This window comes from Lacerta agilis, chromosome Z (genome assembly GCF_009819535.1).
Source record: "Lacerta agilis isolate rLacAgi1 chromosome Z, rLacAgi1.pri, whole genome shotgun sequence".
NCBI lineage: Eukaryota > Metazoa > Chordata > Lepidosauria > Squamata > Lacertidae > Lacerta > Lacerta agilis.
Window position 1 is genome coordinate 44,018,171 of NC_046331.1, and position 70,355 is coordinate 44,088,525.

Below are 70,355 nucleotides of genomic sequence, written 5' to 3' on the forward strand. Positions count from 1 at the left end.
CTCAGGACTGCTTGATCCTCTTTGTTTATTTTTTGTAATAGCTCCTGTGACAGGGAGACTAGGCCTAATCTCATGTCTAGCATGGCCCCCAGATACAGCAGCCTCTAAGAAGGCATCGTGTGAGAGTCTTCCATGTTCACAAGGAAGCAATGGTTGGGTAGACATTCTACAACTTCCTTGAGCCCTGCTGAAGAGAAACAGTGGCTGTGTGCCCTCCAAAACCTTAGCTCTCCAGGTGGGGTGATTGGAAGGCAAGGGCAAGGGCAAGGCCGGCACAGGTCTCAGCTGCCATTTTGCAAACTTAGCTGACTGCTCCTCCACAACCTCTGCCAGCTCCTGGGATGCTGCTCTCCAGTACCTTACCAACAGCTTAGCCTGCCTCACAGGGTTGTTGTGAGGATACAACCAGGGGGAACCAAGTTCATCTCCTTAAGCTCCTTGGGAAAATGGCAGAATGCAATAAAGTAGAGGCCATGTACACAGTATACCTTTAAGGCACATTTAAAACACATTCCCTCCCTCAAATAATTTTGGGTACTGTAATTCACCACTGCCGGAATTATAATTCCCAGCAACCCTTAACAAGCTTCAGTGCCTGGAATTCTTTGAGGGTGGAAATGTACTGTATTTTGAATGTATTTTAAAGGTACAGTGTGCATGTAGCCAAAGTGTGTTGCAATGCCTGCTGAAGGAGCCGAGAGAAAAGTGCTAGGAAGCTGTGCAAAGCTTGGAAGAAATGTGGGAGAAATGGCTGCAATGTCCATGGATCTAGGCTTGGCATCAGCAGAGACTAGCCCAGCTGGGCAAATGGGTAACTGCCCCACCAACTTCAGACAGTGCCCCCTCCACCACCCACCCTGCCTTTTTACTTGTCACTAGCCCATGGGGTGCTGCTGTCAGCTCCCTTCATCTTACTCTCAGGTTATGTACACACTATATCTTTAAAGAAAACTCTTTCCCCCAAAGAATTCCAGGCACTGTAGTTTAGAGTTACAATTCCTAGCAACACCTAGCCAACTGCAGTGCCCAGAATACTATGTTGTGATTTCTGCACTGCAAGGGGTTGGACTAGATGACCCTCAAGATCCCTTCCAACTCTACAATTCTATAAGAATGCCATTTAGAGCCAGTGTGGTGTAGAGGCAAGAACTCAGGAGACCACAGCTTAATGTTGCCCTTGTAGAACTCAGCATGGAGGACAGGGGACAAACTAGTATCAGTTGCTTATGCTGTTGCTCCTGCTGGTCTCCCTGTCCTGTGCTGGCTGTGAGTCCCAAGGGGCACCAGAGGCTACTGCCTGAGAAGACCCAAGTGCAAATAAAAAATAAATCCTCAGACTCAATCATCGCACAAATGACATGTTTGACATGTAAGAGAGTAGTGACTCCTTTCCAAAGATTTACCCAAAAGTATTTAGAAAAGCCTGTGACTGATAGAGGATACAGACATATTGGCTTCACAGTGGTTTAATATGAACAAGTCTTGGACATTACATAAAACAGTAAACTGAAGACATAGTTTGCTGAATTATAAACCCCACATCAGTATGGATATGTGTGTGTGTGTGTATATATAGACACACACACACACAAAAACACACATACAGCAGCAAGAGCCTCTGATCTCCAGACTTGTGCACCAAATGAAGGAATTTTAAGAACTCATAGCTAATGCAGATCCACGAGGCAGCAGCAGGCCGCTTCCAGTAGGAATGTTAGCACCTCTCCAGCAGCAGGTGAGAGTGGTCCGTGCAGAGACAGTTTCTGCATAGCCATTGCTTTGGGAGCCCAGGGCAGAGAGTTTTCTGCTATCCAGTTACCCCATAGGTGGGTAGTGTATATTCACAATCTCTTGCCTGAAACATGAATTGTATATACCAGTTCTTTCTCCCCTCCAAGACACACTTGTACTGCTCACTCCAAATAGTGCAAACTTCAGAACAGGGAACTTTGTGATTACAGTCACTTTATTACTTAGATTGATATGACTCCCTTCCTGCCCCCTGCCCCCACCTCTTACAGGCCAGAGTTTTGGAGGGATCACAAAGTTTCTTGTTCAGGTCAAACAAAGAGGCTGTACAGATACCATGGTCATCTGCAAGACCTCCCGACAGATTAAATATTAAACAAACGGTAGGGAACTTTGCACCATAACCCCAAATGGACACAGAGAAGAGGTCAGTTGAAGGTATCCATTGAACACAGAAGCGGCATGCGAAACATCCCTTAGTTTAGGTTCCACTTGCTCCACCTGTTAACTTGCCAAGGTGCAATCCTCAGAGAAAACAGTGCTCTACAGGTTTCACCATCAAGAGCCAGCCACCAAACCTTTCCTGCCCAGTCCTCAACATGAACCCTGCTTCTGAGATGCCACTGTTTGCTTTGCCCATGCATTTACAAGGAGCCATTCTGCTACCAGAAGTTGTGGCCCCCAAAGCGTGCCTTGCTCTTTGGGAATCAAGTCTGCCTCTAACTCTACAAAGCCCAAAGGTTATTGGGGTAGGATTAGCAGGTAAAACCTCAAGGCATACTGGAGGGGTCACTTGAAGTTCCTCAGAAGGCATTACTGCTCAATAAAGGGAGCTTCCAAACTGCTTTTGGTCTACAGTACCCTCCTAGCAAGTTATGGGAAAAACATTTTTTGCTTCCCACTTTTAATCAATCTGGGATGATGGGCACAAATGCTAACAAAAAACCGCTGAAACATCTCTGCAATAGCCAAGAAAAGGAGCCTCAGTACCATGATTTCCCTAGGAAACCTGTGGCAAGGAGCACACTTACACATGCTGGATAATCCTCCATATTCTTACACCAAGGAAGAAAAGCAGCTCTGATGTACGCTGCAATACCTTACACTAGTCTCCAGCTTTTCAGCAAGCTTTACCTATCCACCAATAGGTACAAGCTCTTCCCAGGTTCTCACCTTTTTATGCAGAGACCAAAGACCAACAGAACTCAACGCTGCTTCCTAACAAGGGGTGGGGTGGGGTGGGATGGCGTGGTGGGCACACTAGACAAGTGAGGAGGTTTAAAGAGAAAAAAGCTGGTTCGGAAGAGGGGAAGTGTAAAAATAAATGTCATTTTTGCACGGGGAGAGAAAATGGAGAATGCCAGACTCCCCTACTGACGGACTTTCCCTGGGATGTAATTTCTATCGATGGTCTCCTCCTGCAGGAACATGTGTAAGCAGCGCTCGTTCTGTGCCAGTGGGTGTCCAGCAATTCTGCCAAGAACAAGAAGAAGTGTTAGACTAGCAATCAGCTACCCAATTCTGTACAAGGCAAGGCAAGTTCATATTGTGCAACAGCAGCACACACAAGCACCCAGGACACTTGCAGCATTGTCCATCTATTTTGGCTGGCCTCTGTTATTTTCATTAGCCACCAATCCCATCTCTCCAGTCTTTGGAGGCACTCAGCACCCCCAGCATGCATCCTCCCCAAGAAACAGGCCCAGGAGGGCTTTTCATCTCTGTATTTGTACAGGGATGTAGAAGGTTGTGCTTCTAAAGTTCAGCATCCAGGGACAACTGCCAGGTTCTGTGTATGAAGTGTAGTTTACTTGACAACAGGATTGTAGACCCTTCAGTTTTGTCTGCGCTACAAACATTTCGGTTTTGTATCAGCATAGCCATCATGTCTTTCTTTCCCCACAAGCAGATTTTCAGAACTGTAGTCTGATAAGTTTGTGTGATAGGGCTCATCCTAGTAATTTACCAGGGAGAAATGGCCCGGCTGCTGAATCACGGCTGTATGTGGTTTAGGAAGTGGGCATGGCCCCCTATTTCCTCCCTGAAAGAAGCAGCTGGAGAGTAGTGGAGCCTTATTACAAGGGGTTGGGATAAAGTCAGATAATGGGAAGATATAAGCTGAAAGTCTCTGGCTAGTAACTGTTTCTTTCATGACTATAAATTAAAAAAACAACAACAATAAACCAGCTTTCTCATTTTAGCATTTCTAGCAGACTTGAGGCAGCATAACTGCAGGCTCTTCACCACATAAGGCAGCTTTTGCCAACCCAGTGCCCTCCAGATGTTCTGGACTAAAACTCGCACCAGCCCTGGCCATCACAGCCACACTCCCAGCAGGCCCAGCATCCTACAGCCCTGCTGGCTGGGACAGATGGTAATTGTAGTATAAAACATCTGAAGAGCACTAGTTTGCTGCAGAGTATCATAAAAGCAGCGAGCACTGTATTAGGAATGCAGCACTCTTCAGAGAACTACAATTCTTAGGATTCCACATGAAGAGAAGACCAGTGGTAAGCTTAAGATGATGCCTAGAGTTACTGGCAACCATGATATGCAATCTAGTCACTACACTGTGCAATGACACATCCCAGAGTCTTTCACTTCCCCAAATATTGAAGACCCAGGTGTCACTCTTACTTGTTTATGAACTGTTCTAAGCCCTGTCTTCTTTCTTCTATGAAGGACTCCTCAAAGATGCCCTCATCTCCTCGGAAAGGAAGCTGGCGCTTCAAGGCTTTGCCAGGCAGTGGAGGCACTACAATCTAGAAACATTGAGAGCATGACTTAAAAGGGGAGCAGAACCACTCTTCTTTCTGCTGCTTAATCCGTTAGGGTCGCCACTAGATCCAACAGGGAAGAGTAGGAGAGCTCTCTGCCACAGGAATGAAGAAAAAAGTTATCTATTGATCTATTTATTATGCATACAGAGTGGATGTTCATTTCCTGTACCCACCTTACTGTCACGCTCCAGCTCATTTTTCAGCCATTCAAAGTCACTATACCGTCGCCTCACACAGGACTCTTTCAGTTTGAAGATTGGCAGATTTGTCTGAAAGGAGGCAAGAGGAAGATCTAATTGACAACTGCTTTATTATTATTGATTTATGAATCATTCCCCATAAGGCATACCAAAGCCATTTGCAATATAACAAAAACTTATGCAAAACACAAAACAATGTGCAATTGTTTTAACTAACAGTTTAATGTAACAACTGCAGATACATAAAATCAATTCAAATGAAATACGGATATCAACTGAGATAGAAATAATAATAATAATAATAATAATAATAATAATAATAATAATAATAATAATTTACAATAATTTATTATTTATACCCCGCCCATCTGACTGGGTTTCCCCAGACACTCTGGGCGGCTCCCAATCGAATATTAAAAACACAATACAGCATTGCCGATGTGTGGATTCAGGGCACAGTCCGACTATGGCTGCGCTCCTTTATCTCAGGTCGGGGACAGAGAGTGGCGCTAGGGAGGGAGTTGTCGCCGCGACACTCCTTGGTGTGTGGAGTTCCGCAGGGTGCAATCCTTTCCCCGATGCTTTTTAATATCTTTATGCTCCCTCTCGCCCAGATTGTCTGGAGTTTCGGGCTGGGTTGCCATCAATATGCTGATGACACCCAGCTTTATCTATTGATAGAAGGCCACCCTGACTCTGTCCCGGACACACTGACCAGGTGCTTGGAGGCTGTGGCTGTATGGATGCGTGGGAGCCGGTTGAAGTTAAATCCTCCGAAGACAGAGTTCCTCTGGCTGGGTCGAGACGACATGGGGTCTGGGGGCCAACTCCCATCTCTTGCGGAGGCGCAATTAGAGCCAGCGCTTCTGTCAGGAGTTTGGGTGTAACCTTTGATGCCTCACTTTCCATGGAGGCGCAGGTTACAGCCACAGCAAAGGTGGTATTTTTCCATCTCCGCTGTATTAGACAGTTGGCCCCCTACCTCTCTCATCCTGATCTGGCCACAGTGATCCATGAGACGGTCACCTCCAGACTTGATTATTGTAACTCGCTCTACACGGGGCTGCCCCTGAAGCTGACCCAGAAACTCCAGTGGGTGCAGAATGCCGTGGCAGGGCTCCTCACGGGGTCTTTGCCGCGGGACCACATTCATCCAGTGCTCTACCAGCTGCACTGGCTCCCGGTGGAGTACAGGGTCAGGTTTAAGGTGCTGGTTTTGACCTTTAAAGCCCTATGCGGTTTAGGACCCTCATACCTAAGGGACTGCCTCTCCTGGTATGTCCCGGGTAGGACCTTAAGGTCCTCAAATAATAACTTTTTGGAGGTCCCAAGCCACAAGGATGCTAGGTTGGCTTCAACTAGGCCAGGGCCTTCCCAGTACTGGCCCCGACTTGGTGGAACGGTCTGTCACAAGAGACCAGGGCCCTGCGGGATTTGGCATCTTTCCGCAGGGCCTGCAAGACGGAGCTGTTCCACCTAGCCTTTGGGTTGGTTTCAGTTTAACCCTGATGTTTCATTCTTTTGGTGTGATTAGTGGGCTACTTAAAAATGAGGCTGCAGTCTAAATTAAATTTTAAATTGTATTTTAATCTGTATTTTAATGAATTGTTTTATGTTTTTGTTGTGATTTTATTGGTATTAGCCGCCCTGAGCCCGGTCTGGCGGGGAAGGGCAGGGTATAAATAAAAATTTATTATTATTATTATTATTATTATTATTATTATTATTATTAACAGATGTCTTTTAAAAGTAGGATAGTTGCTTATTTCCTTGACATCTGACAGGAGGGCATTCCACAGGGCAGGAGCCACTACCGAGAAGGCCCTCTGCCTAACTGGTTCCCTGTAACCTCACTTCTTTCAGTGAGAGAACCACCAGAAGGCCCTCAGCACTGGATCTCAGTGTCCGGGCTAAATAATCAGGGTGGAGACGCTCCTTCAGGTATACAGGACCAAGGCCGTTTAGGGCTTTAAAGGTCAGCACCAACACTTTGAATTGTGCTCGGAAACGTACTGGGAACCAATGCAGGTCTCTCAGTACGGGTGTTATATGGTCCCAGCGGCCACTCCCAGTCACCAGTCTAGCTGCCACATTCTGGATTAATTGCAGTTTCCCAGTCACCTTCAAAGGTAGCCCCACATAGAGCACATTGCAGTAGTCCAAGCGGGAGATAATTAGAGCATGCACCACTCTGGTGAGACAGTCTGTGGGCAGGTAGTCTCAGCCTGCGTACCAGATGGAGCTGGTAGACCTGGACACAGAATTGACCTGCGCCTCCATGGACAGCTGTGAGTCCAAATTGACTCCCAGGCTGCGCACCTGGTCCTTCAGGGGCACAGTTACCCCATTCAGTACCAGGGAGTCCCCCACCCCGCCCACCCCGTCCCCCCAAAACAGTACTTATGTCTTGACAGGATTCAACCTCAATCTGTTAGCCACCATCCATCCTCCAACTGCCTCCAGGCACTCACACAGGACCTTCACTGCCTTCACTGGTTCTGATTTAAAAGAGAGGTAGAGCTGGGTATCATCTGCATACTGATGAACACCCAGCCCAAACCCCTTGAACAGTCTATCACAAGAGACCAGGGCCCTGCGGGATTTGGCATCTTTCCACAGGGCCTGCAAGACGGAGCTGTTCCACCTGGCCTTTGGGTTGATTTCTGTTTAATATTTATGCTTCATCTTTTATTGGTGGGTTATTTTGAAATTGAGACCTGCAGTTTTAATTGAATTTTTAAATTTGTATTTTAATCTGTTATTTTAAATTGATCGTGTTTATGGTTTTTTTTTGCTGTGATTTTAATTGATGTTAGCCGCCCTGAGCCCGTTTTTTTTGGCTGGGAAGGGCGGGGTATAAATAAAAATTATATTATTATATTATTATTATTATAATCCCTCCCAGTGGCTTCATCCAGATATTAAAAATCATGGGGGAGAGGACGGAACCCTGAGGCACCCCACAAGTGAGAGCCTAGCGGTCTGAACACTCATCCCCCAACACCACTTTCTGGACATGGCCCAGGAGGAAGGAGCGGAACCACTGTATAACAGTGCCCCCAGCTCCCAGCCCCTCTAGATGGTCCAGAAGGATGTCATGGTCGATGGTATCAAAGGCCGCTGAGAGATCCAGAAGAACTAGGAAACAGCTCTCACCTTTGTTCCTAGCCCGCCGGAGATCATCAACCAGCGCTACCAAGGCAGTTTCAGTCCCATGGTGAGGCCTGAATCCCGAATGGAAGGGATCCAAATGGTCCGCATCCTCCAGGCGTGCTTGGAGTTGTTCAGCAACCACCCACTCAATCACCTTGCCCAAGAATGGAAGCGGTTTCAGGGGGCCGGGGAAGGCTCCCTCGCAGAAGGAAGAATTCACCACCCTGCAGAGCCCATCGCCCAGCCCTTCCCGGCTCGCTTTTATTAGCCAGGATGGGCAAAGATCAAGGAGACAGGTGGTTGGTTTCACTTGTCCAAGCAGCCTGTCCACATCCTCAGAGGTAACAGATTGTAATTGATCCCATATAACATGACGAGACAGGACTCCAGCACTCTCCCACCCTGGCCCTGCTCCCATGGTGAAGTCTACCTCCTTCCAAATTTGAGCGACTTTATCTGCAAAAACTTTGCAAAAGCATTGCAGGAGATCTTGGGGTCCCTACCAGGTCCCAGTGATGAAGGTGGTTCTAATAGATTGAGAACCACCTGAAAGAGTCTCCTGTTGCTGTTTTCTGCAGATGCAATAGAGGCGGTGAAGAAGGTCCTCTTTGCCGTCGCCATACCACTTTGTAGGCTCGACGCTGAGCTCTACTTAGAAGGCTTGCTGCAAGAAGAACACTTCTAGCAGGTGAAAAAGCAACAGAGAAGACACCAGTCTGACATGCAACTAGAGGGAGTTTTAAAAGGGTAGGTGCTACCACAGCTTAGACCCAATTCCAACATTGTTGGAATAGAACTGTATCTGCAGGATGCTCTCTCACACGGGAGAGTGATTGGTTGGGTATGTAGGGATAATACAATCTTTTAGTAATCTTGATCCCAAACTGTAGAACTTTCTACACCATAACTAACATCATGAACCTAGCCCAACTGCCAGTTATTATTTCAGCAACAGCATAATAAAACAGTAATATTCCGGCCCAATGAGCATCAAGCCACTGCATTCTGCACAAGCTACAGCTTTCAGTTCAGCCTAAAGGGCAGCCCCACGTACAGCACCTTGCAGTAATCTACTCTTCAGAAGCAACTGCTTCAGCTAGATAGCAGGCACAATTATAGTGCAGTGGCACAATTGCTTTAATGGCAAGGCCCAGGACAACCACTTTAGATACTCACCCCTTCTAGCTATTCTACAATACAGCAAAATCCTGCCCCTTGCAGACTCAAAAATCCTTTCCACTAGTCAAGAAGATGTTTAATAAAGCTCCTTTCTAGGGAATGAACTTAAAATGCAACTAAATGTTTGAGAATGACATGTAGGTCACAAATACCCATTCTGCAGAATTGTCATCTGTTCCATACTAGTAACTAAAATTACTTTTGTTATGCTGAGTTGGCTGGTCCCCCCTATTCTAATCCAACTAGTATTTTAGATTGTAAGATCCTAAGGGCAGCATCCAATGCTTTGCTAATCTCACTGTAAAGGGGTGAAGAACCTGTGGCCCTCCCAGATATTTATTGGACCCCATTATCCCTGACCATGGCAATGCTGGCTGGGATTGATAGAAGTTGGAGTGCAGCAACATATGGGGGTCCATAGGTTCCACACCATGATGTAGGCTACTGTATTGTTGTTGGCCTCTGTCTCGAGAGACAATAGAAGAGTGCATTATCGGGGGTAAATCAAACCATGGGGAGAGTTACAGCACCTGCTGTGGATGCAGAGACTGATACGGGAGAGACATGTTTTTTGTTGCAGCTGGGGCAGATGAAGGCATGCGGTTTCACTGTTACAGATGCACCCTTGTGTTTCTTTTCTCTGCGTATGTAATGTTATAGTTGCAATCCGTTACATCAGTGGTTCCCAACTGGTGGTCTGTGTGATCCACCCAGGGGTTATGTAGCACCATTCACATATTAAAAACTACCATAGAGGTATCAAAATTTACAAAGGCAGGAGGTCAATGGCTTGGCTTTTGAAATACAGAGGGTCCACAGTCCTAGGGAGCCTCTGCTTTACATGATTACCAGGGAGCAAGTTTCCCTGAACTCAAGTGTGGCTTTTCAGCACATATCTAGGAATGCACATAAAATAAAGGCATAGGGAGGGGAAAACATTAACCCCACACACCCCTCAGTCTCTGCTTAAGTTGATACTTCTCCAAGGCTGCCCCACGTAGCCACAATTGGGATCCAGTGACATAAGGCAGGTGTGCAAAGGATGCACCAGATCCTACCCCAAATCAAAAAAGAAACCAAGCCTGCGCTAAAGGCTCAGCTCAGAGGTCGGCAACCTTATTGAAGGGTGGACCAGTCAACGCTCCATCTGTCAGAGGATGGGCCGGAGTACGCGTGCATGCGCACAGGTACTTCTCCGTCACGCATGCATGCGCACACACTATTTTCGGCGCACATCCCCGCACCGGTAAGAGCGGGGGGCGGCAGGGGTCGCCATGGGCCAGTTAGACAAGCCTCGTGTAGCGGAGTGGGCAGCCTCTCCCAACCCAGGGCCACCTCCTCCACAGAACGATCTAACCACTATGCCACATCACCCCTTTATACTGCACCTACCCCATGGCCTCCATGTAACCACAACATTCCTGCCTATCCTGCTTACAGGAACAGGGTAATAATAAATAAATATAAATGAATTTTTTTATTAATTAAAATGAGGGTCGGAATCCCCCCCTCAAATAAGGCAGGTATTGGGCGTGGCACGAGAGCGACCTACTCCGTTCCCTCCCATTGACACCGAGAAAGAGACAGGAGAAAGCCCCGCCCACTGGCAGACCCCCCCGCGGCCCCGCCCCTTTCTCCCTCGCCCCGCCCCGCCCCCTTGCCCCCCTCCCTTACGCACCCTCATGCGGAGCTCGTAGCTTGTGTATCTGGCCCGCCCGACGCCCACGGTCTGCGGGTTGAAGATGTCGATCTCCAGGAAGTTGCTGGGCGGCCCGTAGGCGTCCGTCAGGTCCTGCGGCTTCGAGTTGAGGCGCCGCGTGTCGGCCACGGCCGCCTCGGACATAGCGGAGAGGGAAGAAGGGGAGATCCTGGTGGTCAGAGCCGCCTCAGCGGAACGCGCCCTGCCGCCGCTGCCGCCAGCTTCTCCTCACAGCCGCTGCGCCGCAATACCATGGCGCCGCCCCGGAACCTGCGTGGGGAGGCGCCGCGCCGCGCCCACCCTGCATAACTCCGGGGGAGATTCATGTTCCGGGGCCCGCCTCCTCCCTCTGACAAGCCGCGCCAGCCCCGCAACGCGCATAAGTGATAACGAGCACATTAGTTAAGCGGCGGCGTTTATGAGTTATCTTCGGCGCGTGGCTGCGCGCCACCGAGCCCCGGAACTTGTATGGCGCAGCAGTGGTCAGTTTAATGGTGCGGGGCCGCCGCTAAGTGTCCTACTCCGAGCTCTGCGCCGTAAAGTGCCTTGCATAACTGGCAGAATCATCCATGGCGCGGGGAGACTCCTGGGCGCTGCATCCCTGCGCATGCGGCGCTGGCGCTGCTGGTGGAACCGGTGGGGAGCGTTTGTTGTCGGTCCCCGATTCGATCACTGTTATTATGCGTTTTATCTTGCATTAACGCCACCAAACCCGCTAAGAATGACCCCAAAGTTCCTCGCAGCCCGAAATCAATAACACAAACAAACGTTACAAAACGCTGCGCGACTGCAAATGTACCAGCAGCACATATATGAGTAAAACAAAACAGGTTCCAATGGCAGCAGATATTATGTTTTTATTGCTGCTCACCGCTCTTCATTTGATTTACAGTATTATTGCAGATGGTTACAGCAGTCACGAAATTAAAAGACGCCTGCTTCTTGGGAGAAATTCAATGACGAACCTAGACAGCATCTTAAAAAGCAGAGACATCACCTTGCCGACAAAAGTCCGTATAGTTAAAGCTATGGTTTTCCCAGTAGTAATGTACGGAAGTGAGAGCTGGACCATAAAAGAAGGCTGATCGCCGTAGAATTGATGCTTTTGAATTATGGTGCTGGAGGAGACTCTTGAGAATCCCATGGACTGCAAGAAGATCAAACCTATCCATCCTCAAAGAAATCGGCCCTGAGTGCTCACTAGAAGGACAGATCCTGAAGTTGAGGCTCCAGTACTTTGGCCACCTCATGAGAAGAGAAGACTCCCTAGAAAAGACCCTGATGTTGGGAAAGATGGAGGGCACAGAGGATGAGATGGTTGGACAGTGTTCTCGAAGCGACTAGCATGAGTTTGGCCAAACTGCAGGAGGCAGTGAAAGATAGGCATGCCTAGCATGCTCTGGTCCATGGGGTCACGAAGAGTTGGACATGACTAAACGACTAAACAACAACAACAAAAAATTATTTGTTATACATCATTATCCAAAGTAAGTAAGTACTTTATTACGGTCGACGACCAGCACACACACACACAAAAAAGACACATACAGAATCAATAATAAATGCAATTTAAAATTGATCTGAGATTTGATCTACAAGGGGTTGGTCATATTAAAATTAAAGTACATTAAAATTAATAATTATTGCTTTAAAAGAATAAATTTAGAAATTAATTAAAAAATCAACAATTCAGATTATTATAATACTTAAATCATTATCCAAATATTTTTCAATGACAACATATCACAGTACAAGAAGCATTCAGTACCTGTAGCTTGGTAGAGCATGTGCTTTGCATGCAGAAGGTCCCAGGTTCAGTCCTCTGCAATCTTCAGGGAAGGTAGCTCATGTCCCCTGACTGGAACACTGGAAAGTTTGCACTAGTCAGTATATAGACAATGCTGAGTCAGATGGGCCTGTGGGCTGACTCTGTATGCGGCAGCTTCTTATGTTATTAGCTCAGTAGTAAAGTGATTGCTTTGCATGCAGAAGGCCCCAGAGTCAATGTCCAAAATCTCCAAGTAGGGTTGGGAATGTCCCTAGCCTGATACCCTGTGTAGACAGTACCCAGTAAACAAGGTTGGGCTGTTTTCATAAGGGATGCATAATGGGCTTTTCCTGCATTTGTATGAGAATATATTTTGTGTTGTTGTTTTTTAAATTTTTATTGATTTTCTTTTTTCTCATTACAAATATACTTATATCCATAATATACAATTCACATAGCATCACCCTCTCCCTCCGGACTTCCCTCAACTCCCATTTCTGATTTGTTATCTTCATTACAGTTATACCTCTGGTTGCGAACAGGATCCGTTCCCGAGCCCCGTTCACAACATGAGTAGCGTGCAACCTGAAGCGCATCTACACATGTGCGTGACGCAATTCGGCACTTCTGCGCATGCGCAAACTACCAAACCCAGAAGTAACCTGTTCCAGTACTTCCGGGTTCAGCGTGTTCATAACCCGTGACAAACGCAACACGCAGCATTCGTATCCAGAGGCATGACTGTCGTGTATTCTGCTTCTTTTTTTAACAATGTATCATATCTTCCCTTTGTTACATTATTTGTTCCCTATTAATAAAATTGTGAATGTTTATTTAAATCCTGCCATTGAGTTGATATTCTTTCTTTGTTTCTGCAAATATAATATAAAAGGTTCCCACTCTTTTTCAAAGTCACTATTGTCTTTTTCCTGAAGTCTGTCCATCAGCTTTGCCAGCTCCGCATAGTTCATCAGTTTTTCTTGCCATTGCTCTGGAATTTCTCCAGTCTTTCAATTTTGTGCTATCAGTATTCTTGCCGCCGTGATAGCATGCATAAATAATGTCATTTTCTCTTTCGGCAGGTCTCAACCTAAAATGCCCAACAGGAAGGCTTCTGGCTGCTTAACAAATGCTATTTAAAACATTTTTAAAAAACATTTTTAAACATTTCATTTCATTTCCCAATAAGTTTTAACAACTTTACAATCCCACCACATATGGTAAAAAGTACCTTCAACGTCTTTGCACCTCCAATATTTCCTCTGTTCATTTTTATATATTTTTGCCAATCTGTAAATTTCAACTTTGCTGGGAATCACAAGCAGAGATTTTGAGTAATTTCTGGGGCAGCTCCCCACATGAACCCACCTGGACCCTACTTTCATCATCAGAGGCCTTTCTCCTTGTACCCCGAGGGAAAGGTGGTGTGTGCCAACACAAGAAAGGTATTTTCAGCAGGTGAATCAGCAGTCTTTAGGACATTCTGAATCCTAGAACAATCTAGGAATTGCAGCTCAGTGAGGGGGAAAGGGGCCTCCTAACAACTTTAATCACTCTTAAGGAAACTACCCTTCCCAGGATCTTTTGGGGAAGGCATGATTGTTTAAAGTCCAGACACTGAGGTCCAGCTCTGAGAGCCTTCTGGCAGGTGCCTCACTGCGAGAAGTGAAGTTACAGGGAACCAGCAGAGGGCATTCTTGGTAGTGGTGCCAGCCCTGCAGAATGCCCTCCTCCCATTAGTTGTCAAGGAGATAACTATATGTCTTCTTGAAGACATATGAAGGCAGCCCTGCATACAGAAGTTTTTGATGTTTTATTGCGTTTCTATATTTTGCTGGAAGCCACCCACAGTGGCTCAGGCAACCTAGTCAGATGGGTGGCATATAAATAATAACATTATTATTATTAAACTGGTATGATGCTGGTTTAAAGTGTACACTTCAGGTGCCCCTTCCCCTCTTCAGCAAGTTTCATGGCTGAATGAAGACCTGACCTTTGCTCATCTTACACCACTGGCAGGCTGCAGCATCTGTCCTGGGTACCTCCAACCGAGGAAACTCATCCTCTCCAGCCACAAGCTGAAACTTGCAGCATCTTCTCAACTTGAGCGAAGCTTGCTCCCCCCCGCCCTCGCCCCCCCTACAGAAGCAGTTTTATTCACATGTGAAAAACTGCAAATTTATTTTTCAATTTCTAAATGTCTTTCTCATATGGAGAGAGAGAGAAACCACACGCAGAGACTTTGTGTAGATAGTAATAAGTGCACACAAACACAAAAGCGAGAGAATTTGTGTAGATTTAATCGATTAATAAATCAGTTGGCTAGCCGTCGTCTAATCAATCATTGAAGACGCCTTTAATCTGGCTGCACCATCCACACGCGGGAGGGGGACGAATAAACAGAACAGCCCCGGCAGAGCTTCGCCGTGGCGAGCAAAGGGGGGCGTAGCAGCCGCTGGACACACCAGCCAAAAGAGTGGGAGCGCAGCGCCGCCTAGCACGGCGCACTTGTTTTGGATGAAGCGGATTGGTTGGTTGCTTATGTAACGCCGGCACGGTGGGGCGGGGAGGAGGAGGGAGACAGAGGGTAAGCGAGAAGTTGGAGCTCTGGGATTTGTAGTCCGCCTGGTCTCCCTCCTTCCTCGAAAGACAGTCTCGCGCTTGGCCTGACGGGAAACCATGTCCAGCTTCGAGACGCTTTCCCCCGCCCGCTGTCGCCTCGCTTAGGGGACTACGGCTCCCAAGGTGCACCGGGTGCGCACGCGCGGGCCCATTCCCAACTCCCCCCGCCCCTCTCCCCTTCTGTGATAAACAGAGTGCCGCCGAGGCGCCTGCTCTCGTGGCGAAGGGCTCAGTTCTGAGTGAGAATCGGCAGAGAGCGGGCGGGAGGCCGGACGGGCTGGAGGTAGGGCCCTTAGGGCGGGCGGTACCACTGAGAGAGAGAGAGGGGGGGGGAGAGATCGAGGTGCGGGCAAAGCCGCCGCTTCGCGTGAGGGCGCTCGGGCCGCGCCACCTTTCGGGCGAGGACCGGGGGAGATCGCCGCGCGGGTCCTGAGGAGACGATCGTTCGGTCGGTGATGTGGCGGCGCTGAGGGCGGCCGGAGCCCCGGAGCGTCGCCATCATGGCGGAGCCGGCGGGGAGCCCCTCAGCGGCGGAGTCTCCCTCGGTGGCAGCGGCTTTGGACCCGGAGTTCCCCCCTCAGAGCCGGCCGCGCTCTTGCACTTGGCCGCTTCCCCGGCCGGAGCTGGTGGCGGCCGAAACGGAGCCCGGGGCAGCGGCCGGCAGCGGACTGGGGAGCCCTGAGGAGCCGGCCGGAGTGGCTGTGGCCGGGGCGGCGGCGGCCGCGGCGCCAGGAGGCGGCGGCAGCGGCGGGTCCGGCGGAGCGCGGAAGAGCAGCGGCGGGTCCGGCGGCGGGGCGCGTCGCAACGCCTGGGGCAGCCAGTCTTACGCGGACCTCATCAGCCAAGCCATCGAGAGCGCCCCGGACAAGCGCCTGACGCTGGCGCAGATCTACGAGTGGATGGTCCGCTCCGTGCCTTACTTCCGCGACAAGGGCGACAGCAACAGCTCCGCCGGATGGAAGGTGAGTCCCCGGGGGGTGGCGAGTGGGCAAGAAGCGGCTTCGTGGGGAAAGGGAGACAGCAGAAAAGCAGCCGACAACAACAAAGCAAGAGAACACGCCGCGGGGTTGATTCGGTTTGTTATCCACCTATGCCGCTTTACATTGGTAAAGCAGCTTACAAACCGAAAACAGCAACAGCACAATGTGCCTGGCTAAGTTACTGCACTCGGAGTAGACCCATCGGAATCAGCTGGCCCAAATTGAGCAGTACTCAGTTATTTCGGTGGGGCTGATCGGGAGAAGGGGTGGCATATTAGATGCAAGCCCATATCCACGCAGCATTCCATTCGCATGAATTGCAAAGCGGCTAGCAAAGAGAAAACAACAGCAGCATGTGTCCCACTAAGTTACTGCACTTGATATAGACCCATTAGAATCAGTGTGCCGAAACTGAGTCGTGCCCAGTTATTTCGGTGGGTCTGATCTGAAGTGGGGCTGGCATATTGGATGCGATCCTGTAATTCGGGCAGTTATTCTGTTTAGTAAGGCCACAAGAGAGTGTGCAGGCTCTTAAGTTTTCTCTGGAACCCATCCAGCGAGGTGGTGAACAAAGCATCTGTCGGCTCTCTCGACCCTGCCACCTTCCTTCTCCTGTTTGCTTTGTTCACCATCTAGCCTGCTGAACAGTTCTGAGGAGGTCCAGAGCCTGTGTGATGTTTTTGTCATTCCAAATAATAGCAATGGTTCAAATTTGGATTCTTTTCTTATGGGCCGTTGTTGCTACATTTTATGCACATGGATGATAGTGTTCCTGTGGTGTGCTTAAGAGTGCTGCCTCCTGTGCTCTTGTTTCAGGAGCCATTGCAACATTCCTGTAAGGTAGGCTAGTATTATCTTTCCTGTCTTGCAGAGATGGGAGATTGAGTGAGTGTTGTTGACCACTGAGTATGGTGAAAGGGAGATTGAAGCTGACTGCTTCCTGATTGTTTGTTGGTACCGTAAGCTACATGGAGCTATGACACTTCTACCTTTTCTTCCTTATCTCTTTCCACATCCCCCAACATCCCTGTGTTTATTATTCTTATTTACTACATTTCCATGCCATTTTTTGCCTGGGCACCCAAAGGCATATAGTGGCATGTGGTCTAAAAGACAAATACAGAATGCAAATACAAGAGGAGAAAAGAATACCTTTTCTTGGCAGGGTTTCTGTATCCTGAATCAACATTTTAATGCTTGGCAGATTATGCTTCCACCTTGCTTTACCAGCAACATCTTGACTTTGTGAATTTTCATAATAAAAGTTTTAGGATACTGCCGCTTTGGTTTTAGAATTTTTTTGAGAAAAAAGACTTCAACAGGTTACACTTTTTCTTGACACAGAGCTGCTGTGCCAATGTTAAAGGCACTTGAAAGAATTAAAAGGTGTAGTCATCAGGGGATTGGGCACTGTCAGGTTTTTACATGGAACTGTGTATAGCAGAGGTTTTCAATCTGTTTGAATCCACGGCTCCCATGACCCCAACTACATTCTTTCTGCGGCTCCCCTCTGGGGAAACATGCTCTGGGTCTCAGAAGCCCAGTTATGTCAGACCCTCCCTTGTAGAGTGTTCCCTCAGCCTGCTCTCCTCTCCCCTCTCCCTCCGGGCAGCTGCTGCCTCCACCCCTGGTCTCTGAGCTCCCCCCCAAAAAAACAGAGGTGCTTGCTCCCTGGCCTGCCCCAGAAGCCCCATTCGCCTCTGGAGCTTGTAGCCAGGGCTGCTGCAACAAACAGCCACACAAGCCTTTGGAAGGTTGAGACGCAAGAGGGCATCAGAGGAGGGAGAGAAGAAAAGAGGGACAGAGGCCAGTGTTGCCTGCGGCACCCTGACTATCATTCAAGGCACCCCAGGGGGCCACCGTACACTGGTTGAGAACCACAGGTGTATAGTATTGTGCTGGCACTGGGATTATTAGCCTGCAAGCCAATTTCCAGTGCCAGCTAGGGAGGCATGGGGAAAGCATTCATCTCTTGCACAGAACATGAATTGTGGAGTGTTGGAGAGAGAGGATAGCCTTGTCTGTACAAAGGAGTCTGCTTCCTCTTGAGACAGATTGTGGTAGGGACATTGAAGCTCCTAGATTTTAACTCTTCTAAAGTTTTTGATCCACGTGGAGAGGCTGCTGGATTTGACTGGGTGTATTTCTACATGTGCTACCGGTAGTAATGTTGACTTCTGCAGGGTGGCTCTCTAAACAAAGGGGTGGATTTGTTCAGCCTCCTTTTTCCTGTGTCACAACACTGGCCTGATTAATGTGTGATGTCCCAGATACCCATGGTTTAGCTAAATTCCAAGGGCAAACAGTTCACAGAGGATAGCCCTTTCTGAAACTGTCATCTGTGCTGGATTAGGGAAATCTTGTTGCCAGAAATTGGGAGGATGACAGTAAAAATGCTGTCTTTAGGGACCGAAAATATTCTGGAAATGTTCTCTCATCCTCCCCCCACCCCGACCCCATCTCCTTCCTGCACATACCATATTTACTGAAATCTAATGCTCACCTTTTTTGGCCAAATTACCTTGCAAAAATTATGGTGTGCATTAGATTCGATGGCACATTTACATTCTCCAGCAAATCCTTTTTTTGTTTCAAGGTTCTGAAAATTTAGATTCAATGCTGCATTAGACTCAAGTAAATATGGTAGCTGATGTCTTCTTAAAACATAGTTTTAGACAGGAATTTGGGGAGATGGGGAGAAGGAATTCCAGCTTTGTTCTGTTTCATACAATTTTCTCTAATATGAATTTCCTTAAATAATCTGTTAGTCCAGACGTGCCTTCTTCAGCCTGGTGCCCTCCAGATGTTTTGGGTTATGTTTCCCATCAGCCTGACTATGCTTCCTGAGGCAGATGAAAGTTGTACCCAGAGGGCAGCAAAGGTGGTCTAGAATGACTATTTTTACTTAGGCAAGCCTTGCCTTGGGTCAGCCTGAATATTTATCTGGGCCAGCAGTGCCTCTGATAGTATCTAATAAAGGGTAGTGAGCAAGTATTAGGACATTGGGGGGTTACACAGCTGACTACTTCCCCACCCCATGTGTGTCTTTTCCTTCTTCCCTCCAGTGTGACCCTTAAGTTCACTTTGTTTCAGCACTTCCAAGAAAGGCCACTCCCTGGCCCCTTTGTAAATGTTCTCAGAGATTTCTTGGAAAGGCACGAGCTCGATCTGGGACTCTAGGCCAAGCTGCTGTGGAAGACCAAGTGTCACTTGAATAGTTTTCAATACTGGGCTTCAGTTCTTTGTCACCCAGCTGCGTTGATACTCAGTATAAATAACTCCTTCATAGCATGCATTCCTGGCTCACACAACCCTTCCTTCAGAACAAGAACTCTGGGCAGAGAGGGAACATGCATGCTCTGTGCTGAGGAAATTCAGTAAGGCTGAAAAGGCACTTACCGGTAGAATGTTCACTTTTGCTTTCAGATATGAGCCTTATTTTTCCTAAAAATGGGAAATGCCTGTATTAAAGAGAGTTGGCTCCTTTAGCGGCTTCATATGAGGTAGCTGTCCCGTGTCCTGCTCTCGCAGACCTATTCAGAATCCCAGAATAGCACCACATGCCAGAACGATCTACTCCTTGCAAGCTTGCATTTAAAGTAGTAACAAAAAGTACTCTCTTGCTTTTGAAGCACATGAACTTGCTTTGATTTGAGAGTTAATTTTCCCTCTTTTGCAAATACAGGCAACTACCCGGTAGTTTATTCTGTAGTGCAGAAGCTTGCCTGAGGATGTCCCATAGGCTTCAAGGCTCAGCAGAACTTGAACTTGGTTACCTGTGTTCATATCTATCATACTGGCTGCCTTTTGTTTCTTTAATCAATTCTCATTGTCCTCCATCCCCCCTCCCACCCCAGCCGCCAAGTAAATGAAGATGTTCTGTTAGTGAAGGATGAATTAACAATAGTCCTACAAGCAGACACTGAACAGTTTCTTCCTGTCCTTTATTCTGCAGGATTCCCTTGTATGGATAGACAGTTAATGAAAGGTTTTGTTCTAAAGCAGCTGAAACACATGTTTTTGCAGTGAGAACTGTTTTGAGCTGTCACTTACGCCAGGCATCTCCCATACAGGTTTCAGGGATATGGTTAAAAAGTCCCTTTCCCAGTGCTTGTGCTTTTAGCACGGAAAGCACAAGGATTTGCCAACCATATTGTGCCTTAATATTTATTTATTTTCTATCTTCAGAGAAGCATTCTGTATCATGCCAGTGAATCTGAGCACTGTAGCTAGGCCTGGACCAAGGGACCAAAGTCCAATGCCCCATAGCCCTGGATAGAACTGACCACCCAGAGAACTGCAGCAATGGGAAACAGGCCAGGTTTCATCATCTGGGCATGCCAGGGCCCTCTGCAGCATCCTTTATTCTTATTTTAAATAACATACCATTGTGGTGCTTATTTTTAAGTAAATGCATTTTAGCATCAGAAGCAAAACCTGTTTTGTTCCTGTAGTCATGCCAGTGCTGTGGTTTAAGTGACTTTAAAATGCAAAATTGCACTGTCTGTGCATTCTCAGCATTGCCTTTGGGGGGGGGGTTGGCAAGCTCCCCCCCCCAAGATAGAGATGGGCAATCTGTGACGCAGCTGACATTGCTGAACTACAGCTCCCATCACCTTTGGCCATTAAAGAAGTTTGTAGTTTAACTGGAAAAGATAGAAGAAACTGGTTGAAAAGGGAAGGATGTCAGCAGCACAAAACTTCCAGATAAAAGTCTGTCAAGCCAAAGGCATATACCACTTAGCAGACTTCTATAAAAATAACAAACTCTCATCGACACAAGAAATACAGGACAGACTAGGGGACACCCAAATACCCTGGCTAACACACCACCAATTACACGCCGCCTTAAACAATCCAGTAGTAAAATCAGCAGCAACAAGGCCCTTCACAACCTTTGAAATCCTCCTCCTAATAGCAAAGGGACATGGCAAGGGGATGGTATGCATAGTATACGAAATACTGCTCAAAATCCCACAAACCCCCTTGATGTAATCAAAAAACAATGGGAGAACAACATAGACTATGAAATTAATCCCACCCAATGGACTAGAATGTGGTCTAAACCCCCCTTTAAATCCATCTCAGCTAAAGAAAATAACTCGCCCTGAAACTCACTAACAGATGGTACCTAACACCAGGGAAACTAGGGCTGATATGCCCAGGATACTCACCAAAATGCTGGAGAGGCTGCACCTCCATAGGCACACACTTCCACATGTGGTGGGAATGTACCAAAATCCAACTCTTCTGGACATCAGTCATACAAGAAATATGCAAAATAAATAAGCAAGTATTAGAATTCACCCCAGAACTGGCCTTACTCAACATCGTGCAAGTTAATAATGCCCACTCACATTATAAAGAGCTCATAACCCACCTACTCTCAGCAGCCAGAAGCCTCGTGGCCAGACACTGGAAAGACCTTTCAGGAGTAAACATGGACAAATGGTATCAAACAGTATGGGAAACGGCCTTACTAGAAAAGCTAACCAATAAACTGAAACTGAAATGGGGATAAATAGAAGAAGATGCTCTCACTCCAGTATGGTTCCCCTTCATCACATACAGAGCCCAACAAGAATCTACCAACAGCATACAAATCATTCTGGCTAACCTGACCAAAAAAATCCACCCTCTCACACACATAAACAAATCTCACTACAGCCAACCAAAGACAACCAGCCAAACCCTAGGCTATCCCCAACCTCTCTCACCACCAAGGAAACATAAGAAGTGAACAGAAAGAGAACCCATACAAGTGATGCTGAAACAAAACCCCACACATACACCAAGTAGAAGAAAATAAGCGTTACCACCTGACCCCACCCCCTCACCATTCCTTCCCTCCCTCTTTCCCCTTCTTTTCTTACCAACCTTATACAGTACTGCATGCAACACTAATGTCTCACAACAAATGTAAATGATCTGTAGAAAACACAACTTGAGAAAAGAGACAATGCACATATTTTTCTTAAACTAAAATCTTTAATTTTTTTTAAAGGGAAGGATGTTATAGCATTTTTGTATGTCTGTAGACTCTTGTGCAATTTTCTTGATGAATCGTGAAGCATTTTACAAAATTTCGCCTTTGAATGCTGCTTGGGTAAAGCTATACTTTGTATCTGTTAAATGGAAGCAAAACATTTCTATAGGTTTCATAGTAGGACTGTTAAAAGATTGGCATAAGATACCAAATTCTGTCCCAATCTTATAGAAACTTTCATATGTTGGCTTATTGCACCAGCTACTGTCTCTTTCAGGAAACTACCTTAAGGATCCCTACACTTGACTGACTGTGCTCAGGCAAGATGAGATTGGCAAGTCCAAATTAATAGGGGCAAGGGGGCAATTACCAGCTAGTTAGGCTGGATAAATTTCAGGGTAATGATTTGTTGGTTATCCCCACTCACTGTGGCTGTCTTCAGTCTTGTAGAGTCACCTGCCTCTATAAGAGTGCAAGCTTATAAGCTTACAGGGGAAAGTGACTTTCTTTCAGAAAGGAAACCCACAGATGTAGCAAAGAGAACAGTACTGAAAAAATGGCATGTGAGAATCACAGTACACCAGAAATCAACAAAATTGATTTCCTCTACTTAGCTTGGACATCCTCATTGTAAACCCGGTGTGTTTCTTCATTTGCAAGGCACATCTTGGGGAATGCCAAGAAAGGCACTTCTAATTTTTCATTGATCAGAGGCTGTCCTTGCTCAATGCCGGTGTGGATAGCTGTTTGCTTGGCTTCTTTCTGTGTATGAAATTTTATGACTTGTATCATTCCCAAAACAAGATGATTTAAGTAGAGGATTTGGACATAATTCTCTTGGGCAGGTAAGCACCAAAGAGGTAAACTATACTTTGAGCACTGCTTCATATTAAATGCTGATGTTCAGGAGTAGGTGTGGTACATTGGAAAGGGTTCTCCAGCAACACCTGGGCTTGTCTGACTCAAACAGTTCTGTTAAAGCTTTGCAAAAGTTCTGTTTTTAATATAAAGTTACATGCATATTGGTGGGCCCAGCCTACAAGCATCTCATTCAGAGCGCATGCCAGCTGGCAGATGAGATGGGTGAGGTTCATAGTAGAAAAGTGCGGAGAGCATATATCTCGCAACAATTACAAATGTCTGTGCTTCTGGGAGGCAGGGAAAATTGAGGAAAAGCCAAAAAGTGCCTCCTGCATGATGTGTGGCAGAAGAGGATGGAGATGAATGGAAACACAATGTATTAGAAAGAGATGAGGTGGCAATCACAGTACCACAATCCTATCCCAGTAATATCTTTGGGCATCTTTGCTAGGCAACCCTCAGAGAGTATCTGCTCTGAGGTGTTGTCAGCCATGCCTATTCCTGAGTGAACTCTAGATTAAAAGCAGGGTGTGCTTAACTGAACAAGGACGGAACAGGACAAACATGCCCCACCCCAGAGCCATTTGGGTGCAGAGTCCCAGAGGGCACTTTCCCACTCCCTCCTCACACAGTACATTGCTTGCTCTTTGTAACTCAAGCTGAATTGTCTTGGAAAACCTTGGTGCTGTTTCTGCCAGTTTCTGAAAGAAGCTGTTTTCCCTGAAGAGAGCATGTGTAGAGCCCCAGTACTGAGCCCCAGAATAACTGCTTCCAGGTGCTTATACTGTGCCACCAGTTATCCATATGAAGTGCATCTCCACCCACTATCTTTGGCTTTTGTGCCTCTTGTCCATAAGACTTGATTTTGGGTTAAACATTCTACAGAACATGTTGTGCACAGTCCCAACCTTTTCCTCCCTTCCTGGCTGTGAAAGGAGAACTTAACTGGCACTAGGATCTTTGTGTGAAAAGATAGCAGATTTGCCTATGAGCTGTGTGTGGTGTGTTCTAGGTTTAGTTAAACTAACTGATTTGCAACTTGGGAAACTTTAGTGCTTTGCATTGTTTAGGGTTAGTGTTGGAGGAAGGGCAGTGTTCTTGTGCGTTTAACAGTGGTGGCAGGCAGAATGTCAGCAGGTTAACTTGTTCTAGTACGGAAATACTAGGAACTTACGGTAGTTAGCATAACTTTTGATGACCTCCTTCTTTGCAGACCTCAGTAGTATGGAGGTCAGAATCCCACTGTAAGATAGAATAATCACTCGAGGGAGGGAGGCTTGTGCGATGTTGTGGGTTGGAGAAATTTCAGTTGCCTAAGGCCAATGTAGTCCGGTATCCTGTCATTGTAGTGACCAACCAGATTCCTTTGGGGAGCCCACAAGCAACACCTGAGTGCAACAGCCACTCTCCCCGTATACTCCCTAGCAAGTGGTATTCAGAGGCATACTGACCATGACAGTTTTGAGGGAAATAACTTACTGCCTTGCAGATCTTTTGGACTACATCTTTATCACCTTAGCTAGCAGAGCTGTTCTGACTGGTACTAATGGGTGTTGTCATCCAAAAACAACTGTAGGGCACCAGTTGGGGAAAATGAGTGTAAAGTAACATCTGTGTCTGTCTCCAGAACACCTCTGTGGTATTAACTTTTTGTCAAGTTCTTCCTCAAGCTTCACTTTTTTATGTGAAGCCCTTCTTCCCCAAGTCTTTTCTAACAACTGCAAAGGTAGCTAACCGCACTTACCCATTGTCATCTGCTGCCCTTGCCTTCTTCCACTGCTTCCTTCTATGTGTTAGACTTTAGAATAGATTGTAAGGATCTCATTTGCTATCATACTTCACCTACATTCAGTGGTGGAGCTTCATGCTCTGGCACCGGGGGGTGGAGAGCAGGCGGAGCGGGACTGGCATGTGTCCCGGGGGGGGGGGGTGTGCCACCCGCAGGCATGTGGCATGCATCCTGGGGGCATGGCACACGGCCTGCGGGGGCGTGGTGCCCAGCATGGGCGGGGGGGGGGAGCCGCGATAGCACCCTACCGGGATCGCGCTGCTGGGGGTGGTGCGCTCCCCCCGCACTCCTCTTCGTCCGCCAGTGCCTACATTAGCACTCTGTTAGAAAGTAGGTAGCCATGAGGGAAGGGATGCTTTCTATGGCTGAAATTTTTCCAACTGCATAGGAGAGAGTGAAAGCGGCTTCTTTGGCATGGAAGTAGGGCTTGCCATTTGATATGGGAGGTGCCTTTCATTCCTCCCAGGAAAGTCTGAGTATTTGGCACATCAAACTTCATTTAAAAACATCATTTTCTGTCTGTCCTGGTGAGGACAGTTTGCCCCCAGCTTGCTGCCAAATTCCAAACATTTGAGGAGTTCCAAACAGGTACTAGCAACCTGGCATTTAAGAAGCACACCAGAGGTTCCTGATAAACAGTCAATATGTGCTGTCAAAATAGTATTTGCTTTAAGATGGCTGATGTGTGAGGCCTTTATTGGTTTTTCCTCTGCCCCTCATCACAGAACTTAGAATCATAGAATTGTAGAGCTGGAAGAGACCCTGAGGCTCATCTAGTCCAATCTCTGCAATGCAGGAATATGCAGCTGTCCCATATGGGGATTAAACCTGCAACCTTGGCATTATCAGCACCACACTCTAACCAACTGAGCTATCCAGGTTGAGGTCATAAAATATATTTATAATTCAAAAAGTTTGAATTAGGGTTGGGTGAGGGCAGTGGCGTAGGCCTACCAGGGGGGGGGGGCGATGGGGACGGAGTGCCCTGGGTGCCAGCCTGGGGGGAGGGTGACACTCGGCGCCACCCCCCACTCCCAAGCCACCGCCCGCCACCCCTTCCGTGTGGCGGCGGCAACTTTAAGACTGCAGCGTGCGAGCAGCAGCCTTAAAAGTTGCCACCGCACGGAAGAGGTGACGGCTGCTCGCGCCCGGCATCTTGGGTGGAGTGTGCATGTCTGCACATGCGCACTCCATATTGGATGCTGCGCGTGCATCATGACAGGGCGTGCGCTAGGGAGCAGCCCCCCGCCCCCAGGGGGGTGCCTCCGCGTTTTCCGCTCCAGACGGCAAAGCAGCTCCCTACGCCACTGGGTGAGGGAAGAGTTGAGGGTTGGCAGAGACTGAGCATTAATAGTAAGAGCCTGTTCAAGACTGTTACCCCATTAAAACTGTACTATCTACTAACTACACTTCAATACAAATTAGAACAAAGGGTGGGGAAAGTATTTTCAAATTTGGTGCTTGATCAAGTAACTGAGATGCTGTTGCCTCCCCACTTCCCACACTCAAGCAACCACTTACCACAGGGCTCAGCAAACTTTTTCATTGGGGCTGATCCACTGTCCCTCAGACCTTGTGGGGGGGCCGGAGTATATTTTGAAAAATATAAATACCCTGCAAGCCGGTCCCACAGCTGCTTCTGGACCTGGAGGAGGAACGCACTCTGCATGCGCTCAGAAGCGTGTCTTGGCGCTGCCCGCCCACCAGCGTTGTTGACGAGCAGCAGCCGCTCCATCAGCCCGTTCCTGCGGAGCTCCCAGGTGGCGTGCACCACACGCTGTGGCCCGTTGTCCAAGGCCAGGTTGGTGGGCAGGCCATGCCACACGGAGCACCGGGCAGGCGGCGTACAGCTCACCCTCCAGCTGCTCCAGCGTGGCCACTGAGCGTGCCACCAGCAGCAACGCCGAGCCAGGTGTGGGGCCAGCAGGTGCACCAAGCTCTGGCTGAAGCCCTGCGACGCGCCTGTCACAATGCCCTTGGCGTGGCCCAGACCTGCCGCCTGCCCGCCGGCCTCTCTGTCCATGGCTGTGCCAGGTTTACCTCAGTGCGTGGGCGGCGAGGCTTCGGATTGGCCGCAGGAGCTTTCTGCAGCCAATCCGAAGCCGTGCCAGCATCGTGGAAGTCAGTCCCCATGCGGTGAGGCATCCGTAGCTTCTTTGCCAGGAAATGCTGCACTGTGCTGGTTTAGCTCAGCGCAGGAACTGACTGAGCGGGTGGCAGGGTCCGTGGGCCAGATTTACGAGCTTGGTGGGCTGCATCTGGCCCCTGGGCCGTAGTTTGCTGACCCCTGACTTACCACAAATGATCAAGAAGGCTTTGTGGTTGGTATGGTATCTGATTTCGTAATCAATCAGTTATATTGCTATATTTGTTTTTGAACAAACAACACACACTCACATATATGGGGTATGTAGATTTTGGGCAACTCTGCCCAGATTTTCTTGTTTGACCTCTCAGGACTCCTCTTGTGTTTTAATTGCTGGCTTTTGTTTTCTTCTACTTTGGGTCCTGATGTCTCTTACTGACTAGATTTAACACAAAATAAAAAAATTAAAAAATCCTTCCAGTAGCACCTTAGAGACCAACTAAGTTTGTTCTTGGTATGAGCTTTCGTGTGCATGCACACTTCTTCAGAACTAGATTTAGCTATTATTGTACATAGAAGCCAAGTATGATAAGTCTGTTGCACCAGAAGAGCACTGTGCTGAAACTGTTTTTTTAAAAACTCTATAAAGCCGTAAGTAGCTCCAGCTCTCTATAATTTTACAGACAGTCTCCTTCCATGTATTCCATGACAACCAGCAATTAGAATGAAATTGGATTGCCGTATTAGTAGCTTCATGAAACACACATGTACTATGTCCAAATCGCGAGGGTATAGCAAGAGGCATTCAAGGTGGCTGTTCGTCCCTCTGAACTCTCGCTGAAACATGGGCTTTTTTGTTTTGCAAAGAGGATCTATGAGTAGCCAGAGATTAAAACAGTAGGAAGGTATTTAAATTGATTGTGTCACTCTGATGTATTTTATCTCTTTCAAAAACAAGTGGATTATCTGCTCCGCCACACAGAGCCTTGGAGGTGTAGTGGAGTGCTTGGACTATAAATCTAGAAACATGTAATAGAAAGCACTTCTCACTAGTATTCTCAGCAAAATGTAGAAAAACCAAGCCTACCTAATAACGCCCTGTGGTGGCTTGTTTTTGTGAATGTTCAGACAGCCTTTGTGTGTGGTTGAAAAAGTGCTGTTGGGTCAGTTTGTCACAGAGCAATACAGTAGGGGGAAAGTGAGTGTTGGAAACATGTTCACTAACTGGGAGGCTGCAAACCCTCAATTTGCGTTAAATACCATTTAGTTAGAAATATAGTTGAGTAGTCATATGGTAGTTCCAAGCTTTCTGCTAGTTTTATCTTTTCGCCAAGTTTGCTTTGGGTGCTCCAAAGATTGCTTCCTCCATAACAACAACAACAACAACAACAACAACAACAACGATAATAATAATAACAATCCTTTATTTCATCTGTAGTTTCAGGACTAGTAATTCTAAACTGGGCAACCCTTGAACTCTGGATTTTTAGAGAACTTTGTGTTGGGGTTCTACCTTAACAGCCTCCTGGATATTCTTACTGGGGTGACTGTGGCTAAGTTACTGGGTTGCCTGAGCCACAGTCTAGTGCTGAGGGGACATTGCTTGGTGGTAGAACATTGCTTTGCATGCAGAAACCCCCAGGATCAGTCTCCAGATAGAACTGGAAATGACTGTTGTCTGAAACCCCAGAAGGTTGTTGCCAATCAGTATAGACAGTACAGTAATGAGCTAGATGAACCCAGGGGTCTGTCTTGGTCCAGCTGTCTGTGCTGTCTGTGCTGTCTTGGTCCAGCTGTCTGTGCTGTCATGCCTTGGTTTCTGAACTTATTAAAATCAACACACTAAAACATACTGTACAGTATTATCTTCATCAGAGAAGCTAAGGCTTGATGGTTTCATCCTGTAGTTCCAGAACAGTTCTGCTGTTGGGCCGAGGACATCTCTTGATGCAAGGCTTAGCACACTGTGGTTCTGTCTGAGGAGGCCCATTAAAGGTAAAGGTAAAGGGACCCCTGACCATTAGGTCCAGTCGTGTCTGACTCTGGGATTGCGGCGCTCATCTCGCGTTACTGGCCGAGGGAGCTGGTGTACATCTTCTGGGTCATGTGGCCAGCACGACTAAGCCGCTTCTGGTGAACCAGAGCAGCACATGGAAACGCTGTTTACCTTCCCGCTTCTTGCTAGGTGGGCAGGAGCAGGGACCGAGCAACGGGAGCTCACCCCGTCGCGGGGATTCGAACCGCTGACCTTCTGATCAGCAAGCCCTAGGCTCAGTGGTTTAACCCACAGTGCCACCCACGTCCCTGAGGAGGCTCGTTACTCAGAAACAAAACCTTACTACTATTCCTAGGAAGTTACATGCTGTTCTATTTATTATTTTTTTATATAAATCTTTATTAATATTACACACAAACATAAATAACATAAATAACAAATCATACAAGACGAAAAACATTACGGTAAAAGAAACACATACAGTAAACAAACAAACAAATGTTACAATTAACTAACAACTTAAAATCAATAACTTCCAATCATACTCACTATAGCATTTATGCTATCCTTATTTTCTTACACAGATTTATAAGTTATATATATATCTTAATCAGAGAAACTAAGGCTTGATGGTTTCATCCTGTAGTTCCAGAACAGTTCTGCTGTTGGGCCGAGAACATCTCTTGACGCAAGGCTTAGCACACTATGGTTCTGTCTGAGGAGGCCCGTTACCCAGAAACAAAACCTTACTACTATTCCTAGGAAGTTACATACTGTTCTAAACCTCTTGGTTTCAAGTCACTCTGAAGCATGTGGAGCCGAAGTCTTGTGGTTATGCAATTAAACTGCAGTCATTCTTTTTGGGGAGGGAGGGTTGCTCCTGTTGGTCAGCTGGTTGACTCACTCCCTGTGGGGCGGGACTGTGTGGCAACTTGCAGCTTGTAAACCACTGGGAGGGAAAATAATTATTCCATTCTAAATCAAGGGCAGCTATGGCACGACTATGGTGGTGGGTTTTTTCTTATTTCTTATTTGCAAAAGCTGCAGAAGAGATCTTTGGAAGCCACAGACCTCCAGGCTGGTATAACTGTTGCAAAGGCTTTGAAAACAGCATTGTGTATTGGAATACACAAACTTCTGGTTGTGTAGGCACAGTTGGGGTTAATGGCCAGTTCATGGAATTGCTTATGCTGTCACTAAGTCGGTGATCCAGCATGCTTCCCAGTTTGGAACAGAAATCAGCATTTTCAGGGTTCCCCCATGTGCTAAAAGAGGCCTAGGGAAGTTGAAGTTGAGGACTTGTGTTCTAAAGGCCTCAGCTGGGCTACCTTCTATTTCTCTTGGGTTTGATGGGAGAAGTAAGCTATGGGGATAGTTCTCTGAATATTCCACACAACTGGAGTTGGAATCTTCCATTGTTAATGCCATCTTGGAAATTGATCTGATGTTGGCCATTGTGTTACTCATCAGCCGAGATGGCCACCCAGAAGAGACGTGAATGTGGCACAACAGTGATTGGGTTGGCAGTCAAAAGCTGATGATTGCAAATCAGTTTAGAGTAGGAAACAATGTTAGAAACTCAGATAAATAAACTAGGTGCCAAATGGCTCCTTAAACCAAGGTTGCAGTCGCCAAAATGGAATGTCTAGTTGCCATATTGGGGCCAGATGGCTCTAAAGTCTAATTTTTCAAATGATGGACTGAATGTGATTGATTCTCAGTTAAACATCTGGCTGGTTCAGATGTTTGAACTTTGATAACTTAAAGAAGAAAAGTCACTTGATTCGGGCACAGTCCACATATATATTGGCCTATTCCAATCTCTCTCTTTTTTTAAATGGTAACTGCTCCTGCTCAGGCTGCACAGAAAAAGCAATTTGGTTCCAGAAATTTATTCTGATAGTGCAGATAAAATATAACTGACAGAATTCTACAGGATGGGGTATTAATGTGTGAAAGCAGTCCAGATCCAATGATCCCCAGGTGGTGGAGGTGCCATCCTGGTGCCCAGGCATCTTTACTTGGTCACAAGTGATCGGAAGCCAGATGCAAAATGCACCTGGCGCCTGGCTAATTTTGAACACTGGTAGGGAGGCAAAGGACACACATGCGGAGGATTGAAAGAACAACTTTTTACGTAAATGTCTTACTGCAATTTTTATAATAAAGGAAAACATGCAAATTGTTTGCAGAAAATAGGATAAAATATAAAAGAAGGAAATAAAAAGGGAAGGGGCAAAAACAATAAGGAGCATACAAACATAAAATGCATATTCATGTTCTCAAATATTCTTTGCACTCAAGTAAATGATTACAGTTTCATTTCAATGAATTTGTAAAGACATTAGAAATTATCCCAAAGTATCCCTCAGTAATGATGCTCAGGTCAGTGGTGGTCTTCAATCATGTTACATTTGCGGCACATAAGAAAGAAAGGAAAAGCAACTTTCCTGGAAAGTGCCTTTTTTGTTGGTTGGATTACATCTCTGTCTCATTTGTTTAGATAGTTTTTCCATGAGGGCAGCTGTGAAAGGACAACTCACTGCATGACTGTTGGCTCACTGCTGTACCCTGCTTCCTGGATACTCCTTCATTTTTGTTGGTTTGAACTTCCCAAGCAGAAGTTCCCAAACATCTTTGCTTACAGTGGGAAAGGCAAATTGCCTTTTCTGTCACCTTGGTCTCTGATGCCAGTCTTAAAATGCTGGGTGCAGTTTCTTTTTTTCCTAGATTGGTGTAGAAAAAAGGCATGTTCATGACTTTTATGCCAAGCAGTACCCCTTCCTTTTTGTTTTTGGCTAAAGTCTATGTTGAGCAAGGACACAGAAACTGTGACAACTTCCCCCTCCCCCAGATCTTGTTGGTCTTGAATGCCCATCACTTATAAACCAATATGACCAGTGGCCAAGGTTGATGGGAGTTACAGACCTGAAATTCAGTGTGGGGCTTCATGAGAGAGGGCATTCTCAGTCCAGGCTCCTCTATTATGGAATCTGCCCCCCCCCTCAACAAGGCTGGCACACACTACTATGCATTTTGTGATTTTACCTAGGCCTTTGGATTAATTATTGCTGCTGATTTGCTCTGAATGTTAACTCTTTTCATTAATAATAATAATAATAATAATAATAATAATAATGTGTTATGGTGCTTAATGTAACTCTCTGGGATGCACATTTTTTAAAAGTGGACTTTCCATAGTTTAAGTAAATAAATTAAATATGGGGAGAGAGTAAAAGATTGTCCATATCTGCTTGAGAGAGAAGAATGGTCTAATGCAGGGTTTCCCAAACTTGGATCTCCAGTTGTTTTTAGACTATAGCTCCCATTATCCCTAGCCAGCAGGACCAGTGGTCAGGGCATAGCTGTCAACCTTTCCCCTTTTTGCGGTAAATTCCCTTATTATAGCATTGGGAAACAGCAGGGAGGGTTGACAGCTATGTATATAGCAGTGGGGAACAGCAGGTAGGTTGATAGCTATGGGTCAGGGATGATGGGAGTTGGAGTCCTAATGCAGCTGGAGACACACACGTTTGGGAAACCCTGGTCTAATGGGTTGTATGGGAATGATGCTAACACACTGCCCTTTCCCACTTCCTCCCAGAACTCCATCCGACACAACCTCTCCCTGCATAGCAAGTTCATTAAAGTGCACAACGAGGCTACAGGGAAGAGCTCTTGGTGGATGCTCAATCCAGAAGGTGGCAAGAGTGGAAAGGCCCCGCGGAGGAGAGCGGCCTCCATGGACAACAGCAGCAAGCTGGTCAAGCCCAGAGGAAAAGCCCCTAGGAAGAAGGCAGCCATGCCAGTGGCCCCAGAATCTACTGCCGACAGCCCAAGCTCCCAGTACTCCAAGTGGCCTGGCAGCCCTTCTTCCAGAAGCAATGAGGACTCTGATGTGTGGACCAGCATCCGGCCTCGGACCAGCTCCAATGCAAGCACCATCAGTGCAAGGCTTTCCCCCATCCTAACTGAGCCAGATGACCTTGGAGACGAGGAGCTCCTTCCATCCCTTGTCTTCTCCAGCACATCTAGCAGTGTCCCACCCACAGTGACAGAGGAGCTGGAACTCATTGACGGCCTGAATCTGATGTCATCAAGCTCATCCTTGCTGTCGACTCAGCAGCCTTCTCCAAGCGGTCTGGCACAGAGGAATCCCAGTTTCTCCTTGCGAAGCCAGAGCTCAGCTGCTCAGGCGTCGTCATTTGGCAGCTCCCTCTTCAACCCTGTTGATATTTCTCTGCACAGCTCTGCCAGCCACTTCTCTGGCCCACAGACCCTGGAAGCCCTCCTGACATCCAACTCGCCACCACCCAGTGATGTGATGATGACACAGGTGGATCCGATCCTCCCGCAGAGTGGAGGCAGGTTGAACAGCCAGACTTTTCTGCTTCTGGGTGAGCAGTCCTCCAAAAACAAGATGAGGCCAGTTAACCCATTAAGAAAGCCTCCGGAGCAGCAGCTGGAGTCAGTTGGCACTGCTTCCTTGCCGACTGCATTTTCAATGGCATCTCCTCAGAATACAGTCAGCCTGTCAGCTTTGAAGGCATCGGGCTCCACACAGCCTGCCCAGGTGGTCCAGCTGGGCACCCAGCCATTTCTGTCTGCAGCTACATTTGCCCCTTGTGGAGGCAGTCAGGACAGATTGCCCAATGATTTGGACGTTGATATGTACATGGAAAATCTTGAATGTGATGTGGATTACATAATCAACACTGACCTCATGGATGGAGAAGGACTGGACTTCAATTTTGAACCCATTCCATCTGCTCCCAGTTATCCCAACACGTCACAGGCCTCCAACCATACCTGGGTACCCAGTTAACTTCAGGATTGACAAAGGTAGGTGGATGTATGCAACCCACACTTCTCCAGCCTGGTGCCCTCCAGATGTTTTGGACTACAACTCCAATCAGACCCATGGCCATTTTGGATTACATTCTGGCCTAGTTGTAGTCCAATACATCTGTAGAGCATTTGGGAATGCTGCTATACCCTTAAAAAAGATGCTTTGTTAAAGGCAGTTGAAGCCCCACCCCAATCAATATATTGTTTGTCCCAACTTCATAGTAAAGGAACAGAACCCTACTCTTTCCTATTTCAGATTGTCGCAGGTTCAGAAAAGTCACAGTGGTGAGAGTTACCCCTACTATCATGAGTGAGCTAGTAGTAAATCACATAAAATAAGTGAAGTTAACTCATTATTAGAAAAACAACAACAGGATCTGCACAGGAGTGTCAGGCCTAATGAGCATTAGCAACTTTTCTCTGGTAGGTCTTGCCCCTATGAATCAGCTGCAGAAACTGAAGATCCCTCCTTCCCACAGCTGCCTAATTCCCCTCCTCGCCAGGGTTTCCCCAAGCAATCTGAGACTGTGCCTACATGGCACTAATTTACGGCCTCAGCCCATTATACCTGAAGGAGCATCTCCACCACCATTGTTCAGCCTGGACACTGAGGTCCTCCTCCAAGCGTCTTCTGCTGGTTCCCTCACTGTGAGAAGTGAAGTTACAGGGAATCAGGCAGATGTCAAGGAGATAAAGAACTACATAACTTTTAGAAGACCTCTGAAGGCAGCCCTGTATAGGGAAGTTTTTCATTTGATATTTTACTATGTTTTATATATGTTGTAGGGACATGGGTGGCACTGTGGTCTAAACCACAGAGCCTAGGGCTTGCTGATTGGAAGCTCGGCAGTTCGAATCCCCATGACGGGGTGCACTCCCGTTGTTCAGTCCCTGCTCCTGCCAACCTAGCAGTTCGAAAGCACATCAAAGTGCAAGTAGATAAATAGGTACCGCTCTAGCAGGAAGGTAAATGGTGTTTCCGTGCGCTGCTCTGGTTCTCCAGAAGCGGCTTAGTCATGCTGGCCACATGACCCGGAAGCTGTCTGCGGACAAACGCTGGCTCCCTCAGCCAGTAAAGCGAGATGAGCATGCAACCCCAGAGTCGTCCGCGACTGGACCTAATGGTCAGGGGTACCTTTACCTTTTAGCACAGGGATAGTCAACCTTTTTATACCTACCGCCCACTAATGCATCTTTCTTGATGGTAAAATTTCCTTACCGCCCACCAGTGCTTGATGGAAGGAGGATTCAGCTTGTGCCATAGAATCCCCTACCGCCCACCTAGAACCCTGAAACACCCACTAGTGGGTGGTAGGAACCAGGTTGACAATCCCTGGTCTAGAGGGTGGGGGACTAGGATGGATCCAACGAGAGTTTTCCTGCAAAATCAAATGGCAGCAGAGGGGAGTTCTTAGGTTCATAGCAGTGGGGAGGCTTAAAACTCCACCAGTGCAGGGGGACCCACACAGCAACTATTCACATTTTTCAAAATAAATGTAATAAATGAATGCTAAACACACTACTGTAATTCATTTAAAACCATGTGTTTGACCCCCTTCTCCCAAAGTATTTGCCCTAGATTTTGTGAAGTGAAAGCCTGTCCACAACCTCATTGTGGAAGCAAGTTTGTAAACGTGTGACTTGGATTCTGGGAGGGTTGAGAGTGGGCAAATTATTATTTTATTGGATTTCTTAGCCACCCTTCACCATGGGGTGCCAGGGTGAGTCACAACAATTAAAAAATACGACATTAAAACCACTTCAGACAGATTACAATCATGGGAATAAGGTGGGCCCTAAAATATATATCTTAGGTGTCAAAGGCCAGGGTAATGGGGAGTGTATTTAGGATCTGACAAAAAGTACGTAATGAATGTGCCAGACACACTTCTGTGATGAGGGTATTTCACAACTTAGGGGTTGCCACAGTGGATGCCCTTTCCTGTGTTGCCCTCCACCAACTTCTGAGGCCACCTTCCATTACCACCACCTCATGCAAATGTCTTTAGATAGGATTGTGACTTGTTAGATGGTGGTTTATTGTGCCTAGCTCTAAACCTGCTTTAATGTCACTGGGTTTACAGCATAAATAGCAGCAACTGACATCCAGATGGTTGTGTCAAAGGTGCCTTGGGGCTCTCTGTTCTAGCAAAGCATTTGGCCTCCCAGGTTTCTTGTGTTCAGAGCATTGTCCTCCATCCTGAGTCACAATGAGGTTGTAGAGCAGGTGTGGGGAACCTGTAGCCCTCCAGGTGGTGATGCTTCCACTGCCCATCAATACCATCCAACATGGCCCATGGGTTAGATATGATGGGAGTTGTAGCCCAATGACATCTGGAGGGCCACATGTTCCACACTCCTGATGTAGAGTAGAAATGTGCCTCCAAACTCTCCTTTCCTTCTCTGTTATAGACAGGAGTCTTTCCTTAAGAATGAGTTCCTAATCAGGTTGGCAAAACAGAGCTGAATTGTGTATGGTGGGTGTTGGGAGCAGGATTTCCTAAAATGCTTATGCCCTCTGTACAGCACAAGAAATCCTGCTTCTTCCTCAAAAGGAGGGCGATATATGGGTATTATGGAGTTCTTCCCTGCTGGCTATTTTCCTTATGTCTTGTAAGTTATTGATGGCCACATTCTTCCAGCCAGGCATTTTTGTGTGTGACAGTACTTACCAGTATATACCGTAGTGCTGGCACCTCTTGTTTTGCTGCCCATGGCAGCCACTTTGTATGGGCACCCCACAGCACTTGTTTTTTTTGGACTTCTGTTTAGAAAATGAGCAAACCAATAAAGTTATCAGTAAAAGCTGTTAGCAACAAATATTTAAAACATTCAAACACCATTGACATAATAAAAAGAAAACAGAATAAAGCATTATGCATGCCTGGATAGGCTTGCCTTACCTAACAAAAATGCTTTAAGCAGGTGCTGAAAAAAGCACAGTGTCTGTAGGCAGGGAGTTTCAATGCCACCCACCTATCATATGGCATCAGACAATTCAAAGTTACAGGAGCAGGCACTGGCTTATTGCCAATCTTAGTACTGTAGTCCCACAGTGCCATGATTGGGAGATGGGTTTCTGCTAGCTTTTCAGTGACAAAAAGCTGCCCTAAGACTGGAGATAACCTTATTGGATCTCAGCACTGTGATGCTAACGCTAAGACTCGAGATAAGAGCTCCCTTATCTCCACTCTTGGCACTTAGGATGTAGATCAGATAATAAATCTCCACTATGCATGTAAAGTGACTGACAGCTGGGCATCATTTGCCCAAAAGGGCCTTGTGGGCCAAATTCAATGGTCTGGCAGTCCTAATTATTCATGCAGGCTGGACATTGCCAACTGCTGCTGTGGCAAAGATGGAAATTGACCAATTATGAAATGCTTTTATTTAAGGATCAGCCAATTGTGGACAAGCACATAAAAATTATGTTGCCTTCAAAAATGTGCCATGTGTGGCCTAAAAGAAAAAAGGAGTCAACCTTTGTAAAGAACTTGTGAAGCTGTCTTATTCAGATTCATTGGAGAAAATCCACTATTGTCTACTCAGAATGGCTGCAGTTTTCCAGGATCAGACAGAACTCTTTCCCAGCTGTGCTGCCTGCGAATTCTTTACCTGGAGGTGCTGTGGAATGAGCCAGAGCCTATTGCATTCCATGCATTCAGTGTGCTATCATTTTGCAAGGGCCCCTTTCCATACTTCTCTGCCTGATCACCTGGATGCAGTTACTACCACAGGCAGTAAGGTGATTGACAGTCTGTTTGTAGATTCAGAACAGTAACTTCTCTGTAGCATTGTTTTCATAGATTTAGTGCCTGCTTAGGTCTTCAAGACAGTATTGCTAGCAAGCCACTTCACATGTTTGATTCTGTTTCATACTTATTTTTGAGGATGACCAGGACATGGCAGAGAAGATGAGTTAATCCTCTCCCCCTCCCTCCTGGCCCAAAACTAGGGTAACCAGAAGTGTACGATACTTGTGGCCATATGACAGATGTGATGGGCAGCTGTGAGTTGTTGCTCTGTCTCACACCATCCCTCATGCCTTCCTTGAGTTCTGCTGAACTCTGATTTCTATTGCCATGTGCAGATAAAAGGGTGCTTCGGATGGAAGGTGCTAATGGGCAGAGGGTGCATATATGGAAGAAGGAGACTTCAAGGAAGTTTGAGCAGAAATGATACTGAAGGCAGAATGAGCCTACATGACAGGATGCATTTGAGGCCTTAAACCAAGAGGTGAAAAGAGTCTGGGCTTCCAAGAGGTTGTAGTAATTACACAGTGCACAATCCCTGGGGCTTTGGGGCTAGAAGCAATCTGACAGTTGTGGATTAATATGGAGCCTCTGTTGGGGGCAGATTAACCTACATTTGCCTGGTGTGGGAGTCTTGAAGCTCGCAAACCTCTGTGGATTCAGGCTTTGGCTCTAAACGGGGAATCAGACCTTCAGAAATGGAGGTGCTCAAGGAACAGTGATACTAAATATCTGTAAACCGGAGTTCCCTCAAGGCTGGATGTGTCTTACTCTGTTGTGTATATTTTCTGTTGTGCATCCATGCACAGTAGTGCACTAAGCATCTTATCTCTCCCCCCCCCCCCCACAGTGCCCTTCTGGTCCTGGAGTTATTGCACTCCCAGAGGAGTCTGGAATGCAAGGAGCACCTGGTGTCCGTCTTACTGTTCTGCAAACCAGCTGGAAGCAAGGGCGAAGCAAACGGCAACTGGAAGAGAGAGAGATCCTGTTAAGTGCCACGTCTTTTCCTGAGCCTACTGTTAAGCCCTGCAAGCCCAATCCAGGAGCCTGAGAAGAGGCCCAGGAAGTGCTCCACCCATGGCCAAAGACACTTCCTGCCCTTCATAAGCATTCTCCAGATTGATGGGGTTTTGGCCTGGCCGTGATAGGTCAGAGAGCTGTCTGAAGGGGGAGGGCTTTGAGCTGGCATCACCCCTCCAGCTGATCTTAGTCTCAACTCCCCTTTGACTTGACACCCTGTGGATGGGGTGAGAAGATGGTCTGTGAATCATGTGGCTGTCTGAGTCGAGAAGTCCCTCCCCTCTTGAGCACTTCCCTTGTTCCTTTTCTGATGGGAGCAGGTGGTGAGGAGGAGGAGGCTGAGGGAAGTAAAGTTGCCCTGTTTGGGGTGGTGGGGAGAAGCTGTATAGCTCATTATTGACTGCACCTGACCTACAGGTGCCTTCTGGAAGTTAAGGCCCAGTCTGACCTTGTGAAGCCCTCACCTATGTGTTCTTGTGCAGCACTTCCCTGAAACAGTGACTCCCCCAAAGCAGGCAAGCAGGTGCTAAAAGCTGTTGCTAAGAAACCAAAATGACTTCTCTTTGGGTTTGTTTCTGGGCTGTTTTGTGTTGCAGCTGAGAAATGGAAAACCCGTATCTGGCCTTAACCAGAGCCCTGATCTGCATTTTCCCTTCTTTTTTTTAGTCCAGAAGGGCATTTTTCTACAGATGAACTATTTTGGAGGTTGCTTTTTCTTCTCCTCCTCCCCTGATATGGGCAGAAGGCAGGACTTTCTGTGGCAGCCTTCAAATCATATTATTTGTGTCTCTGTATTATGAGTGCCTTTCCTTCCCTCAGAGATGGCGCTACTGGCAGTAGCTGTTGCTTTTCAAAACTGCATCAAGAAGAATGTGGCAACTCCTTGGGTGCATTTGCTGGGGGTGGGGGTGGGAATGGGAATGGGGAGAGAAGGGCATGGAAGCAGCTTTGTTCTTCGGAACTGGGGCAGGTGGTGGAGTTGCACGTTATAGATAATTACCTGCAAAGCTAGCAGCAGATTAAATAGAAGCTTTTGTAAACCTTGGCGCGGGGTTGGGAAGAACTGTCTATATTTTAATGCAGAATCCTATGACATTATTGGCTAAAAGTGCAGCCTGTTTTCTTGCAGCTTTACACCTTTTGATACCAGACGAAACACTAAAGCACACAAGGCCCAGGGATGGGTCTGAAGATGGGATTATAGGACAGCTACCCTGCTGGGGGGACGATGAGGAGGGGTCCTCCTTGCAACCTTGTGCTTTTCAGTAGCTAATTATGAATTGCCAGCAGGACATGTTGGGGTCTTCTAAGCCTTAGAATAGCTGGGTCACAGCTGCCACTGTGGATGCCTTTTGAGCCCTTGCCCGCTTTGTGCAGAGCCCTGGCAGAGTGGCAGCTGGCTCAGGCCTACCTCTGCTCAGCTACTGTGATGGCCTTGGGTGGCTTGCCTGCTGTGAGCTTTTGCTGTTAAGCCTGGGAGGCAGAACAAATAAAATAACATCTAGGATTCTGAGGGTTGGGGGACCACTTTATTGCCATGAGAAAAGTACCTTGAGGAACCAGGGAAACGCTAGAGGAGATCTGGTAGCTCCTTGGATAGATGGGAGAATTCAGGGTGTCAGAAATGGGGACTGTGGGTGGATTCCTGTCTGGTATGGGCCCGCTCAGGAAAGGGGCGATATTTGCAGGCTGTCATTTCTGCCCTGGGCATGTTATGTTTGGAGTCTCACTTGAGCTACTGTAGGCGGGTGGGAGCAGGTGAGGCTTCAGCCCCTTGCAGCACTCTCAGGAAGGGCAAACAGCACGAGCCTTCTCTTCAGCCCCTTACTTTCTAAAAAACTTTCCTCAGAGTCTTCCTTAGGTTAACAAAGGTCCTTTGTGGTTAGCACAGGGCAAAGGGTGTGTTCTGAGGCACATGTGCAGAATGTGTCATCTAGGGAGGCATGACTTGAGGAAGCACCCAGGCTCCCCCCTGCTTGCAGCAGCAGCCCTGGTCCTTGGTAGCACGCTCTTGCTGTTTCCTGGTGTGGCCTCCAAGCGAGTCACACTAGGTGTTTGCATGTTCAGCCCAGGCCCTGTCACCTCCCCTAGCTTGGATGGACCTCCTGCCCTCTCCCAGTACACATGCAGAGCAGTTCCCTGACAGCCATTGCAGTAGTAGTAAGCCTGACTTGAAAAATGAGGGAAGCCAGCAGAGTTGAGCGGCAAGTGCTATGCAGTGGCAGGAACTAACCTGCTTCTGAATCAGGTTTGCTCAGGGAAGTCCCCTGCCTCACTTTGCATGGCAGGCCTCAGGCCAGGTTGGGCTCGGGGAAGAAGCATATGTAACATGAAGGACTACATCCTCTAACTTAGAGTTGGTTAATTGTGTAAGAACTGCCACTGCTCTGCTTCACTGCTATGCCTAAGGTGGGCAACATCAAAGCCCATGGGCCATTCACAATAAAAAAGGGCCAGTCGGTGATCTAAAGTACATGAAGGATGAACTGATCTGCATTAAGCAATTGTGAGCAGCCTCCCAGAACCCCTTGCTTATTGTTGCCTTTTCCTCCCCAGCTGCTTCAGAGGACTGGCTTTGGTGCCTCAGAATAATTAAAAATGAAGGCAACAGGGCTGCGGTGCAGTGGTAGAATGCACTCCTCTTTGATGATCTTGGGCTCCTGCTAAGTTAGCTTGTCAAACAGTTGACAGGGGAAGCTTTGGGGATTTGGGAGCAGCAGGGTGGAAGCTACTTGTTGGATATTTGTGCGTCTCTCAGGGTGGGCTGCTGAGGCCTCTTCTCCCCAGAAGGAATATCTAGACACAGCAGGTGACCTTTGGCTGGCCCCTTTCCAGGACGGACCTGTCACCTGTGGACTCCATGGGCAAAGAGGTCCATGCTGTGTGCCTATTCTCCTTGGACTGCTGCCCTGCTCTGGTACAGTTGATGGCTTGGGGAGAAGCTGGTTCAAAACAGGCTTTTCCCTGTTTCTCCTGAGGAAGTGATCCCTCATGCTAATGCTCTATTTTGCTTTTGTCCCTTTTTTAACCCGCTTTGAGGTTTTTTCTACAATCAAGCGGTATATAAATTTTTATGAAATAAATAATAAATAAATTGTAGCAATACAGTCTCTACCAGCAGAACCTCCCCCCAAACAAACAAACAAACAAACTGTGTGGAATGTGCTGGAGGTCAAAACGTGACAAATAAATATCTATAATCTCTATTATCTGCCAGTGTCATAGCAGTTCTTGCTTCCTATCCCTGTCACTAGTCAGGAAATGGGAATTCTGGTGAATCAGAAGTGTCTGTCAATTGAGTATGGGAGAAGCTTTGACCCCATGGCAAAGGTTGCTGTGCTGGGTGCGATCATCTTGCCTGCTGGTCTGGGCCTAGTATTGGAGATAAAGGTCCATGGCCCAATGCATGCAGGTTGCAAGGCTTCAGCCTGGAGCAAGTTTTGGCACAGCAACTGTGTCTGAGCACAGTGTGGACTGCATTCACCACACCAGTCAGTACATCCAGTGAGTCTCCCCCTTACCATAGGTGTTAAGTTGGAGGTGGGAGTAAGGAACATAAGTTGACTTGCAGAGGGACACATTTACTTAGTTCAGGACTTGCCTCCCCAAAGTAGCCACCACCCAAGTACTCTCATTGTACAGGGAGAACCAGCTCTGTCTTTTCTGATGGTAGAAGTTCTGTTCTTTGCTAGTCTAATAGCTGTTACTAAACCTATTTCTCAAGGGAATAGTTTGTGCGTGTTGGATCTGACACACTCCACTTGCACCTGGGAAAGGAGGTGGGAATTCCCTAGACCAGCTCCAGCTCCAGCTTCACCCAGCAGCAGCTGAGAGTGAGCTGCTTCTGAGATGGGCTTGTTGCTTGGCTTGAGAAGGAGCTGAAAGCCAAGTGCACCAAGGAAATACAACAGATTAGCCACTTCTGGGGGCAGTGAAGTGTACAGGTGATGTATTTTTGGAAGAGAGAAAACCCCACTTATTAAAGGTGGATGGCGGAATTATCAACATATTGAGTGACTTTGCCAGTGGCCAAGCTCCCAAAAGTGTTGGCAGCAGTGATTCCGTTGCTTGGATATATAGTGAAATACCATTTTGCAAGCTCCCAAAAGCTACCCAGAAAGCCTTTTCATTTTTTTAAAAGCAGTGAAATAACTGCCTTGTGCCATCGGCATGATTTAGGCATGTGACAGCAGAGTTGGTTTGCTCTGCTGCCTGTAATTTCTGTTGGCAAATTGGGAAAGGGGAGGGTGCAAGCAGGAACAAGGAAGAGGAGCCTCCCCTCCTGCTTTGTGGAGTAAACGAGTGAGCAGCTGTGGTTCAGCCAGCAGCCGATGACTCCTTGGGCCAGGCTGCATTCCAGCACAGAGAGCTTCTCTTTGTAGGCCAGCACATTCCATTTTATTCCTCCCACCAGCAGGACTGGGAGCAGCCTCTGCCTGCTGCCTGTCAAGACAGCCGCCTGCTCCCTGCTCCCGCCAAGGTAGGTAGCTGCATTTGCCTGTTCCACCCTCAGGAAGCAGAGCCAGCTGTGACCTACTGTCTGGTGCTGTACATGGCCAGATGGAGCCTATGCAGGTCTGTGGAAAACATCAGCTCTATAGACTGGTTCGATCACTCCAGTCAGCCAATCAATGTCTTATCTGCAAAGTTGCATGCTGTATCCTGAGGTGCTTTTAAACCTTAGCATTTTGCATAAAGAAAAAGAATCCTAAATCATGCTAATACAGAAACTTGGCTGAGTTTAGCGTCAGTGTAGCCAAGGGAAGAGGCCAATAGCTACGTATGTTACTGGGAAAAAGAGAGTTAAAAGTGGGTGTTTGTAATGGAACACTCCTGCAGGCCCCAAGGCCTCCTCCGGCAACTGGAACAGCCACACAGCATTCCTGGGAAGGGGTCCTGGTGTTCTGGGACTCACAGCTGCTCTCTTGTGAGCACCTGGTAGCAGAGTAAAGCAGCGCAGATGGAAGTGAGGAGGTATCTGGGCATACCTACTTTATTTCTACCAATTACAGATTAAAGAACATAACAAACACGTATGAGAGTAGCAGCCCTCATACAGGCATCCTGTCTCGTCACAAGACAGAGCAGAAAGAAAAAGTAAAATATTACCAGAAACAGAAGTCACACAGACAGGCTTCCTTTCTCACGGAACAGAAAGTAAACAATAGGATCAGATGATCCTTGCAATGGGAGGAGTGAAATACTAACAGTATGCGTGTATTCTTCTCTTATTTTACTTATATTCTGCAGTTTAGGTCAAGGATGGGGAACCAGATGTTGACCTCCAACTTCCACCAGCCCCTGTAAGCACTGCCAGTGGTCAGGGATAGTGGGAGGGAGGAACTCAGAAACCTCTGGTGGAACACAGGTTCTTCATCTGAGCCTTAGACACAGGAAAGAAGACAGATGGGTTTGTGGGGAATAGCTTGATGGAAGGGATGGGGAATGTGACTTTTTGGTTGCTGTTTGACTCCCAGCTCCCATCTGCCCCAGCTAGCCTGTCCGCTGCCCAGAAATGATGGGAGTTAGAGGAAGATAGAATCGGGATTCAAGATGACCTGCACAGATTGGGGAACTGGACAAAACAAAAAACATGAATTTCAATGGGACAAAGTCAAGGTTCTGCACTTAGGCAGGAATAATCAGATACACAAATATAGGATGAGGACATCTGGTTTGACAGCAGCACATGTGAAAAGGATCTAGGGGTTAAACTTGGTAGGAAAAAAAGGAAAGGGGAAAAAAGCCAATGCAATTCTAGGTTGCATCAAGAGAAGTCTAGTGTCCCGATCAAGGAAAGTAATAGTTCCAATCTCATCTGCCTTGGTCAAACCACACCTGGAATACTGTGTCCAGTTCTGGGCACTACATTTTAAAGACATTGACGAGCTGGAACATGAGCAGAGGAAGGTGACCAAGATGATAAAGGGTCTGGAAATCGAAATTTATGAATGGTTGAGGATGTTTGGTGTGTTTAGCCTGGAGAAGAGGAAGTCTGAGAAGTGATATGATAGCTGTCTTCAAATATCAATTAAGGGCTGTCACATGGAAGACCGAGCAAGCTTGTTTTCTGCTGCTCCAGAGCATGTGACCCAAACCAATGGATTCAAATTACAAGAAAGGAGATTCTGACTAAATGTTAGGAAGAACTTGCTGATGGTAAGAACTGTTCCACATTGGAATGGACTACCTCAGAAGATGGTGGGTTCTCCTCCACTGGAGGCTTTTAAACAGGTTGGATGGCTATCTGTCAGGGATGTGATTCCTGCATTGCAGGGGGCTGGACCAGATGACCCTTGGGATCACTTCCAATCCTACAGTTCTGATTCTATCCCTGATTAAATACAGAGGAAAGGCCATATAGCACATGAGTACAAAAGGCCCCAAGACGGCAACCCTGTCATTTCTAGTTGAAAGGATTAGGTACTAAGCTAGATGGATAAATAGTCTGTCATGGTATAAAGTAGCATGCTATGTTCTCTGTGCTTGGATGAGAATAAGGTTTTTCTCTCATCAAACGTTCCATGATTGGTGGTAGCAAGCAGCAGTAGCAGCCCAGATCTTCACTGCTTCCAACAAATTAGCAATTGTTGGAGAAGCGGTGCCACCTGGTGGTTAAGAAATCCAGGGCAGGAGAGATTTCAACTCCCACCAAAACAATAAGCAGGACATTCTCCATCTGGCTGGCCAGGGACATGTTTTCACTTATGTGAGCACTGGTACAGTCTGTTATAGTTAGTGCTTTGGCTGCTTAAGCAGTAGCCCATCTCTGTCTGAGGTTAAGTGGTAGCACATTTTGGCAGAGCTGTAGCACTGCCATTTGTGCTCAGATGGATCCCACACACTAAGCAAGATACGTACAGCTTTTGACTTGAAGCCTTGCTTGCCTCTGGAGCTGCATTTCTGCTTCATTCCCATTGTGCCATTGGAATCAGTTGTGTGACACCTTGCCCTTAGCAGCTATGCTGAAAGTTCAAACAGGTCTTAAGGGCAGCCAGATAATTGTGTGTCCTTTCCTTGAGAAGTCTGCTGCTGCTGTCGCTGCTGTCTCAACCTAAATACCTCCTAGAAGCACTGTGGAAAGTTTCCTGTTAAGCGGGTTCAGATTCCATGCTAAGCATTTAGTATATAGTTTCCTCCTTTAAGCTGTGCTGTCCTCTCCTCCACCCCAAGATCTTTGCCCATACCAAAGCAACATTTGCAACCTATGTTTTTAATAAAACTTGGACTGCAACCTCATTACAATTTATTTAAATCAACTCACTTCCAAAGCAGGTTAATTAATCAGCAAAATAAATCTGCACACCAGTAAAAGTGTTTTGAAAACAAGAAGTATGCTTTCCCTCTAGAAGAGAAATTGCCTCTTAAGATGGTGCCTTGTTACAGGAAGCACTTTCATAAAAATAAGCCTACTGCCCAGTTATGCAGGTGTGTAAGTCCTATTAGCTGAGACTTAGGGCTGCAACATTTTTTTTCCAACTTCTGATCTTTATCAAAACAGCAGCAGCTCCTTCAGCTTATTAAAAGAACCATGGTGAAGTTTCAATAAAAGATCCTTTCTTGTGCTTGATGCAGCATCCCTCAAGGCTACCTGAAAATCTACAGCCAAGAAAGGAACCTCTTTCAAGCCCTTGGTCTCAAGAACAAGTAGAAACTATCTATAGCACTCTATACCCACAAAGAAACAATCTTTTCACATGCTCTGCGGCCAAACCTTGGTGTTGTAAACTGGTTCCAGGCCCAGGTAAGCTGATGGGCAGCAACTTTAGCCCTGCCTTTTTGTGGGGATTGGTGGTCTGCAGTTTTTCACACCCTGCATATTTTGGCTTGGTTCTACCTTAGCATAACACACAGGGAAGAGCCTTGTGGTTATGTGGTACCCATGGTTTACTGAAACGAGTGAAGATCACAAGCTGGCTTCTTTCAGTACATCACAGTTAATGCCACAGTTTGTCCACCTTCAGGTATAAAATGAAAAATTGCAGTTTAAAATGGAAGCAGGTGCTTAGCACAGCTACAAGGTGATTGGAGAGGATGGGGAAGCGTGTACAAGCCTGAGACTTGTAAAGGCTTTTTTTTTTTTTTTTAAACAAAGTGGTGTTTATTCAACATGTGGTTGTTAATTCTGGTTAGCGAATAAAACACTACTGTGTCGCTACCACCAGAGCTATACACAGAACCTCTTTTTATTCAACATGTCAAAAGACTAAGAAGTTTGCTCTTCCCACTAAGAGACACACTAAAAGACAGTTTTCTGTGAAGAATTCTGCAAGGGGTTGTTGAGCAGGGGAAACAAAGTATCTTTAAAAGTATCCCTGTTTGGCTAGAAACACAGGTAGAACAGATTCACGGGGAGGGAGGGGGTGCCTCCCTTCCCTAAAATGCACTGTTGCACAATGAGATACAACAGGTTGGCACTTTTGACACAGACAAAGCAGGTTGGGATTTGGAAGGGATGGTGTCACTCTTGTGGAGAGGCTGGCGCTGGGCTGATCAACTCTTGTATATGTAATGTTAAGCAGTGGTTTAGTGTAGCTCTATGCTAGATCACATCCTATAGTAGCCTTCACTGAAGTGGTGCCTTCCAGCTGTTTTGGATTACAACTCCCATCTGGCTGGGGCTGATAGGAAGTGCAGTCCCAAATTACTGGAGGGCATCAGGCTGGCAAAGGCTGAATGTTTGAGATGCAAAGCGCCTAGCTGCAAGATAGCATGTACTTTCTCTTCGTCCTTGTCCTCCACACCCCTGGAACAAGAACTGCAGCCTGACTCAGCTTTCTCAAATCATGCAGGATGTTTTATTGATAACAGTTTCAGAAGCATGTAAGAAAAAAGAAAACTTCTATCACCTCCCAGACCAGGGACAACACTTAAACCTTCAGATGGAATCTCCAGTTCTTTGCCACAACTGGTACAGTCCTTTCCCGGCAGTTTCAGGATCTAGGCCATGCTGAGAGAGATGATTGCAGGATGATTGCAGAAGTCCTGCTGTTCTCCCCAGAGGCCATGTGGCAGCTGTGCCTCTTGGCTCCAGGGGGCAGAGGCCACCACAAACAGGTCCCAGCAACAGCCAGAAGCCATCCCCAGAAAAGACATTTTGAAAGGTGAAAACTGCCCTGCCCATTCACCAATGGGAAGGACAGGGCCTATGCTCTGTTTGTGCTGATATGTCACTCAGACAATAGGCTGTGGATCTTTGTCAGGAGCACATCTGAGTCATAACCTGGAAATACAGAAAGGAAAAAGAAGAATGTCAACACAGGAGATCCTGGGTAGGGGACTACTAACTTTATGGTCTATTCATTGTGGGCCAAGGTGTTTGTATGTGTTTTAAACAGTCAGGCCCCACCTGCAGGGTCATTGTGGGTGAGAACCATGTACCCTTAAGCTTCTTTGAAGAAAGATGCAATAGAAATAACTGCAGCCTCTGCCCACTGATAGAGTTGTTGAAGCAGGTCTGAATAGAGTTCAAATCACTCCGTCAGTTTGCAGGTACCCCAAATGATGGTGGAAAGTGGATCGCTTTTCTTTGTACAGCACAACACACACAAAATATAGCAGAAATATCACACCGATCCGAAGGCCCGACACCTCCCTTTACCTTGTGGCTCTTTTCTTCGGGACCATTTTCTGTAAGGGGAAGGGGGCGGAAATAAGTTAGCTCAGAGACAGGTGTGCCCTCCCACCCTCAGCTTCATCGCTAGTGTCTGTGGTTCTGCCAGAGACAAGGGAAGTATTTTGATCTTGGTGGAATAGGGGAAGCTAGGATATATCACACCAGCCATTAGCCATGTTGCAAATACAGGGGGATTATTTTACCCGCAACTCATTACCAACAATTCCAAGAAAAAGAGGAGAGCAACAATTGAATGGAGCTCAGGAACCTGAAAAAATATTTTAGGTAGATCAACAATGTGACTCGGTGTTGAGGCCATGTTTGGATCAGGGAAGAGCAGGGCAGAAGTTAGGGCAGGGCTGCAAGGACACACCAGCAAAATTGGCAGATTGGTCCATGACATCAGGTGACTGACAGGTGGGTGGCCACCCAAGTGAATATGCTTGTGCATTGGCTTTCCTAAATGCCCCCTTGGTAGGCAGAGCCCAGCCCATGCTGTGAAGACATGGCTATATAGCAGGGATGGCAATCACCAGTGGCCCTCACAACTCCCATCAGCCCCAGGCAGCATGGCTAATGGTCAATGAATCACAGGAGTGCCACAGGTTTCCCCAGCCCTGCTATGTTAGGGGTTGGCAGCTGCAGGATGCTCTGCCCATGCAGAATGGAGCTTGGAGTGCTCCTCACACTGTACTCACTTCAGCAAGAAGAAGGCCCAGACAATCAGCAGAAAGGAGACGCAGTCTGTCACAACCCAGATCATTTGGTATGTGGCACGAGGCTGTGGAGCATGGGGAACATGGGGAATGGAGGTCATTGAGGTGGGAGAAAGAGCAAACAGGCAGTTGTCAGTTTCCCCAGGGAGCTGCCTACACAGGAGGATGGTGGTGATACAAGTCCAGTCCTTCCCTGCCCCAACCAGTCTTACCAGTAGCCAGAGGGGGCGCTCCATCCCCTGCAGCACCTGACAAGCGTTAGTGGTGACAGAGTTGGTTCCTGCGCACCACAGGATCGAGAAGAGCCACGGGGCGTTCACCACGTACAGGTTCACAGAGATGTTGTCACGGCGATACTCCCTGGGGAAGAAGGTGGGATTCATGGCACCAAAGCAGAACAGCAGGGAAACTCCCATGAAGTATCTTGGGAGGAGAAACCCCAGTGCCTAAGGTAAGCTGAAGGGAAAAGATGGGCTCCCAGAGGCAAAGGCAGAGAGGGAGACTGAGCATAAGCCCCACAGTTTCCACCCACAGAGTTTGCTGCCGTGTTCTGGGACGATGTTCAGGGCTTATCATCTGGGATTAGATATATCCGTTGCTCAGCCCAAAAGGTTGTCAGTTCGCCTTCATGCCCTGTGTGAGAGCATCCAGCAGACAGTGGTGGACTTTGGGGTCTCAAGTTTCAGTGGCACCCTGTGTGACACCAACATTTGGCACGCACACACCCTGGCCTGCATTCTAAATAATGACTGCAGTGCCACCGAGGCTCCGCGTCCAGTGTAACCGAACTGGTTGTGCTCCCCTAAATCCACCTCTGCTGCAGATACCATTCTATCAAGAGGTCCATTCTGCACCATATTGAAATCAGGCCTTTAGTGTGGAAGTACCTCCCCTCTGGAACTCCCTCCCACTGCATATCAGAGGGGCACTTACTCTATTGCCTTTTCGGAACCTGCTAAAGACATTCCTCTTTCAACAAGCTTTCTAAATGGAGATCTTTATCCCTGCGGATATCTGGCTTGGATCTGCTTTGATTTTGTGCATGTGCTGTTCTAAATTGTTCTCCTTTATGTAGGATTGTTTTCAAAGTTAGTTCTACTCAGAGTGATCCAACTGAAATTAGTGGACGTGATTAACTTGGGTCCATTGATTTCAATGAGCCTACTCTATATTTCCAAACTTATCCATAGGGTAACAAAAGAAAAAAATGTTGTCTCAGGATGCTCAAACTGTCTTTGCTAGCCAATTCTCTTTCCTTGACCTACGCCTGGGACAGACACTAACCTGCCCCACTGTCACTGCCCTCCCTCCTGTGCACCCCCCCCCCCACTAACCGGATTTCAGTGCTGCTCAGATTTTGGTAGGGCAGGTTAATACGCAGAAGTTCTTCTGTTTCATTGCTCAGCTTCTTCCGGCCATAGACCTGCTGGAACCTGGGTGCCCGCTGCTTCACCCAGTCTCGAAACTGATCAGGCAGCCACAGGATCTAGGAAGGAGGGAAATGGTAAGCAAGAGATCCCTCCTCACTCCCACGGCTTCATGGGGGGCAAGACCTACAAGAGAGGCCTTGCTGTGCTCATTAGGCCAGACACTCCTGTGTAGATCCTGTTTTTGTTAATAAACAGCTACTTGCTCTACTTGCTCAGTGTGATTTACTGCTGGCTTGCTCTTGCCTTCCTTGCTGTTTGTATTCAGGCAGAATTTCTCAAGGCAAGCATGCCTGCCTCATCCCTGTCCACCCACTTTCCCCATCAACTCCAAGGGGAAGCCCACTGTGTCCTGTCAAGCAATGAGGACAACTCACCAGCTCCGGGGAGATGTCTGAATGGAGGATAGTCTCCACAGTGACATTGACGAGGTCCTCGTAGTGGGGATCCTCCTCGGGACGCAAGTCAAACATGACGGACACGTTGTGCCTCTTGGCCTCAACCAGCAGCTGCTTCAGAGGCAGAACCCGCTGCTCCTGTGCCAAAGCTCGTTCTGCCTTTGAGAGGCTTCGTGCTGTGGGGAAGGGCGGCTTCTGGTAGGGTGGAAGGAGGGAGCCAGTGAGAGAGGACATCATAGAGCCCTGCAGCTCCAGGCTTCTCCAACCCAGGTTTAGTTCCCCATTGAGGCTGAAAAGGCAATCACCGCCCATCCGTTTTTGCTGCATACAAGGGCTTCCCCAGTCAGACCTAAGGATCTTGCTCCCTACAAGAGAGCATAATGAACACTGCACCATTCACTCCTATGGGACAAGAGAAAGTAAGAGGGCAATTGCACTTGAGAGAATGCTGTTTCCATGGTCTGGGACTGGTAATCACAATAATATTCATTCAACAAAATATTTACCTGTATTCAGCATTGCTCATCAAACCAAAATGTAAACAATAGAAACAGTTTATTGATGATAACCATTTTGACAAGCAGTTGCAAAACAAGGGTATGTGATACAAAACAAGAACCAAACCAAAGGCCTCTTGAAAAAGAACAATCTTTTGAAAGTGTTTGAATAAGACTCCCTTGGGAGAGAGTTCTGAAGTATCAGGGCTGCTCAAAAAAAGCCCTGGTCTTTTGTGAAGGATACTTACCTCCACAGTAAGACAGAATTTGGAGCAGGACCACATCAGGACATCAAAGGATTTACCCAATTAGCATGCAGCCCATGGAGCTCTGCTACCTCAAAGCAGTCATCTGCACAGCCTATTGAGCACACAGGCTCAGTAGGGATCATATCATCAGGAGCAAATACCACAGCCCACATGCCCCTATTGGATTCATTACATCTGGTCCTATTGAGGGACTAAGCCAGGGGTCAATCACCTTTCTGGGCCCACAGGAACATTTGGAATTTTGAGAAAGTACCATGGGCACCAGTCACAAAATGTTGGTGTGTGTGAGTTGCAGGGGCGCATGGTGTAATGCAGATTGGCTGCCACACCTAGAAGAGCAGAGAAAGCTGAAGGCAAGCCCCTGCCAGCATCATTGGGAAGTGGGGGGGGAGGGGGCATATTCACCAGCTGCCATTGTGTTTCTTGACAGAGAGAAGCCCTTTGCACCTCTCCTCTGTTCAGAATGGAAAAGAGGGTGGGTGTCCAATTCTGGAGGGTATGTCCAATGTAGGAGAGGCTGAAATGGTGAAAACGAGCTGAGCAGGAAGAGCTAAACGGCTCCCATGTATTGTGGATTTTTGAGCAGATATATACTGAGATCTTTGTGGGTGCCATAAAGGTACAGATGGGCACACTGGAGAAGCCCACACGGGCAAACCCAGGTCTGTGTATTCTGGTAGTAAGAATTATAGCCAGATATACAGTATCTTCTTGTCTGTTCTTCATCCCACACAACAGGAAATAATTTCCCACCATATTGTATCCCTTCAGATAGCAAATGCACAGGGAGCAACCAATGCCATACCACTCATGCAAGTCAGCCCAGCAGCACCCATTTCACCCCACCAAGCTAGCACAGGGCTTGACTTGGCACCACCACACTGCTCTCACCTGCAGAAACCAGCTGCCAGCATCAAGTTGCTGTAGCTGCGTCCAGTTGAAGGAGCTGGCATTGGACTGGGCTTGAGCAGGGAAAACCTCTTGCACATTTGTGGTCCGGATGAGCTTCTCGTCATGCATGATGAAAGGGACTCCATCGGCACTGCCAGGTAAGAAAGAGAAAAAGAGCTTGGTCTGGGGAATGGATTCATTTCTACTGCCGGAGGGAGAAGTGAAGAACTCAGGAAGTTGCCTTGGTGGACCAGGAAGTCTCCTCATCTCCCACAGACAGCTGATCTGCCTCCACTCCCCTTACCTCACCAGGACATCTGTCTCCAAGACGCTCACACCATAGTCAACTGCCTTCCGGAAGGACATCAGAGTATTCTCAGGTGCAAGCTGGGTGGAGATTAAAAATTGACATAAAATGACAGGTGCATTTGAAGGACAAAGGTTGGTGCTGGATGGCAGGTAACACTTAGTGGGGACATGGGAGAGGGCCTTCTTGGTGGCTGCTCCCAAACTCTGGAAGTCCCTCCCTAGAGAAGCTGAACTGCTGTCTTTCTGCTGGCTGGTGAAGACTTTCTTGTTCCAGCAGGCCTTTGGGAACTGACTGCTTTTAATGAAAGGGCTGGTGCCATGCTGCTTTCATTGTAATTATCTGCATAGATTTTTGTATAGTTTTAATTTTACCAATGCTAAATCGTATTTTAATGATGGATTTTTCTATGTCTTTTCTTGTTTTTATCTGTAGGCTACTTTGAGTCCTGTTGGGGGGAAAGGTAGGGTATAAATAGAAGAAGAAGAAGAAGAAGAAGAAGAAGAAGAAGAAGAAGAAGAAGAAGAAGAAGAAGAAGAAGAAGGAGGAGGAGGAGGAGGAGGAGGGATAAGGTACCTCTGGATAGATTAGTTGCAATTCAGCAACTTCTGAATTTGCAATTACCAAACTTAAAACCATGGAGAGACCTGGTCTGAACAAAGACATTGGATTCTTATCTCATTATACATGACAAAGCTATCTTTAGCCATCTCACCCCTTGCCTTTCCCTGCAAGACTAATTGCAACCGAGTCGTCAACAGGTTTTCCACCCCTATCAGCCAGTCCCCCATTCCCACCACCCTTCTGAGTAATACCCCTCCCCACTCTCTCACTATATATAAGGGTCTGGTGACTTTTGTTTCAGTGTATCTGAAGAAGTGTGCATGCACACGAAAGCTCCTACCAAGAACAAACTTAGTTGGTCTCTAAGGTGCTACTGGAAGGAATTTTTTATTTTTTGTTTTGTCTGGATCTCTTTAGTCAGTCTCCCTGTCCCCAGTTGGATATGCCACCTATTATCCTGCTTCTTGCTGTGCAAAGGAGGTGCTGGCTACTCACCATGGGAGCTCCCCGGTGCCCGAACAGAGCTGGCTTGGGGGGCAGCTGGCTGTACTCCAAAAGACAGGGGGAATCAATACCCAGTGGGGCTAAGTACAGAGCAAGCACTGCACCCAGATACAACAGCAACAGAAGAGTTCTGAGGACTGTGGAGACACAGACAGATGGAAAATGCAGGTAAAATGCAACGGCAGTCTTGGAAGAAGATAATAGCAAGCTAGACCTTCATTACTAGCATTGAGAAGACATTCCAGGTAAGATATCATAATTGGGCCCCCAGCACTTTGGGATCATTCTAGTCTCTTCCCACCAGTGAGGTTACTTGTTTCTTCAGAGTGGAACTCTAATAATGCAATGGTGCCACCTGCTAGTGCCCTAAAGAAATAGCCGAGCAATCACTGCAGCAAGCTATACTGCCAATAAACAAGAAGTAGGGCCCCTCCATACTGGCATTTTATTTAGAGTGCAACATGCTCTTGGCACAATAATAGTGCATTAGTGGTTAATTTACTCTGCTTTGTTAGTTGTTCTGTGATGCTTCCTCACTGCTACTATGTCATTGTTTTTGTCTGGAGGGGCTATAAAATGACAAAAGTGGGAAAACTTTCCCCTCACTCTCCCAGTTTTGGTACAAATAAATGGGATTTCAACAGGATATGCACTGACTGGAAATGAAGCAGTGTGACTACCCCAAACCTTTGCAGGTGCAAACAGTATTTGAAGTGAGATCGTGTATAATTGTCCGACTAGCATCATCACAAGCACAAATAATCATGAATGAGTGGGAAAAATTTCCCAATGCAAGTTCTCATTGGCAACATTTCACTGCTCTACAGTGCCATTCGGTGTCACATTTTAATAATACATTTCTAACGTTTTAAATGACGAGGGTAGATTAGTCCTAGAAGGGAACCCCATGTGGCCTTGGAACATTGTTCAACACCTGAGGAAGACTCCAAAATGCCTGCTGAAGGGGTCTGTACTAGGGAAGAACAAGAATAGCTTTGGCCTCCCTGGTACCTGAGCAGGATGTACGGTAAAAGCAGTCAGCCACTGGCCAGGCAAGCAGTGTCATGCCCACCACAGCTCCGATGTGCAGGAAGGGGCCTGTTGCCTGGCAGGGCAGAAACAAGAGTTAGCCATTTGTTTGGAGTTTCCAAGGGAGTAATCTCAGGCTGCAGCAACATGGAGCAAACAGAGCAGGTAGAATGAAGGGGCAATGCCAGGGAATAGGCTGGCCCTGAAGCTAAGCTTTTAACCCAGAGTTCCCTGCAGGATGATGGCAGAGGGCATCAAGGGCTGGAGTCCCCACCCAGAAGGAAAAGCCACAGTTAGTGTTAGTTGCTGCAAGATGCTTTCACAAGGAATGATTCAAAAATTAAATAGGTGATCTGCAAATTAAACTTTACTAAGATTATAAACTTTTGGCAAGAGGCGTTGAGGATTATAAATGAACTTCTTTCTGGCGATATAATCTTAACCACCAAATATGTTTTATTGGAGTGTCTGAAATGCATAGCGAATATGGAAGGTTTGGAACTTGCAACACTGCAGCCAGAGCAGCCACAGCAAGGAACTGGAAATCAGATAAACCAGCTGACATCTTGCAATGGTAATAAAACATATGGGAAATATAGCACTGTTGACAAAACTTGCATGTTATAAAAGAGCTGCTGAAGGATGTGCACAAAACCAATTTTATTGAAAAATGTAGTACGTTTGTTCATTATTGGAATGCAAAGTTCCAAAACAATGCTCAACCTTATCTAGTATTCTCAGTCTTATAATTTGACATTTTGCTTAAAATATAATAGTGAGCAAGGATGCCTGATTATATAATGCTCTTTAAACCATAACTGACATTTTGTATATACATGATATTATGACATGATATATCTATTGTTTATTTTTGTAACCCCTTTATTTTGTGATATAAAACTTTATAAAAAATGTGCAAGGGTGTTTTGTGCTCTGATCAACTTTGCCTCCTGTCTGGTCTTCATCAGCCATAAGAACCACCCCACCACTGGCAGATTGCCTGACTTGCTTCGTACTACCTGCGCTGGGTAGGATGCTAGAGGACTGGGGGTATCTGACTTTTCCTGGCCAACAAGGTAAAGGTCAGCTGCGCAAGCAACTGTTGCTGAATGTACCCACTGGGTTGGTTCACATCTTAACTGCTGTGTAGAAGCTGCTATGAATCATTCCACGTTTCAGTTGCTGCTGCAAGCGATGCCATGCGCAGCAGCTCAGCAAGAAGGGAAAGCAAGGGAAAAACCACAGCCTGTGGCAAAATCACATGGCAAACACTTGTTATACCCCAAAAGCTCAACATTCCATTCATTTTTGGGCAGCGTTCATGTGGCGGCTGTGACATGGCTCTTATTCTCTGAGATCATGCCATCAGCTGTGGATTCTTACCTGCAGGGAGATCCGGGCACTTTCCCACTGCTCTTCCCACTGAACCTCCACCCCCACAAAAGCAGAAGCCACCACAAGTGCTGTCAGGATCAGGAGGACCTGGAAGGAAGAGAAGACAGCATCAAGTGCCTGGGGGCAGGGGGACAATTGTACGCAAGCCACTTTAAGAGCTTTATTTTGAAAAGGAGGCAGTATGTATAGACCAGGGGTCGGCAAACTTTTTCAGCAGGGGGCCAGTCTACTGTCAGACCTTGTGGGGGGCCGACTATATTTTGAAGGGGGAAAAAAGAACGAATTCCTATGTACACTATGCACACCAGGCAGCCCCCACAAATAACCCACAGATGCATTTTAAAAGGACACATTCCATGCAAGAGCACCATGCAGGCCAGACAGTATTGTAGATGATAAAAATTAAAATTAATTTTTTTCCTTACCTGCACTGATGATAGTCATTGTTTGGATGGCGGGGGGGGGGGGGTCCTTTCCTGGGTTTTGTGCTGCATTGCGGCCTGCTGGGCCACCTGCTGCCGGACCTCTTCCAGCGGGGAGAGCTCCTGCCTGTTCTCCCCACCCTCTCTCTTTTCTCTCCCCCCTTAAATCTCTTGCCCCCTCCCCCTCCCTGGATGGTGCCTCTTTTCCTGCCAGCAGCACCTCCTCCCCCTGCTTTTCCTCCTCCTGACGGAGACTTTGTGCGAGAACACCCGGTGGCTTCCCTCTTTTTTTGTCTTTTCCCCCAGGGAGCTCAGACAGTGGCCGGGCTGGGTTAATGACCCTTGCGGGCCTGATCCAGCCCGTGGACTGTAGTTTGCCGACCCCTGGTATAGACTGTCAAGATCTTTCTGCCAGAGGCATAGGAAGGTCAGGTGGTACCCGGTGCAGAAAATTTCTCGTCACCCCTCCCCCATTGATTCCCCCCCTGCAAAAATGGTTTTACGTTATTTCATATATATTTTTACAAAGGAATAATAACAAGTAATAATAATAAAAAACTTTTATTTATATCCCGCCCTCCCCTGCCAAAGTCGGACTCAGGGTGGCTAACATCAGATACATAACACTGGTATAAAATCAAACAATAATTAAATTACCTCATAAAAACATCTAAAGTCTAAATAGATGGCTTTCCACAGGGTTAGGGTTGGGAACAGTAAGTGCTCCACTGAACTGAAATTTCAGCCTTCACGACACAGGAAAACAGCCAAGTAAACAGCTATTTTGGTAGAGGAGGGTCAAGATATTAACCGATATGCATGAAATTTCATATATGAAATGGTATTGTTACATTAGCTCGTTACTGCCTGTATCGGAAAAATATTTGTTAGTTTATAGCACTGGCTTTATTGGAAATGTCTGGAAATCTGTGGTATTTTTGCTTACAGTGCCTTATCGTTTTAATTGTTTGGCTTTTATTCTGTAAATTACCTTGTTATCTTATAATAGAAGACAGTCTCTAAACATTTTAATAAGGAAAATAAACTTACATAGTGCCATCAATGTGCAAGGTGTTGTGCAAAGTGAAACCCTGTCCCAAGGAGCTTACAGACTAAAATGTAACAGGAGAAACAGAGGAAGGAGAAAGAAGTGGAGGACACGCCCACCTGTCATTCACCTAACATCAAATGACATCAGGTGAAGAGATCTGTTGTACTTTATCTCAGCACTAAGTGTAAAAATAAATACATGCATGCACATTTGATACTGGGAACCCACCTAGCTAATGGTGGTGATCTGGTGTGCGCCAGCATTATGCAGCAGCAGCAGCACAGACCTTTGTGTAGGAAACCGGTAGGAAGTTGGAATTGTGCTTGGGGCAGGGGCTTACCTTGTGTATCCAATGGAGCTTCAGGGGTTGGTGCCAGAGCTGCAGGCAGAGTGCCAGAACCTATAATAAAAATGGGAGAGTGATGTGACTTAGGACCAAAGAACCCACTTTGGATTCTGGGACAAGGACTGCAGGAGGACCACATTCTCATACAGACATGATGGTGTTGACACTACTCAAAAATGAAGAAAAGCAATAATCCTTTGGACTTGTATTATGAAAGTTGGCGGATACTTTCCTATTTGCATTACAAATTCCACTGTCACAGAAGTCTCAGCCACTAACCACTAGACACCCTTCTCAGAACTTTCCTTCTGGCTTCTGAGATGTTCACTTATATACGTTTTAGCCTAATCTTATCCAGCTGATGGAGAAGGGGTTGTGGCTCAGAGGTAGAGCATCTGCTTTGCATGCAAAAGGCCCTGTGTTCAATTCCCAATATCTCCAGGCAGGGCTGGGAGAGGCACCCTCTCTGAAACCCTAGAGAACTGCTGCTAATCAGTGCAGAGAATACTGAGCTAAATGGACCAGCAGTCTCACTCAGTCTGAAGGTATCTCCTAATGTTCCTAATTTGTGTGTGTGTGTTTTAAAGTACACTGGTATTCTCAATATGCTGATTTAACTTTCTCCCAAGGAGCTCTATTAAGTTTTATGAAATGTTGGGCTTAGATATTGCTGGCCCTCTAAAAAAAAACTGGAGTTCCCAGGCTTAATCACATACTAGCAAATTCAGATTGATAGGGATGTCTTGTGTGACAAACCCGCTTCTCCCAAAGACCTGACTTTTTCTGATAAGGAAAGTAATGGGGAAATGTGCTGGAAAGTGTGGGATAACCCTTGTTTCGATGCAACATCATGTAACCTCTCCACTAACAAATCAGGATAAATGCTCCATAAATAGGTTATATGAAACTTTCTCTTAGTAGACAGACCAGCATGTTCCCAAATGGGTTTTAAGAGGTTGATTTTCCCCCACCCCCCAACTACCCCAAAGTGAGACCAGGGAATTCTGGAGGTGCGGTGCAAGCATCCTGGAAAAAGAGCCAAGTAAAAAGGGTGTACCAGGAGCAGTGAGGAGAAGGTGACCAGAGTTGTTGTTCCACACAGCATCACCATCGACCAGTCAAGCCACCACCCTGTCTTGCGGAAAATGAATCTGTTGGGCAGGGGGGGAGAAACAAGGTGAAGAAGGGTTATGACAAAGGTAGCTGGGGAGAATCTTAGGTGGGGGGGGGCACCCCGGGCCGTCTACTCACTCATTGAGATTGTGGAAATCATTGAGGGTGACAAAGGCAAGGTAGAACCAGGCCAGGGCGAAAAGACACACGCAGAAGACGAAGAAGAACCAGGCGCAGTCACACTGTGAAGAGGAGGAACAGGTTAGAAAATGAACCACCGGCAGATGCACTTCAATAGGTGGCTCTTGACTCTTGGATGACACACCCTCTGGCCTGGAAGCCCCACTTGCAGCTGCAGATGTGCAAGGCTGGCTGTGGCTACACAGTGGAGGGCATGCCCTAGGCACATGCTTTAGGTGGTCATATGTGAGATCAGACAGGAAAGTACCCATGACAGGGTCCTTTTCAGTGACATTGCTGTGCAATTTCCTCCTACTGTCAGCCCCCTTCTCCTTTAGTATCTGGATCAACCTGGTGACTTCCAGATGTTTTGGACTACAGTTTGCATCAGCCGCAGCCACTAAGGGATAATGAGAGTGGTTCCCTCCAAAACAACTGGAGGGAACCAAGTTGTTGAGGGCTGATTTAGACACTTGCTGAAAATTGTTTCAGCAAACTTTTGGTTTTATTTCTTACCATCTGCTGTGCCTGTGGTACTGAATTTGTTTTTTATCTGGTGCCATTAAGCTGTGGCTGTGCACACACTCCCATTTGCTCTAGATGCAGTGCACACCTGGTTTGGGAAGTGATGTACATATGATGCTAGTCCTTCTCCTTATTATCATCATAATCACCAATTAATCACCTTCTAAACTGTCGTCTCAAGGCAGTTATTATTTTAAAATAATTTAAAACAGTTTTTAAAATTAAAAAACAACAGCTCCAAATACATTTAAAACAGGACTATCCTGTCGTTCCTTATAAAATCTGAACTTTGGTATGTCTTCCCACCCCAACTAGCTTTGATCCAAAGCGAGAGAGAAAAGACTCAAATAGTTATATTTTAAACCTGAAAATTTGTACACAATGTTTTAATATTGTAAGCCAGTTTGTGTCTCCACACAGAAAAGTGGGTTAAAAATAATGAATGAAATTATGATTTTGCCTTGCTTGCTCTAAGGCTGAGCTGCGGCACTGGCAGCAGATTCTGATTTATACCCCACCTTAAATCAAGCTCTGAGGACAGCTTAACCTTTGATTGAAGATTAGATAATAATTTTGAAAGTGATTTGAGGAGCTTCACATCCCTTGGGGAACATACATATTTCATTAGTTCTGAAATCATTTTGCTGATGTGCCTTGAAATGAAAGGTTGGACCTAAGATCTTGTATTTTCTTCCATGCTTTTGGCCTCTTCTTAGTATGGGTAGATAGACTATTTTGCTGTTAATTTGGATTTTGTCTTTAGTAGTTTTATTCCCAAGCTTTAGGATTAATTGTTGGCCCAGTTGTATAATACTGAGCTGATTGTTAGGTGTGCTTCGATGGGCCTTTTGAAATGTTGATTCTATGTTTATATTTTGGCAATATGTTTTCAATTGTTGATGATTACCTTGGAAAGTAGATGCTAAATATTTTACTAGGTGTTGTTATATTACATTGTTATTGCATGGTATACTGATGCTTTAGGAGCTGGTTTACCACAGAAAGGCAACATGCAGATAAACTGAAACCAGCCAAGGTGCACATAAAGCCCTACAAAACCTGTTTCACGGAGGCATACCTGAGCAGAATATATACATTGTGAGCAGCAATCCCTCTTTCAAATGGCCTTCAACTCTCTGGAGGGGGAAAATGCCATCTGTCTCCAGCCTTGCGCTGCTTATAGGGCCTAAACTGCAGGAGGGGTGGGAAGCAGAAATAACACTTCTCCCCGGCCAACCACCCTGGCTTCCTCCCACCCACATCCTCAGGAACTCACTTTCCCTCACGTGATCAGATAATGCCTCCCCTCGCTTTTGCTGAACATGCCACCCCAGTGGCGGAGCAAGCCAATCGGGTGCCTGGGGTGGTGCGTGTGCCCTGTGCCCAGGGGTGGGGCCAGCTGCCAGCGGGGCGGGACAAGCCGGGGCAGGAAGCTCCACTGGGCCTCTGAGGAGTCTGCTGCTGAGGGGGAGGCAGTGGGCGGACCTTTGGGGGCAGTGCGGAGCCTGAGGGCGCCCAAGCCACTGCGTCACTCCCAGAAGAGATGCGTGGCTCGGGCACGCTGCAAGCCTCGTGGTGAGTGCCACCTGGCATTTTGTCACCCCCTCAGTGGTTACACCCGAGGGGGGGCCTCCCCCCACCTCACCCCCTTCCTCCGCCCCTGTGTCACCCAGTATACGAAGGGGTGGAGTTGGAGCTGTACCTCTGCCACAGACTCTGTGGCTGCCTATGGCTGCTACCTCCTCTGAGCTCCTGTCGCCTGCCCACCTCTGCCCATCCCTGCTGTATTGCCATGGTTTGTTTTTTAATTATGGTTTTAATGCAGTTGTTGCAAACCATTCAGGGATGCTAATTAATAGAGGGTGGTTTAGAAATTCATAATGATAATTATCATGTGGGGTTGCCCGTGGGCCTGGTCTGGAAACTCCATCTAGTGCAAAACACTGTGGTTAGGCTGTTGATGGATTATCACCAGCACATAACTCCAGTTTTCAAAAGCTTGCACTGCCTGCCTGTATGCTCATGGGTCAAGTTCAAAGTTCCTGCATTAATTCACAAGGCCCTTAAATACTTGGATCCCCGATCCCTGCCTGATCCCTGATGTCTTTGGGGGAATCGCTATTAGGGGTTCCGCATGGCACTGTCTGCATCTGCCAGGAGCCAAGTGGTTCCCGTATTGTGGATCTCTCTCCTGAGTGAGACCAGACAGCAGGGCTGGGTGATGCATTGATACATCGTCTGAAGTTGGTTCGAAGCCCACATTATGAAAACGGTTCTATAATATTTGACATGGCGATATATCACGAATCACAATTCGTGTGGGTGCTATGTAAAAAACTGTGAAATGGGAAAAACCGTGAAGCTGGTCATCGCTTCTCTTATGTTTCCTGCTGCCCCTGTTGCTCTCTGTACTATAAAATAACAGTTGTAATGATATGCTAAAGGTAAGTAAAAATGTACCCTTTTTAGACCCCTAAGTTGTAGCAGTTGCCAGGACATTGCCCTATTTGCCTCCACATAGTTACATCCTTATTTCAGATATTGTGATATATCAGCATATCACGATGTTTAGCTGCTGGTATATCACAATGTTGAAAACCAGAAACCGCCAGCCCTACCAGGGGGTCCCCTCCCTCCCTCAATGAAGACTTAAAAAAAAATTTTTTTTTAGCATGCACTTTAAGTAAGCTTTTATTATTAATTTTAACTGATTTCCTCCTCTGTATTATATATATATTTGTAACCACATTGTACACTGCTTAGAAACAAGGGTTTTAAGCAGTATAAAAAATTGTTGAACTAAATAATGATGAAGATGAAATGATAATAATGATACAATGAGGACCAGGTTACTTTACAGGCATGGCTACATTCCCCCACTCCGCTGGGAAACCAGTTTGTCTTTTGCTGTCAAGAAAGAGAAGGGGGCTATGATTAGTCAGTACGAGGGAATTCCTAACACGTCAGGGCAGGCAAGCCATCTTTCTCTGTGAAAGCACGAGGTCTCCTGGAACTGTTGAGAGCACAGCACAGAGAGAGAGAGCTGGAGGATCCTGCCATATTGGAGGACACTAGGGAAAACAGGTCAAAACACAGCTGCCCAAGGACAAAGACTTCTGTTGAATTTTTGCTGGAGCTTCTGTTTCTTTCCTACCTCCTATTCCTTTTTCCTTGTGTGTCATGCTTTTTTAGATTATGAGCCTGAGGGCAGGGACTGTTTTGATTTTTGGAAGTCTCTCTGAGAGCCCTTTTGGCAATGGGGTAGGGAATAAATGCTGTGAAATACGAACTAAAAAAAGCCCAGTGGTTTTTCCTTGACAGAAAAGGGATCTATGCCTGGCACCCACTGCTCCTCTTCTCCAGGACATGGCAGCGTTCTCTGCATGCCTCATGACGCAACAGAGCCAGGCCAGCCAGTACTCTCTAAACACATCCCTACAGATGTTGGAGAAGAGCTGCCCACTCACCTTGCTGGTCACCAGACCCTTCTTGTTACGAGTCCAACGGCAGCTGTAAAGGCACAGCAGGCAGGTGGCACACTGGCTGCCGCAGCTGTCGTCCTTCGCCATGGTGCGTCAAGTAGTGGTGGACACCAGGCCCTGCTGGGGGGTGGGGGGGTGGGGGTGGAACACATGTAGCCCATTGGTATTGCATAGTAGGACACTTGGAGTTTGCAGGGAGGAGGCAGATAATACAGGAATAGGTGTGGCAAGGGGATAAGGAAGGAAAGAAACCACACTGGCTTGAATCGGTCTTCAGCTTTCCGCCTCTCCTGCTCTTTTGCACTCACCAGGAACAGTTGCGGTTTGCAAAAGGGAGTGCAGATGTGTGTGAAGTTCAACGAGATCCCAAGCTCCATTCCCCCACTGTCATCACCTGGCGCAAATGTTGCGGGTGCAAAACCAGAAGAGGCTAATCTAGATCAGGCACCAGGCCAATGGAAACCTGTGCACAGTGGTGGCGGGGGGGGGGGGAGAGAACTCAACCTGCCTGGTGAGTCGCACCCCGGGCACCCCACCCCAAATTTGCAAGCTGGGGCAGGCCCACGTTGCAAGGAGTCAGGTTAGTATGGAGCTTAATCGTACCTCTCTCCTCCAGAAAGTGAAAGATAAAGAGGCAGACACAACACACGAGAGAGCAACGGGACAGGAGGGTGCCGGGAAACCCACAAACACAGCCCCTCCTCCCCCTGCTTCTGGTGTTGTTAGGGTTTATACTCGGAAGTCACATTTTGGAGAGGAGAGTCTGCTTCCTGTGTACTCACTTAACCCCACTTACTAGCCTCATTCATTCATTTCTTTTATGCACAAGCAAAGGCTAGTCCTGCATTCCAGGTCCCTCAAACCGCCTGCTGTTAAGCAGCTCTGAGTGGAGTGCTTGGAACAGAACAGGTGAAGCACATGAAGGGCAGAAGCCTGTTACTTGCAGCTCCTCCTCCTCCAGCTGCTGTGAGAACAGGGTGCTGAACTAGATGGGTCCCTGGCTCTTCTTAAGTCCTCAGCTGAATTAAAACACAGATTCCTGCACACTCAAGCTACCTAACATCAGCCATGCAAAGAGTGCAAGGAAGACATGCAGACCTGATTCTTTCCCCATTAAACACTGTCTCCATGTCCCTCTCCCCATTCTGTACCCCCCCATTGTATGGCCATTGGGGCAGGGACCTGCATTCTTGCTCTTGGGAAAGAACGATGTACACAATTGGTGCTGTAACAATAATCACAAATAAAAACCATAATGGCAGTATATTTCATAATGTTGATGACAGTGATACCTATGAGCCCCCAAAATGCTCTTACAAATCAGAAGCCTGCTTTATTTGGGTTAGGTTTCTCCCCACGTCAAGATAATTGCCTTGAGAAAAGACGTGTTTACCACAGTCACCCACAACCAATGTCGGAAGAAGCAACAACAAAAACACACATGATCTTCCTCTTCACACATGGCGGTGCAGCTCTCGCTCTCTACACGGGGATGGTCTCACGTATTGTGTGAAGCAGTTGAGAGATTCAAAGGCGCTGCAGTTGTGAGAGGGAAGGGGCACCCTGCCAAGGCCCCTCAGGCATGGGGAAGGTGTTGCTATGGATACCAGAGAGACTTCAGGCCTTGGTGCACAGGGGCATGTGGGGCAGTGGTGGGGGCGCAGGAGGAGAAAACACAACCATTTGGCTACTCTGCTCAAAAAACACCAGCCTTCTCAGGCCGCCTTATCTGAGAGTGCCAGGGTAAAGGCAGGTGGGCAGAGGCGATGCGGAGACCACCCCTGGTTTGGTTGCACTAGGCATGGAGCCTGGGGGAACGCCACAATTTTTATTTAGAATGGAGCGTGAGAGGCAGTGGGGCACTGAGTTTTGGTGTTGCACTGGGCGCCGCTTAAATCTGAGACTGCAAGTTCTGCCACTGCAGGTGGGGACAGCATGGCACCCACTGAGGGGGGCAGAAGGAGCTGCCAGGGGTGGGGTGACTCTGCAAGTCTTGCAAAACCTGGCAGGCACGGCCCCAGCTGATTTCTGGGGGGGAGGGAGGCATTGCAACATTTTGAGGAGTCGTGTTTAGAAAAAAAAACTCATTTTCCTTCTGAATAAAAGTTTGGCTGTACAAAATTATTTTAAGTATGAATGATCAAGATTACATTAGTCAGAGGAAGGAAAGAGCAAGTTGGGAAATAAACTACAGTACTGTAGTCTTAAATGTTTCCTCTCCCTCTCCCTCACCCCACCCTCTTCAGCCCAACTTCACGCACAATCCCTATGTGGCACAGACAGTGGAGAAATGCACATGGAATAACTGCATATAATTATTAAGGAAAACCCCATACAGTGGTGCCCATTTCCATGACGGGGGGGGGGGGAAGGGGAGATCATGGTTTTGCTCTTTTAAAAGAAAGGAAAACTTGGAGAGAAACCTCTTGACCCACCTTCAGAATCCCACGCCAAATATTTACCCCACCTAAAGCTAGAAACTGAAACTAAAAGGCTTATTTTCAGAAGACAAGATAACTCCTTTCTCCAGCCCCTTCCTGCCGTCCCCACCAAAACAACCCAATTACTACTTTAGTACCATCCACTGTTTTTGCTGGGTGGGCTGGAGAAAGGAGGGACCCTTCTTTTCTATGTCCCAGAAAAAGCCTATTTTGCTTCAAGGCAGTTTGCCTACTGCCCAGTTTGCAGCACCTCTGGTGCTCCTCCCAACCCCTTCACTCACCTTGACCAAGGCCCTAGTCCCCTTGGAGGACAGGCTGAGAAAGAGTTGGCTGATCAGATCTCCCTTCTTTTGCAGGCAGTCCGATGAGGCACTTTTATCTGACAGCTGCTTTTATTCTTCCAAGCTGAACTTTTGCTGCTGATGCTCCTCCTCCTCCTCCTCCTCCTCTGTGCTCTGCTCTCACCGGCTGTCTCCTCTCACCTGCACAGTAGCTGGCATGAAACCCGTGTGTGTGCCACCTATGGGCAGGGCCAGGCAGGCTAGGTGCACTAGGGAGAGGCAAGAGCTCTTGAACCGGCTGCAGGGCTGCAGCTGGAGGCTAAGGAAGGTGCTGCTTTTGTGCCACACTCTTCAGCCCCGCCACTCAGTTCACAGGCCAGGGGAGCTTGTTCTGTGGCTGGCTGGAGAGGCCCAAGGTGGGGGGCGGAGGGTGGGGGGAGTCACTCACTCAGAGCCCAGACCTGAAGTTTGCAGGCAGCCCACGCTCCGAGTGGAGGAGACGGAGGAGGGAGCCAGACAAAGGAGAGGGCTGCCCCAAAAGGAGAGAAAGGGAGCTCTGCACCACCCAGGCGGCTCATTCCACTCCATCTTCCTCTGGCAAGCAAGAGGAGCTCTAACGAGCATATGCAAGTCATTTCAGGACCAAGGGCAAGAAGAAACCCAAACAATATCCTCTCTTGTAGTAAAACATTCATAAAACTTAATTGTCTGACCATTTGTAGGCCTTTAATGATACTCCTTCACATCTTCAACCTCTGCCTGCCTAATAGGTATAAAAGCTTCCCTGGGGGTGTATGGACAGTTTCTGAGAAACTTACGTTTTTATTTATGCATTAAAATGATGTTTATACATCACCGCTCAGGGCAATTGTCCACACAAAGCAGCATCATAGAGAATAACCGCACAACACACAAAGCAATATACTAAGATTAAAACTGGCAGCATAACGCTTTAAAATTAGCAGTAAAACTTCATCAAGAAAAGTAACTTAATTAAAAGATTGGAATAATAACATATTAAATGTATGTTCTCTTATAACTCAGCTTGTGCCATGGGGGAGAGCATTTAGAACTAAGGGGCAACCACTGAGAATGCCATGACCCTGGTACCAGTCAGCCTAACACAGAAGCCTTATGAGGAACAGTTGAGGGAGCTGGGTATGTTTAGCCTGGAAAAGAGGAGACTGAGAGGAGATATGATAGCCATTGTCAAGCATCTCAAGGACTGTCACATGAAAGGTGGCGCAAGCTTGTTTTCTCCTGCTCCAAAGGGTAGGACTCCAACCAATGGCTTCAAGTTACAAGAAAGGAGATTCTGACTAAACACCAGGAATAACTTTTTGGCAGTAAGAGCTGTTCCACAGTGGAACTGACTGCCTCAGATAGTTTTGGATTCTTGTTCCTTGGAGGTTTTTAAGCAGGGGTTGGATGGTCATCTGTTATGTATGATCTAGTTGTGATTCCTGCACTGCAGAGGGTTGGTATAGATGACTCTCAGGATCCCTTCCAACTCTACAATTTCATGATTCTATTGTTATGAGATTGGGTTTTTTGGGGGGAGGGAATCGAGGTCTTTCAAACCCCTGGACCCAGCAAGTGTTAAAATATAAGATAGGCTAGCTTCCTGTGTTGAGGTGCTTGTCTGGGTGATGGGTCATTAAGAGAACAAAGGAAAGTGGGGTCTATGCTAGGCAGAAAATGGGTGGGGCCCCTCCCTCAATTTGCAAATAGTTATGTGACCTAGAAGCTGGATGAAAAAGCTGCAGGCTGGAAAGCTGGCCAAGGCATTGCTCGCCCCAGCGAAGCTGAGTGAGACATCTCTCAAGGGTATTCTTGCCTGTCTAACGAGCCATTTGGCGCCTACTAAGACCAAGATGGCCAGGCGGATGGAGTTCCATAAGAAGCAGCAGTGTACTGGGGAATCTGTAACCGCATTTCTGGCCGAACTCCAGAAGCTCGCTCAGCACTGTGGCTTCCAAAATCTGGAAGAGACTCTCCTGGATCGGTTTGTAGGGGGCCTGAGCTACAGAAAAGCCCAAAGACGCATCGTGGCTAAAGAAGAGGTTACCCTTGCTTCTGCCTTGAAGGAGGCCACCGCCATGGAGAATTATGAAAGAAAGGAGCTTGATGCCAGTCGCAAGGCTACAAAACCGCAAATAGAAGCTACGCATGCCATGGATGAGCTAGAGGCTAGTCCGAGCCTGAGCCCAGTCCATGGGATCGAGTCAGTGCATCACGCTGGCACAGCGCACAAAGATCGCCAAAGCGCTTCCCCAGGTTGTGGCGGGAACCATGAGCGGAAGAGTTGTTGTTTCCGGGATGCTATGTGCTGGACGTGCGAAAAGACGGGACACATCGTCAGGGTCTGTAGATCGGCGACGTCGGAAGCGACAGCATCGCCTAGATCGTCTTGTCGCAGACCACCCACCACAACTCATCTTTTAGAGGACTGCAACTACGTCACGGAGATCAATGGGAGGACCATGCAGTTCCCAGCGTAAGGCAAGGCACATGTGAAAGTGAAGATTGAGGGTCAGCCGTGCGTCATGGAGGTGGACTCCGGATCTGGATTCACCATCGTGTCGGAACAGACCGCAAGGGCATTCTTCCCTGGGGGTAAGTTTCCTTCTCTGGAGCCTTTCCCGGCAACCTTGCAATCATATACAGCGGGCTGCATCCACATTTTGGGAATGTGTGCCGTGAAAGTACAGTTCTGGGACAAACAGACCGTGCTCAAACTGGTGATTGTGAAGGGAACTGACTGGTTCCCCGCCCTGGGACTGAGTATAGCCGGGCTTAATTCTTTCCAAACCTTCCCTGAGATGAGTGAGGCATTATGCAAGGAATTTGCTGGACTCTTTAATGGGAAACTGGGTTGTTATAAAGGGCCCTCAACTGACTTCGAGCTGGACACCTGGGTGGCCCCAATCCGGCTCAAACTGAGGAGAGTGCCGTTTGCACTGCAACCCAAGATTGAGGTGGAACTGGATAAATTGGTCAAGCAGGGAGTTCTCTCACCCGTGGACTCTGCTAAGTGGAAGACTACAATCGTCACACCCCTTAAAGCAAATGGGAAGTCAGGAGTGGCAGGAAATGAAATCACAGAAATAGGTGGAGTCGCAACTAAAACTGCAAGGTTAAAATTCAGCGTGCCCTGCCTCTCACCTTCTGCTCAATTCTGTCATTGTCACAGGGTTCTGTGGTGCCCTGTGCAGTGGAACTGATCACGCTACCCCAAGTCTGCCTCTGCTGCAAGAAGGATTAAGTGTGCCTGCTCAAGGCCACAGCATAGTCCTTGGCTATACAAGCAGCTGAGCTGTAGGCAAAGGGCCGCATCTCAAGAGTAGAGCATCTGCTTTGCATGCAGAAGGGTCCAGGTTCAGTCCCCAGCATCTCCAGGTTGGGCTGGGAGACACCTCTGTCTGAACCCCTGTGTTGTGTATTAAGCAATAACACAGCCAAGATGTTTAATATAGAGTATTGTGTTGTATTACAGACCTTATTTGAATGTACAAGTTACAGCGGGAACGGCAATCATTTGCTGATTCAGGGAGCAGGATTTGGATCCTCTGCTGGATTGGTTTCCACGGGAGGGAATCCGTTGCATTGGTTCCCGCCAAAATCTATCTTCTCCCTACTAAATGACTGTTATTATATAAACCCCCGTTTTCTCCATTCCTCGCTGGCTCTTCCCTGTTTCCGAAATAAACAGATGTTGTACCTGATTCTTGCCTCCAGTTATTAACGACACAACACCCTGGACAGCTGCTGCCTGTGAGTGCAGTCAGCTCTGGGCTGGAGAGGGACCAATAGTCCAGCTTAGTATAAGGCAGGTTCCTATGTCTCTACCCAGTCGCAGCCGAGAGAGCGGTGGCAGAAGGCTGAGATGACCAGCTCTAGCAGGGGCATGCAGGACTGGCCCTGGGAAGGTGGGTGTGGATAGGGGTGACTGTCCCAGGCCCCACGCTTTGGACACCCCTGCTTGTCACTGGTGGCCACAGACAGTAGCCCAAACTTCCTGGCTGGTCTTGCTGTCTCCTGCCCAACTGGGTAACCTCTCAAGCTCCTCACTTGTCAGAGCAAGGCAGGGTGCTGCTTGGTGCAGCAGCAGCAGCAGCAGCAGCAGCAGCAGCAGCAGCAGCAGCAGCAAAAGAGACAAGAGATTAAGAAAGGAGGGAATAGGCCACCGGAGCTAAAGTGGCTGCATAAAACAAGAAATTCCAAGTTAACGGGTGAAGGACACAGAGAGGGAGGCCACTGGCACTTTTTGCAGCTGCAAACAACAACGCAAATACAGTGGTACCTCAGGTTACAGACACTTCAGGTTACATACGCTTCAGGTTACATACTCCACTAACGCAGAAATAACGCTTCAGGTTAAGAACTTTGCTTCAGGATAAGAACAGAAATTGTGCTCTGGCGGCGCAGCGGCA

General features: G+C 47.2%; 3 protein-coding genes across 5 annotated transcripts; 1 reads left to right on the forward strand and 2 right to left on the reverse strand.

Annotated features, from left to right (window-relative positions):
* Positions 1-1,450: 1,450 nt before the first annotated feature.
* On the reverse strand, positions 1,451-11,028 carry SNX12 (sorting nexin 12). Of its 2 annotated transcripts, XM_033137530.1 has the most exons (4): positions 10,740-11,021; positions 4,703-4,798; positions 4,387-4,511; positions 1,451-3,222 (listed from the first exon to the last, which is right to left on the reverse strand). In XM_033137530.1, exons 1-4 carry the CDS (start codon positions 10,902-10,904, stop codon positions 3,120-3,122), a joined length of 489 nt encoding a protein of 162 aa, XP_032993421.1. In that variant the 5' UTR covers positions 10,905-11,021; the 3' UTR covers positions 1,451-3,119. The 2 variants fall into 2 exon arrangements, with proteins under 2 accessions (XP_032993421.1, XP_032993422.1); XM_033137531.1 differs by lacking the exon at positions 4,387-4,511 and having other exon boundaries at positions 10,740-11,028.
* Positions 11,029-15,582: 4,554 nt separating this feature from the next.
* FOXO4 (forkhead box O4) lies at positions 15,583-33,689 on the forward strand. The gene is made up of 2 exons (XM_033138142.1): positions 15,583-16,112; positions 32,453-33,689. Exons 1-2 carry the CDS (start codon positions 15,651-15,653, stop codon positions 33,671-33,673), a joined length of 1,683 nt encoding a protein of 560 aa, XP_032994033.1. The 5' UTR covers positions 15,583-15,650; the 3' UTR covers positions 33,674-33,689.
* Positions 33,690-47,243: 13,554 nt separating this feature from the next.
* Positions 47,244-66,256, reverse strand: GDPD2 (glycerophosphodiester phosphodiesterase domain containing 2). 2 transcript variants are annotated; one of them, XM_033138144.1, is made up of 16 exons: positions 65,923-66,256; positions 63,186-63,317; positions 59,152-59,255; positions 58,958-59,051; positions 57,895-57,954; positions 56,070-56,168; positions 54,669-54,762; positions 53,649-53,794; positions 52,587-52,669; positions 52,283-52,433; positions 50,605-50,820; positions 50,135-50,286; positions 49,013-49,160; positions 48,783-48,865; positions 48,070-48,098; positions 47,244-47,691 (listed from the first exon to the last, which is right to left on the reverse strand). In XM_033138144.1, the coding sequence occupies exons 2-16, from the start codon at positions 63,285-63,287 to the stop codon at positions 47,639-47,641; spliced, it is 1,614 nt and encodes a 537-aa protein (XP_032994035.1). In that variant the 5' UTR covers positions 63,288-63,317; positions 65,923-66,256; the 3' UTR covers positions 47,244-47,638. The 2 variants fall into 2 exon arrangements, with proteins under 2 accessions (XP_032994035.1, XP_032994034.1); XM_033138143.1 differs by having other exon boundaries at positions 63,186-63,320.
* Positions 66,257-70,355: the final 4,099 nt, after the last annotated feature.

Bases quoted from the DNA above. Each gene is read 5' to 3' on its own strand.
- GDPD2 (XM_033138144.1), bottom strand. From the start codon at position 63,287: ATGGCGAAGGACGACAGCTGCGGCAGCCAGTGTGCCACCTGCCTGCTG. The intron at 54,763-56,069 runs GTAAGAATCCAC...CTGCCCTGCCAG, and splicing joins GTGCCCGGATCTCCCTGCAG to GCAACAGGCCCCTTCCTGCA. The intron at 48,099-48,782 runs GTGAGTACAGTG...TTCCCCTTACAG, and splicing joins TGGGCCTTCTTCTTGCTGAA to AAAATGGTCCCGAAGAAAAG.
- SNX12 (XM_033137530.1), bottom strand. From the start codon at position 10,904: ATGTCCGAGGCGGCCGTGGCCGACACGCGGCGCCTCAACTCGAAGCCG. The intron at 4,512-4,702 runs GTGGGTACAGGA...CAATGTTTCTAG, and splicing joins AGCTGGAGCGTGACAGTAAG to ATTGTAGTGCCTCCACTGCC. The intron at 3,223-4,386 runs GTAAGAGTGACA...TGTTCTTGGCAG, and splicing joins TTAGAACAGTTCATAAACAA to AATTGCTGGACACCCACTGG.
- FOXO4 (XM_033138142.1), top strand. From the start codon at position 15,651: ATGGCGGAGCCGGCGGGGAGCCCCTCAGCGGCGGAGTCTCCCTCGGTG. The intron at 16,113-32,452 runs GTGAGTCCCCGG...ACTTCCTCCCAG, and splicing joins ACAGCTCCGCCGGATGGAAG to AACTCCATCCGACACAACCT.